General features: G+C 39.1%; 1 protein-coding gene across 1 annotated transcript; it reads left to right on the top strand.

Moving 5' to 3' along the window:
• The first annotated feature begins 12,748 nt into the window (after positions 1-12,748).
• On the top strand, positions 12,749-36,189 carry CDX4 (caudal type homeobox 4). The gene is given in 6 exon segments (XM_044235627.1): positions 12,749-13,244; positions 20,733-20,783; positions 20,786-20,809; positions 20,812-20,882; positions 22,033-22,102; positions 36,029-36,189. Coding segments are annotated over 6 exon segments (873 nt in total).
• Positions 36,190-72,089: the final 35,900 nt, after the last annotated feature.

Raw genomic sequence — 72,089 nt, 5'->3', positions numbered from 1 at the left:
GAAAGCAACTCAGGACAGGAGGTCCTTTACCTACAAGGGTTGAAAGATTGGCAGCAGGCCAGTCCACAAAGACCTGGTAGGCCAAAAAGGAATTGCGTGATAAATGGGGGAAAAAAATGCAGCCAAGAATACTTTATGCAGTATGGTTGTCATACAGAATAGAGAGAGAGATAAAGAGTTTCTAGGACAAATAAAAACAAAAGGAATTGATGAACACTAAACCAGGCCTGCAAGAAATATTAAAGGGGATCCTTTGAGCCAAGAGAGAGCCCCAAACTAACAAAGATCTGAAAGAAACAGAGGCAATCTACAGAAACAGTGACTTTACAAGTAATACAATGGCACAAAATCCATGTCTTTCAATAATTACTCTGAATGTAATGAACTAATCAAAAGACACAGGGTATCAGACTGGACTAAAAAACAACAACAACAACAAAAAACAAGACCCATCAATATACTGATTACAAGAGACACCTTTGAGACCCAGACATATCCAAATTGAAAGTGAATGAAGGGGAACCATTTATCACACTAATGGACATATAAGAAAGCTGAAGTAGCCATCCTTATATCAAACTAGATTTTAAACTAAAGACAGTAAAAAGAGATGAAGAAGTCCACTATATCATATTAAAGGGGTTTATCCAACAAGAAGATCCAACAATTGTAAAGATTTATGAGCCTAACATGAAAGCAGTCAATTTTATAAGCCAATTAATATGAAAACTAGAGAAACACATTGATAATAATACAATGATAGTAGGGGACTTTAACACCCACTCATAGCAATGGGCAGATAATCTAAGAAGAGATCAACAAGGAAACAAGAGCTTTGAATGACACACTGGACCAGATAGACTTCAAAGATATATTCAGAACATTTCATCTTAAAGTAAGAGACTAGACATTCTTCTCAAGTGCACGTAGAACATTCTCCAGAAAAGATCACACAATGAGTCAAAAAAAAAAAAAAGGTCTCGACCAGTACAAGAAGACTGAGATTATACCATGTATATTTCCTGACTTTAAAACCTGAATGCAATCACTAGAGAAAATTTGGAAGGAACACAAATACATGGAGGTCAAAGAGCATCTTACTAAAGAATTAATGGGTTAACCAGGATATTAGATAAGAATTTTTAAAATACATGGAAACAAATGAAAATGAAACATGATAGTTCAGAACCTTTGGAATGCAGCAAAGGAATTCCTAAACAGGAAGTGTATAGCAATACAGGCCTTTCTCAAAAAACAAGAAAAGTCTCAAACATACAATCTAACTTTACACCTAAAGGAACTGGAAAAAGAACAACAAATAAAACCTAAATCCAGCAGGAGAAGAGAGATAATAAGGATTAGAGAAGAAATCAATGAAATAGAAACCCAAAGAACAGTAGAATGGATCAACAAAACTAGAAGGTGGTTCTTTAAAAGAATTAATAAGATTGATAAAGCCCTAGCCAGACTTATCAAAAAGAAAGGATAAAGAACCCAAATAAATAAAAACACAAATGAAAGAGGAGAGATCATAATCAACATGAGATTAAAAAAACAATTTTAAGAAAATTATAAACAATTATATGCAAACAAATTAGGCAATCTGGAAGAAAACAATGCACTCCTAGAAACATCTCAACTACCAAAACTGAAAAAGAAAGAAATAGAAAACCTGAACAGATACATAAGTAGAAAAAAAGAATGAAGTAATCATAAAAATCTCTCAAAAAAAAGAGTCCAGGGCCAGATGGCTTCCCAGGGGAATTCCACCAAACATTTAACTAACAGGTAATACCTATTCTCCTGAAGCTGTTTCAAAAACAGAAATGGAAGGAAAACTTCCAAATTTATTATATGAGGCCAGCATTATTACCTTGAGACCAGCATTATTACCTTTATCTCCTAGCCAGACAAAGACCCTACCAAAAAGAATTACAGACCAATATCCCTGATGAACATGGATGCAAAAAAATCTCACCAAGATACTAGCCAATAGGCTCCAACAATACATTGAAAAGATTATTCACTTCAACCAAGTGGGATTTATTCCTGGGCTGCAAGGGTGATTCACATCCACAAATCAATCAATGAGATATACCACACTAATAAAGGAAAAGACAAGAACAATATAATCCTCTCAATAAGATGCAGGAAAATCATTTGACAAAATACAGCATCCTTTCTTGATTAAGCTTCTCTATAATGTAGGGATAGAGGGAACGTTCCTCAACATAATAAAAGCCATAAACAAAAAACCCACAGCATATATCATCCTCAATGGGGAAAAACTGAGAGCTTTTCCCTTAAGGTCAGGAACATGACAGGGATATCCACTCTCACTACTGTTGTTCCATATAACACTGGAAGTTCTAGCCTCGGCAATTAAACAAAAAGAAATAAAAGTCATCTGAATTGGCAAAGAAAAAGTCAAACTTTCACTCTTTGCAGATCACATAATACTCTGTGTGGAAAACCCAAAAGACATCACCCAAAAATTGCTAGATGCATACAGAAATTCAGCAAAGTGGCAAGATATAAAATCAATGTAGAGAAGTCAGTTGAATTTCTATATACTAACAATCAGGCAGAAGAAAGAGAAATCAAGGAATCAATCCCATTTATAATTGCAACAAAAACTGTAAGATACCTAGGAATAAACCTAACGAAAGAGTTAAAGGATCTGTACTCTGAAAACTGTAAAACAGTTATGAAAGAAATTGAGGAAGACAAAAAGAAATGGAGAAATGTTCCATGGTCATGGATTTAAAGAACAAATATTGTTCAAATGTCCATGCAACACAGAGCAATCTACACATTCAGTGCAATCCTTATCAAAATACCATCAACATTTTTCACAGAGCTGGAACAAATAATCCTAAAATTTGTATGGAACTAGAAAAGATCCTGAGTAACCAAAGGAATACTGAAAAATAAAACCAAAGCTGGTGGCATCACAATCCCAGACTTCAAGCTACATTACAAAGCTGTAATCATCAAGGCAGAATGGTATTGGCACAAAAACAGACACATAGATCAATGAAACAGAATAGAGAACCCAGAAATGGACCCTCCACTTTATGGTCAACTAATCTTTGACAAAGAAAAAAAGAATATTCAGCGGGGGGGAAAATAGTCTTTTTGACTATTGGCATTGGGAAAATTGGACAGCCACATGTAGAAGAAAGAAACTGGACCATTTTCTTACACCATACAAATAGACTCAAAATAGATGAAAGAGCTAAATGTGAGACAGGAATCCATTAAAGTCCTAGAGGAGAATGCAGGCAGTCACCTCTTTGACCTCAGCTGTGGCACCTTCTTGCTAGACATTTTTACAAAGGCAAGGTAAACAAAAGAAAAAACAATCTACTGAGACTTCATCAAAATAAAAAGCTTTTGCACAGTAAAGGAAATAGTCAACTAAACTAAAAGGCAAACTACAGAATGGGAGAAGATATTTGCAAATGTCTTATCAGATAAAGGGCTCCCATCAAAATCTATAAAGAACTTACCAAACTCAACCACCAAAACCCAAATAATCCAGTCAAGAAATGGGCAGGAGACATGAACAAACATATCTACAAAGAAAACATCCAAATGGCCAACAGACACATGAAAAAATGCTCCACATCACTCGGCATCAAAGAGAGAATGCATGTGAAAGTTGGGGAAGGGCAAAAGGAGAGAATCCCCAAGCAGACTCCCCACTCTGCTCAGAGCCCAATGCAGGTCTCAACCCCATGACCCATAAGATAATGACAAGAGCTGAAATGAAGAATTGACACTCAACTGACTGAGTCATCCAGGCTCTCCAGAATAAAAATGTAATATTTTTTAAAAACTGACACACAGCAATGAATAAGTGGGGAATTTATATATATTTTTTATTTTTCTTTAAATTCTTTTTTCTTTAATTCTTTTTTCTTTAAATTCCAGTCACTTAACATACAGTGTCACATTAGTTTCAGGCTTACTATACAGTGATTCAACACTTTCATGCAACACTCAGTGCTCCTCACTAGTGCACTCCTTAATCACCATCACCTATTTAACCCAGTACCTCCCCTTCTGGAAACCATCAGTTTGTATGGTATAGTTAAGAGTCTGTTTCCTGGTTTGCCTCTCTCTCTCTCTCTCTCTCTCTCTCTCTCTCTCTGTTCCCCAGGCTCCTTTGTTTGTCTTCTTAAATTCCACATATGAGTGAAATCATATGATGTTTGTCTCTTACTGAATTATTTCACTTCCCATTATACTCACTGTATTTCACTTACCATTATACTCACTGTAACTGAGCAACTGCTAGGTCATAAGGTAGTTCTATTTTTAACTTTCTGAGGAAACTCCATACTGTTTTACAGAGTGGCTATACCAATTTGCATTCCCATTAACAGAACAAGAGGATTCCCTTTTCTCCACATCCTTGCAAAAACGTGTTGTTTCTTACATAATTTAAACCATTCTGACAGGTGTGGAGTGATAGCTCATTGCAGTTTTTATTTGTATTTCCCTGACAATCGGTGATGCTGAGCATCAGTTCATGTATCTGTTGGTCATCTGTATGTCTTTTTTGGAATAACATCTATGCATATCTTCTGCCCATTTTTAACTGGATTATTCATTTTTTGAGTATTGAGTTTTAGAAGGTATTTATATATTGTGGATACTAATGTTTTATCAGAAATGTCATTTGCAAATATATTCTCCAATTCCATAGGTTTCCTTTTAGTTTTGCTGATTACTTTCTTCACTGTGCAGAAGTTTTTATTTTGATGAAGTCCCAAAACTTTATTTTTGTTTTTGTTTCCCTTGCTTCATGAGACATATCTAAAAAGAAGTTGCTACTGCCCGTGTCAAAGAAGTTATTCCCTGTGTTCTCCCCTAGGGTTTTTATATGTTCAGTTCTCACATCTAGTTCTTTAATCCATTTTGAATTTATTTTTGTGTACAGTATAAGAAAGTGGACCAGTTTCATTCATTTACTTGTTTCTGTCCAGTTTCCCCAAAACAATTTGTTAAATAGACTGTCTTCTTCCCAATGGATATTCTTTCCTGCTTTTTCAAAGATTAATTGACCACATAATTGTGTGTTCATTTCTGGGTTTTCTATTCTATTGATCTATGTGTCTATTTTTGCACCCTGCAGCAGATGGGTGCTGGTCCTCTCCAGGGAGGAGGGAAGCTTGTCATGCTTTGCCTTTTGCTGGACCCCTCCCAGGAAAGCGGTTGCTCGACCCTGTAGTGGCTCACAATTTATGGCAACATAGAGCAGAAAGCCGGCACCTAGACTGGCTGTTTTCATCCACTTCCCCACTCCTTTTCCTGGGAACTCTGCTGCATTCATCACCCATTCTCCTTGTAACCCTGGGGATCCTGAGGTCATGCTGCCACACCTGGGATTCCACCCCCACTTCACCCCCTGAGCCACTGTAGCAGACTTCTAAAAGTTCCAATTTTGCACTCTGCTGCTTATTATAACACTTTGTGGTAGCCTCCTTAAGCGGGCTCCCTCCCCTCCTCTGTATCCTCAGTTATATCACCCTGGATTCAAGTCTCTGAGCCTTGTACCTTCCAAATGATTGTCGCTTTTCTACTTGTAAACTTGCATCTTTTCTTTTCTCAGATTTCTGATTGATTTCTCAAGTGTTCAGAATGATTTGAAAATTATCTAGGTGTATTTGAGGGACTAGACAACTTAAGAGTCACCCTATTCCTCTCCCATCTTAACTCCTCCCACAACAGGAATTCTCATTTGCTGCTGGTGGGAATGCAAAATTGTACAGCTACTGTGGAAGACAGTTTGATAGTTTCTTTCAAAATTAAGTATACTGTAATCATATGATCCAACAATTACACTCCTAGGTAGTTATCCAACTATCTAGTTATCCAACTATCCAACTGAACTGAAAACTTCAATCCACATAAAACCTTCACGAAGGTGTTTATAGCAGCTTTATTCATTATTGTCAAAAACTGGAATCACCAATATGTCCTCCAGTAGGTGAATGGATAAATAAGCCATGGTACATCTAGACAATGAAATATTATTCTGTGATAAAACAAAATGAACTACCAAGCCATGAAAAGACATTGAGGAACATTAAATGCACGTTAAACTGAAAGCAAAGGAAATCTATAAAGGCTACATACTATATGATTCCAACTATATGACATTCTAGAAAATGCAAAATTATGGAAACAATAAACATACCAGTAGTTGTCAAGGATTAGGAGCAGAGAGGGATAAATGGGCAGAACATAGAATATATTTAGGGCAGTGAAAGTATTCCGTGATACTACAATGGTATATACATGTCATTATACATTTGCCAAAACCCATAAAATGTACACCACTAAGAATGAACCTTAATATAAACTATGGATGCATAGTTTATGCATCAAAATAGGTTACTGATTATAACAAATGTACCACTGACGTACTAGTTATCAACAGTGGTGAGGGTTGTGGTATGTGGGGATACAGTGATATACAGGAACTGTCTGCACTTTCAACTTTGCTATGAACCCAAACCCCCTCTAAAACATAAATTTTGTCAATGATGTATATACATAATTGGTTATAAATGGTTATAATTGGTTATTTGAAGGGTAATGAAGTTTGGGCGTTTAGGAGAGAATAAAAATGCAGTGAAGAAACTTTCCAATGAGGAAACAAGCAAAAATAGTAAGATGGAATGATGTAAGAAGAATTCCAAGTTTGAGAGAACAAAGAAACTGAGCTAAAGCAAGATCAAAGTAAAAGCAAACTTTTTAGAGTGAAAATGCTCATTATAAAATCAAATGCCAGTCACCAATGTGACTCTTTTTTTACTTCAAAGCCAAACAATCCTTCATAGAGTTCTACTTAGACTTTTTAAAAAGGCCATTCCATATTTCATCAAGTTGTTCACCCACCTCAGTGCTTCCTGGCCCTCATAGTGGGCAAGTTATTTTTTCAGAGCTAACATAAATTATTCCCATTATGTTTATACAAATTTTCCCTTTTATCTTGTGTTCAGTAAATACGGGCCATTATTCTCTAAGTCCAGATCTCCAAGTCCCGCATGAACATTGCGGTCAAACTAGATAATGATTTGCTGACTGCTTCTTACTGGATATTTAACCTTGGGCCAGTTTCTAAACCTCACTGAGCCTCCATTCTTACCTCCATTCTCCCACCACCATAAAACAGGACTGATACCACCTACCCCTTCTGATTGTAGTGAGCCTAATGAGAATTCACATCAGAAAGGAACAAGCACTAGTTCTGGCTTGGAGTATATGATCTGTGAACTAGGTTTCTGGTTCTCTTTCCCAAAGCAGAGAGCTAGGACTTTCATTTCTCTTTTTTCTTTCAGAGAGTTAGCCTCCCCTATCCCCTCAGACTCCGTCTGAATCCCTTTAATTCTTGAATGTTGGATTTGTAGTCTCCTCATTCTTGGTTGGTCTCTCTGCCTTCCTTCTCCCTCTTTCTTCTATAAAAGCCCTCCCTGACCCATATTCCCTAAGTTTGGAATCTTGGTATTAGGCACTGGCCCCTACTTGCCTCCTTACATATACCTTCTCTTCCCCAGAGTCATAGATGCCTTTGGATACTCAAAAAGCCTGTTTCTCTCTGTTTGTTCATTCTTTGTTCTGCTTCATTCTCAGAGTCCTGGACCTTCCTATTCCTCTTGTTCTCCTAACCCAGAACCAGGCAGCTGGCCCTGAGGGCAAGGTAGGTACAGAACCCTGGCCTAACCCTAACCCTAAACTCATGTTCCCATGAAAGAACCTTAATCTTTCACCAAAATGCACCTTGGTCCTGCCCCCACTGTGATGCTTTGGGACAGGCCTAGAGCCTAGTGGTGCTCATTCTTCATAGTGTCTGGCCCTGGAAACACAAAAGCCTATCAAAATGATAAACATGGATGGAAAGAACACAAGGCCCTCCTGACCAAGACTTGAGCACTGGCATCACTAAGGCTCCAAAGAACTAAGGGAGGGAGATGGGCTGGGTGAGAGGAGGAGAGCTATTTTTAAAACCCAGAAAGAAAAGTTTGACTGGAAAGGCAATAGGCATAGATGTTTAAACTGCTCTGGGTCTTCTTCCCAGTCTCAACACATTGCATGTACAGATGTGGGCTAGAGTAGGCACAGTAGGTCCATGCCCCATGGAAGTCCTAGGATGGTAATAATAATAATGACTATTCATTGAGCACATGACTAGAACACTGAATTCTCCCAACATCTATATAAAGTGATTTCTATTGTCAGTCCCATTTTTCCTGTAGTACATCCCAAGCATTAAGCCTACTAAAGGAAAGGCTTACTCAGATCCCCATCATCCATCATAGGTGTACTGCACTGCTCACAAAGCAATTTTACATTCATCATCTCCCACAAGTTTTATAATTAACCTGGTCTGTGGGGGTTAGCCCAAAACTAGACAGTGGAAGGAGAATATTTTACAGAGGCCCTATTTGACCAATCCGTCTTTAAGTCTCAGGAAAACTAAGAGATCACTCCCTAGAAATACTAAATAATCCTGCATGACCTAAGCCCTGATCTTCAGACCATGGGGTTTGGCTCCCACTGCTGGCCACTCTGGTTTCCTCAGTGAGGCAGCGTCTCTGGTTAATCTTCAGGTGAAGAAAGAAATCAGTAGCTCCTGGGTGGCTCAGTTGTTAAGCGTCTGCCTTAGGCTCAGGTCATGATTTGGGGGTTCTGGGATCTAGCCCTGCCTAGGGCTCCTTGCTCAGCAGGAATTCTGCTTCTCCTTCTCCCCAGAACCCACTCATGCTCTCTCTTGCTCTCTCTCTCTCTCTCTCTCAAATAAATAAACAAAAATCTTTTTAAAAAAAAAATCAAAACCTCCAGTCAAATAAACTAGACTGAGCCTCCCTGTCTGTCTGGCTCCCCTTTGACTCCCTATTCCCCAACCCACTCCCACCCTCCTGGAAACAAACAAATCATAAAATGAAGTATTCTTAAGCCAAGTTCCGCCAAGCACTTGGATAATGCTTACTGGCTTTTCTAGACATCCCTGGAGCTGGGTCAAAATGATGATTTCCAGTCTATAGTTCCAAGGTCATTTATTGATTCAGCACACAAATATTTCCCTGAGATCCTACCATCTGCATGACACTGCACTCTGTTGGGTTCAAACATGCTTCCTCACACTCCTTCAAGGTGCTCAAATTCTAAAAGATTCAGATAGAACCCCAAATAATTCTAATGTGGGCAAGAATAATATTAGTTAATGAAGGAGGGAAGTTGAAAATGGAATTCAGGAAGAGTGCTTTCTTTACTATATGTTGGCTGACTGAACATAATAATTTTTAAAAATTTAATTAAGTTTTTATTATTTAAATTCCTGTTAGTTAACATATAGTATAATATTAGTTTCAGGTATACAATATGGTGACTCAGCACTTCCGTATGTCGCCTGGTGCTCATCATGACAAGTGCACTCCTTAATCCCTATCACCTATTTAACGCATCCCCCCACCCATCTACCCTTTGGTATGGTTAAGAGTCTGCTTCTTGGTTTGCCTTTCTCTTCTTCCTTCTTTGCTCATTTGTTTCATTTCTCAATCCACATATGAGTGACTTCACTTAGTGTAATACTCTCTAGCTCCATCCATGTCATTGCAAATGGCAAGATCTCATTTTCTTTGGAAGAGTGCCTTTTGAGAGGAACATCATCACATAATGCTTTAGGGATGAGGGGCGTTTGAGCTGAGCCTTTAAGACTAGGGAGAATTTCAACATTATTTTATTTAAAATAAAAGTCTAGACAGAGGAAATTGCATAAGCAAAGACACTTTAGTAGAAAGAGTGTTGATCTGGGAGGCAACAGACCTGAGTTTGAACCTCAGTTCTGTCATTCACTTCTTTAAAGAATACCTTCCCCTCTCAGGCCCTCAGTTTTCTCATAGGTAAATTAGTCAATTTTTTTAAAAGATTTTATTTATTTATTTGACAGAGAGAGATCACAGGTAGGCAGAGAGGTGGAGGAAGCAGGTTCCCTGCTGAGCAGAGGGCCCTATGTAGGGCTCAATCCCAGGACCCTGGGATCATGACCCCAGCCAAAGGCAGAGACTTTAACCCACTGAGCCACCCAAGCACCCCAAATTAGGTAAATTTTAAAGGTCCTCCATAATATAGTTTTTCAAATGTCAGGTAAGCCAGTTTGCCTCCATATAGAATAGGTGAAAGAGAACAATTCAAGGGTAATTGGGTTCATGATATGAAGAGTATTAAATGCCAGGCCTGGGAGCCTAAGCAGAGAAAGAAGATAGAAGCCAAGTCCCAGGCCCAAGCCCTGAGGTTGTACATTTAAACTGGTTCCAATTTAAATACATAAACTTTACAGTTAGGGTGGCTTAGGATGGAAACCTAACTATACTCCACACTCATAGTTCACTTAAATAGTCATGGCACCTCTCTGAGCCTCAGTTTCTTCATCTCTAAAGTGGGAATAATACTAATAAATAGCTCATGGAGCTGTTGTGAAAATTAAATGAGATCATGCATAGAAAGTGCCTTACAGGGTATGGTACTTTCCCTGTCCCTAAGTCCCTTTTCCCCAGTGCCAGCTTTTAGTTAGTCTTTACTGCTCAATTACTTCTTTTCCTTCTCCTGCTTCTTCTTCAGAGCAGGCTTCAAAATATATCCAGAATCTAACCACCTTCCTCCATTCATCTGGATTATTGCAATAGCCTTTTAATTAATCAACCCACTTACAATCTATTCTTAATCCAACTGCTAGAGTTATCCCTTGAAAACTTAAATCATATCACTCCTCTGCTCAAAACCCTACAATGTCTCCCTACCTCACTTAGAGCAAAAATTAGAATCTTTACAATGACATACTCCCCCTTAGCATTTGGACCCCATCTATTTTTTAGCCACACAGTTTTGTTGTTTACTGTTTTCTCCAACAGAAGACAGAAATTTTCTCATTCTATTTTCACGGGTTTCCTCTATCTGGATCTTCTCCTCATAGCTCATACCAGTACCTCTTCTATATTTTATTTAAATGTCATTTCGAGGTGAGGTGTTTCCAAACCACCACATTTAAAATTGCAACACCCCGCCCCAGAATTCTAAATCCTCCTTCCTGCTTTCTTTTTCTTCACAGCATTGATCTTTGCCATCTGACAAATCATAAAATGTAATTACTTATTAGTGTCCCTCCCCACTAAGATATAAGCTTAATAAGGTCAGGGGTTTTGTTTGTTCACTATTAATAACTTAATGCATAGAAAAGCCCCTAGCATTCAATAAATATTTGTTGAGTGAATTAATGAATACAATGGTTCTATACTGTGTACCATGCACTAAGTTAAGCAATTTGCATATATTATTTCAGTAAATCCTACCTTGTAATGTGGACACTGTTAGGATCTCTATTTTACACAGGAAAAATCCCTGAAACTCCTATAGACAAAGTGATATTTTCAAAGCCAAAGAGAGATCAGTTAATGGGGGTGCCAGTTTATATTGGACTTTATAGAGGAACACATTCCCACAGCCTAGATTAAAGGTAGTGATAGGCTTGGGGATGGAGACCGGGGAGGGAAGGGGATGGGAAAGAACACTGGGATACAGACTGATTTTGTGGTCAGAAGGTTATCTGATTTCTTGAAACAAAATCTTGTGTTCATTTGACATCTGCTGGCAAGCCAATGTCTTTTTCAATAATTGGAACTTTACAAAGGAAATTTCCCCAAGTGTGCAAGAAAGTTGGAAGTTGTGGCTGCCCTGGATTTGAGACTGCAAGAATTTGACCCCTTGGGGTACTGGCTTTGGGGCAGAAGCCAAACCTGGTAGAAAGACACCTGAGACTAGTGAACTGACAGGAAAAGAAGCAAGCCTGTTACCCACATGGTTCTTCTCCCTTTTCTTCTTTTTTCATAACCTATTCTCTTTATCTTTCTTTAATTTGTGCATATTGGTAAAACATCCAATTAATCCAGCCTGCTGTCCCTTGGAATGTAACCTTAGGAAGGCAGAGCAAAATATTTGTGTCTTGTTCACTGCTGTATTGCCAGTGCCTACAACAGTGCCTAGCACTCAGTACACACACAATATATACTTGTAAAATGAATTTGTTCTTAGAAACCAAGCCCTCCTCCTGGGGGAGGGAGAGAGGCAGAGAAGGGAAAGCTCTTTTTCCTGGTACCCTGGGCCAGTTCCAGTGGAGTATCCCTGCAGGGCAATGTGGGAAGAGGGGATACCACAAATGCAGGCTGGACTGAGCAAGGGAAATTCAGCAGAAAGAGGCCCCAAGGTAAGCCTGAATCCCAAAAAGCAGGACTTGGCCCTGCTTCTGCCTGTATTCATCTCACTTTGGAGGGAACTGGCCAGAAACCCCTGGAGGAACTCCTGCCTCCAAAAGCACAAACTAGTGCTATGGGGACCAGATGGACAAAAGTAAGAAAGGTGAGACGGAAAGGCCTGGGAGCTCTGGGAGAGGGAGTGCAGAGTGAACAAGCCCCTGTGAAAGTGAAATGGCCCTTCATTTGAATGCAAATGCTATGTAAAAGCCTGAAGCCCCTTGACCTCAGCCTAGCCATTGGTGGCCCATCTATACTGCGCTACCAGTCACCTGGAAACCTGAGGGGTAGAAAATGCGGATGGAATGGTCTGAGCGGCACAGGAGGGCATGCAGCACAGCTACTGACTGACGTATTGATTGTCGGGCTGGGGTCTTACAAGAACTTCAGAATGGCCTAGGGAGCTCCTTCCTCGTACTCAAGCCACTATGTACAGAAGCTGCCTTTTGGAAAAAGAAGCCGGCATGTACCTGGGCACTCTTAGGAGCCCCGCGGGAGGAGAAACCGCCAGGACTGGGGGCACTGGGAGTGGTGGGAGTTCCCTGCCAGCTTCCAACTTCACAGCGGCCCCTGCCTATGCGCACTACATGGGGTATCCCCATATGCACAACATGGATCCTCACGGGCTGTCGCTGGGGGTCTGGGGTTCACCCTATAGTCCCCCTCGAGAAGACTGGAATGTGTACCCAGGGCCATCCAGTACAATAGGCACAGTGCCCATGAACGACCTTACCTCGAGCCCTTCCTCTTTTGGCTCTCAGGAATACAGCAGTTTGGGTCCTGCCGGTGGGGGGAGCAGCAGTGGCAGCCTGGTAGCCCCAGTCAGCGAGTCACTGTCCCCCATAAACGCCGACTCTGTGGACGCCAGTTCTCCCAACAGAAGTCGCCACAGCCCTTATGCATGGATGCGCAAGACAGTGCAGGTGACGGGGGAGTAATCGATATCAATGCCTTCACACTTTTCCTTCCTTTGCTTGGCATCTACTTCCGTTGGCCTGTCTGCCCTTCTGCTTCTCAGGCCTCTCCAGGGACAGTTTAGCTGAGGACTACTGCGTGGCTGAGTGCCCAAGATCCCCTCTTATTAGTGACCTCCCTTGCGTGTGCCTCTGCTTAAAGCCGAAGAGTGCAGTGCTTGGAACCAAACTGACCCTAGGAGAGTTTTGCATCCTTTTCTTTTTTTTTTTAAGATTTTATTTAATTATTTAACAGACAGAAATCACAAGTAGGCAGAGAGGCAGGCAGAGAGAAAGGGGGAAACAGGGTCCCCGCTGAGCAGGGAGCCTGATGCGAGGCCCAATCCCAGGACCCCAAGATCATGACCTGAGCTGAAGGCAGAGGCTTAACCCTCTGAGCCACCAAGGTGCCCCTTCCATCATTTTCTAATGTGTAAAGGGAAAAAGCTGGTGGACAATGGACACACTGAGCCACAAGGATCAGGAACCAACCCTGTAGTTGCCCAGGTGGGAAAACATGCACAGGAAAGGTCAATGGGTGAGTGAGGCAAGAGGATAGCCACCATCCCAGTGCAGTCACTGGTACTTGCCATTTCCATTTAAAACCCTTCCCCTGGGCGCCTGGGTGGCTCAGTGGGTTAAGCCGCTGCCTTCAGCTCAGGTCATGATCTCAGGGTCCTGGGATCGAGTCCCGCATCGGGCTCTCTGCTCAGCAGGGAGCCTGCTTCCCTCTCTCTCTCTCTGCCTGCCTCTCCATCTACTTGTGATTTCTCTCTGTCAAATAAATAAATAAAATCTTTAAAAAAAATAAAAAAATAAAACCCTTCCCCTTCTAGGAAGGTCTGCTCCCCTCAAATGCTAATGATACTCAACTTTGGTTTCATGGTACTTGGCTGGACCCTTCAGTTAAGCCACAAAAGCCCCAATGGCAAAATGGCCTTGTCATCCTGTCCTTTCAAGGTAGCTGCATCTTCCTTCACTCAAGCTGGCAGAGGCAAGCTAGACTCAAATCCATTGCCTTCTTTCAAAGTCCTTTCTGCCAATGGAAGTGTTGAGTCAGGTGAGAAGGCAGCAGCACACTGCTGGGACATAATAAACTACTCAACTCGAACATCTCTGGGCATGCAGAGTATCAGTCCCCACACTAATAGATGGTTAAGGACTTCATAACTGTGCAGGAAGGCTTCTGGAGACACAGGGTCCGGATGTAGGTCTGTAATAGAGTACAGGAAGGCCCAGGAATTCTGGCCTAATGCTAACCCACGCTGGTACCAGCAAGCAGTGGGTTGTTGCTGGGAGCCCAGGCAGGGGAAATGGGCACTCTGCTTTAATCTTGGATGGGGGGAGGCGGAGAGATGTTTGTTTTCAGCTGTAGTTTTTCTTTTATCATATTTTATTATTCCAACCTATCACTCTCTGTCGTTAGGGAAAATCAGTAAAATTTCACTCTATCATTTTTATCCCTCTGAAGAGGAAATGAATTTCAATAGCATTTGTCAATAATGATTATACTTTTGTTCACAGTTTCTGCACTTTTTCTCTCCTTCAAAAAGCAAAGGCAGGAGAATGGGAAGGGACCAACTTTAACCATTAGGAAGATGCTTAGCCAGAAGGAGGCAGTTCCGTTGATTGGGACATTACTAGGGTAGCAATCCCAAATTAAGAGTAGAGCTTAAACACTTGGCTTTAAAGTGTTTGGAAATAAATATTCATTTTTAAAAATATGGGTGAGTCAGCTGGTGGGTTAAGGTGGGGCACTCTGGGGGGGGCGCTGTAATCTAATCTTAGGGTTGTAATTAACATCCATTTACTAAACCCTAAGATCAGCAAAAGACACAAAAGTCAAAAATTATCTGCTCTCAGTCCAAGATTAGGTTTTGAAACGCTTTAGAAAAGTTATTAGTATGTTTGGAAGAGAGAACAATGGAGGAGGGAATGGCAAAAGAAATTTTCTTGAGTCTTGAATTTTTATTTATGAGAGAAAACATGAGAGGTTTCTCTCTTAAAAGCCTTCCATTTGCATTTGTTTTATGAGCGTGGTCTCCCTCTTGGGTAATGCTGGTGCCAGGGGAAGTTTAGAAAGGGACTCCTTGGTTTGTGATATCTTCATCACAAACCTTTAAACCTGGCTGTACAACGCCACTTTCACAAAGTTTTCTCTCCAAATTCCATTGAAAAACTTAAAATTGAAATATTTTGGAACCCCTCTGACTCTTGGCAGTTTATCTTGTAGATGAGGCTTTATTAGAGTCTATCTTTATTTCATTTTAATGTCTTATAGGTTAAAATTATCTTTTTGCTATATGCTTATAGACTGATTTGTAGATTTAGTAGCAGTTCAAGAATATAATGAGAAGTATGGACATTCTCCCCAGAAAAATTCACAAAAGTGTACAAACTTGCACCCACATGCATGTGCATGTACACACACATGCACACACACACACACACACACACACGATTTTAAAAATAATTTTGGGAGATGCATAGATCCACTGAAGCCCTTCTATGGATCTCAGGTTATGAATTATACACAAAAATATTAAGCTGATCACCTCAGTGGACCACTCTGAGCCAAAATGTACACCCTGGTATGCTTAATACATAGTGTGAAACAAATATTTGTTAAATGAATGAATGAATCAGATCCTCCTAAATATTTTACTTCACTCTGTAGTATTGTGGGACAACATTTGGCTTATGGCTGAGGAGATAATTAGATGAACTGCAAAATAGAAGTAACCCCTCTCTGATTAAGGTAATCAAATAAAAGTCTTTCCATTACTGAAGATTATTTTAAATAATCTTAAGCCAAAGAAAGACAAATACACATATTAGGGAACAATCAGAAACATTTCATAGTGAGTATCTTCACATTTGATTTTCTAAGGAAAGGGGACTGACAGAGTAAATGTCTGTCCCCTAGGTGATTTGATTAAAAAGAAAGATATTTTTATTTACACATTGTTCTCTAAGTGGTCTGTTCCAATACACATCTTATTTTATTTTTTAATTTTTTAAAAGATTTTATTCATTTATTTGACAGAGAGAGACAGCAAAAGAAGGAACATAAGCAGGGGGAGTGGCAGAGGGAGAAGCAGGTTGATTCCAGGACTCTGGGATCATGACCTGAGCCAAAGGCAGACGCTTAACGACTAAGCCACCCAGGCAGCACTACACATCTCATTTTAAAGATTACGTGAAGAAGAACCTGCAGAAAGGTTCTGTGAAAAGTTTAGTATCTTCATATTTTAAACACTGTCAGTGTGTTATAGCTAGGAATTATTTTTTTCATTTTTTTCTATTACCCAGAGTAGTAGTCTTGGATAAGTTTCAGCAAGGTAATTATCTAAGCAGAGCTGGAAAAAGGCTTTTTTGTTAGGAGTGGGGAAGAGGGGGAGAGAAGAAAGTAACTGAGTGATTCTGATTAAGCCACTGGACAAAACACTGAGAAAGTTATACTTGGAAGGCTTTACTCAATTACTCTTAATTTCAAAACAAACTGAGGGTTGGGGGGTAGGGAGAGGGTGGTGGGGTTATGGACATTGGGGAAGGTATGTGCTATGGTGAGTGCTGTGAAGTGTGTAAACCTGGTGATTCACAGACCTGTACCCCTAGGGCTAATAATATTTTATATGTTAATAAAAAAAGGCTTTACTCAATTAATATACTTCAGAAAATAAGTTGCTTAATAATTCTTGAAGATTATCATTGTGTTCCTTGGTTTTGACCATTTTGCTGGACAATGTTTTAAATGAATTTGGATGCAATTTTTAACTAAAACAACAAAAGATTATCTTAATGTTGGGTCGGTGGGCTCCGGGAGTGCAAGAGGAACAATAGAAATGACCGGTGGCTCCGGAGGCTCCCGGAGTGCAGGAAGAGCAATGGAAATGACCGCCACCTGACCGCCACCGGGTCTCCCTGCCAGACTCCCGCGGGGTCTCTCCACTGGCTTCCAGCCTACCCCCCTCTTTAACCCTTGACTCTCCCGCCAAAAGGATGTATGCCCAGGTCACATCTCCATAGGTAACCCGATACCTATGCAGGATAAAAGACCCCCGCCAACTCCCTCCCAGCGTGACTTCCCCCACGCTGCTTTCCAGAGTATCGGAACCTCACCCGAGGGTGCCCACCTCCTCCCAGTGCAACTTTCTTGGCTCCCCTTCTCCTGAGCCCTGAAACTTCGCTGGAGAGTGCCTTTAATAAACCTTGCCTTGCACCCACTTTGCCTGGTGTCGTGTTTATCTCGCCTATAAAACCTTACACATAAGATAGAAAGTCATTAAGATGGGGTCAATTGCATTGTATTTCCTATAGAAAGAAACTGGTTTTCATCCTCTTCGCTTTGGTTTGATATAAATATATGGACATTATTCTCTACTAGAACATGTCCAAATCCCAGTCAGTCCAATTTCATCATTCAAGGGGCAGAGGCAATGAGACATAAGAAAGAAGAGAGTTCAGGAGGAGGGATATAGGAGGAATTCATTTCTCTTTACAAAATGTGCAGTCAATATTTCCCCTGAGCTACATCTTCTTGAGGTTTGAGGTCTTATCTGTCAGACTGAGGCAACAGACTTTCTAACACTTCACATGGCTTTGATATGCAGCTGGCTCTTCCTCATGCCTCCTTTCTTCATGGGTTAGGATTTTCATGGCAAATAAAGAAGCCTGGTCTTCACCTTATTGTCCTTAGAAGAAACTCCAAGAGGGGAATTTATGACCAATGGTCATAATGGGCGTGGGGAAGGACAGCAACCTTCCAGAGTTCTTTCTTGAGGTCTGGTTATATTTACTGATTATCAAAGAGCAGAAAATACAGACATGTACAAGTTGAATTTTAACTTCTGCTTCAAGTTAGAATTTAAATACTCCGTTACCTTGAGATTAGAAAGGGTTTAAGGAGACATCTCTTAAAATATATTTTTTGATCCCAAGATATGAGGTTCTTGAAATAAATTAAACCTCCAAGATTTCATTGTGACTTCAAATATACATTCTGCCTCTGTAAATAACCAAATGCCAGACCCCTGGTTTCCTGGGTTTCTGTTTGGATTCAAAAAACCAGCTCAAATTTTGGGCCTTCCAGGTAGTTTAACTGACTAGTGCTCATAATTTTCAGTTTTCAGGGAGAAAAGTATAGTTTAGTTCATTAGTCCATGAGTTATTCAGCCATTAAGTTTAATACTAAAACATATCTCTCATCCAGAATTTGTTTCTACATTCATGTCCTTTTTTTTTTTCTTTCCTGGAGATGAAAGAGTGTCTGACATTTGTTTAGGGCTTGTAAATTTCAAACCAACTGGCTGGTGTTCCTGAATGTAAAGAGGGTTCAGGATGGTCTCTGATGCTATGTAGCTCCTTTGTTAGGCCTCTGCTGCTTCTTAACACCTCAATGGGGTTTAGAGAACCACTTTAAAGAAACCTTTGTCTTATAGATCGCTCCCCAAAACCTCACATCAAAAACAGCCAGGGAAGATCAGAAGCAGTTTGCCAAATGCCATAGAGAAAAGGAGAAAGGTCCTAGAGGGAGTTAGAAAAATTGAAAAGAAAGGGAACCTTCCTAATAATGTTTGGAAAATTTTAAAGGAGAAATAAAACTCTGAGGAAGGGCATGAGAAATTAGTTAAATGCTGTAACACAAAGCAAATTTTTGTATATCCTTTCAAAGAATATGAGAATACTCATTTCATTCTGCTTAAGTCAACACCTCCTCCTTCCCCCATTGATTAGCCACTTGGGAATAAAAGTTGATTTAAGATGCTCACACAAAAAAATTTTTTTCTAGTAGATAATAGGAGCTATCCTAGAACAGAATCTAAGTGACAATAAATGCCTTCTTTAAAATTATTATCCAAACAAAATTCTCTATAGAGTATACACATAACTAGAATGTATGCAGCTAATAATGTCAGGATCACAGAAGATTTCGCCGTACTTGGACCATTCTTATGCTTCCCAGCATCTTTAAACAGGGAATAATATTTAGCATAATGGACTAAGAGTCAGAGGTATATGTTTAGGTCCCAGCATTTCAGTTCATTAGCACAAAACCATTTCCTTACCTACACTGAGCCTCAGGTTTCTTATTTCAAAATGGGGATGAGACATACTCTGCATAATTCAAAAGTGTAGGTGAGGGGTTCAATAAGAAATGGTAAAAATGAACTGCATAAAATATAAAGGAAATTGTATGTATGCTATATGTTGCTTCTACAAGCAGGAAGGGAAGGGAATGAAAATCATGGATAAGTGTTTGCTTTAAAAAAAAATGCAGGGCACCTGGGTGGCTCTGTGGGTTAAAGCCTCTGCCTAAGGTTCAGGTCATGATCCCGGGTCCTGGAATCAAGCCCCACATCGGGCTCTCTGCTCGGCAGGGAGCCTGCTTCCATCTTTCTCTCTGCCTGCCTCTCTGCCTGCTTGTGATCTCTGCCTTTCAAATAAATAAATAAATCTTTAAAGAAAAAAAATAAAATGCTGTGGTGTAAATAGGTCAATGGTGGTGTGATAGGATATATTATATCATAGGATATATATATATAATATATATTTTATAAATATATATAAAATATATATTTTTTATATTTTATAAATATAAAATATATATTTATATAATATATAAATATATATTTTTATATTTTATAAATATATAATATATAAAATATATATTTTTTATATTTATATATAAAATATATATTTTATATTTTATATATTTATAAAATATATATTATATATTATATAATATATAAATATATTTTATATATATTTATAAAATATATATTATATATATATATCCTATGATATAATATATCCTATCACACCACCATTGACCTATTTACACCACAGCATTTTTTTCTTTAAAGATTATATTTATATATATATAAGATTATATATATAATATATAAATATAAATATAAATAATAAATATAAATATAATATATAAATATAAATATAAATATAAATATATTTATATATTATATATATATTTATAGATATTTATTATATTTATATATATATTTATTTATATTTATTTATATATTTATATATGTATATTTATTTATATTTATTTATATATTTATATATATATTTATATTATATATATAATATAAATATATTATTAATAATATATTAAATAATATTAATTATAATATTAATAATATAATATTAATTATATAATTATATTATATATATTATATATATATAATTAAATTCTTTATTATCTGTGGGATATACATATATATATATATATGCCATATATGGCATATATATATATATGTATATCCCACAGATAATAAAGAATTTAATTATAAAGTGGATATATGACATATTTGGTTTAAAAATGTACTTGTTTCATATTCAAAAGTAATAGATAAGGATGGGAAGTGTAGTTGTGATTCCTTCAACCAAAACAATCTCCAAAGAAGTAAAATGTGATTAAACATATTACTTTCTCCCCTAACAGGGAAAACCAGGACAAAAGAAAAGTAACATATGGTTTACACAGAACATCAAGACTGGAGCTAGAGAAGGAATTCCATGCAGTAGATATATCACCATTCAGAGAAAATCAGAATTGGCAGTCAACCTGGGCATTTCTGAAAGACAGGTACACTGGAAGTACAACCAACATGTCTTAAACAGTTATTTCAATAGGCTAAGGTTTTAGGGAAGTCTGTAAGCAAGAGTGGAAGCAAAACAAAAGACCAAGACACTATCAAAGCTCCTTAAAGCCCACATTCATTCTCCTGGACCTCCTAATTTAGTCTCATTGGTCAGTGGTTTTGTTAAAAACTGAATGTGGTAGTCAATATGCAGATGGAGAAGCAAAGGGTTGGAACAAAAAAGGTGAAGATTTAAAACTCCCATAAAGTTAATCAGTCAAGTCAAAACCTTGATTGACTCCCCATAGTCACAACAAATGTATGAAGTGGTGATTTGGCAATCATGGCAATTATCTGGTTCACATCAGTCAAACTATAATAGTAACTGAACACCAATGCTGCTACCTGAACCAAGTTTTTCTATTATTCAGGGTAGGAAATTTAATTTTCAATGGTCTGTATAACTCTACAACCTGCCTCAAATTTAGCATACAGTAGGTACTCAAAGAAGCATGACAAGGATTAATGGTTTCCATTTACATAAACTTTGACATTACAAAACTATCTGATATTTTTTCACTTAAGTCTAGAAGTAATCCTGGAATCTTAGAATGCTGGAATTGGAAAGTCCGTTAGTGTGCTACCTATCCCAAGCAGCTTGCATTTCATCCAGGTATGAAGGCACATTGGCATCACAGCAAGAGATAGAATATTTTATCACCCTGTACACCCAGTTCTATGTTTTATTAAACTTATTATTAGAAAGTTACTTTTAATGACAAATAGTAATCACCTTTGTTATTTAAATCCCTCCCCTTTTATCACCACACCTCAGCATCTGCCATTCTATCATTAATTTCTACCTAACAGAGGCAATGGATGAGATGTAATGTAAAAAGCACTGCATTTAGAATCAGTAGCCCTGGATTTGATCTCGAAGTTTCATCTCATGCAAGATACTTTCCTTCTCTCTGTCTCAGCATTTTTTTAACCTGCTAAAGAGGTATACTTCACAAGGTCACTGGGAGCCTCAGATGAAGTGATACATGTGATAGGGCTTTGTAAATGCTAAAATCTCCATACAATATCAGCAATAACTATGAAAACTGCATTTGGTATGATGCTCCATTTAATCTAAAGCATTTTTTGTTTCAGGTGAAAATCTGGTTTCAGAATCACAGAGCCAAGGAGAGAAAGATGATCAAAAAGAAAATCTCCCGGAGGAGTCAAGATGGCGGAGAAGTAGCAGGCTGAGACTACATCAGGTAGCAAGAGATCAGCTAGTTAGCTTATCTAAAGATTGCAGGTCCCACAGGGTCACAGAAGGATAGGGGGTGTCTGAGTGTCCCAGAGCTTGCAGGTATTAGAATGGGGAAGCCGGCTACAGAGACAGAGCCGAGGAGTGAGCTCTCAGCTCAGGGTTCTCTTCAACCGGTTGCAGCCTGGGTGAGCTCGGAGCGTAGCTGGAGGCCAGGGAGATGGGAGTAATTGGGCGCTATTCTCTGAAGGCGCACTGAGGAGTGGGGCCCCGAGCTCTCTGCTCCTCTGGGCCGGAGACTGGGAGGCTTCCATTTTCATTCCTGTCCTCCAGAACTCTACAGAAAGCACTCAGGGAACAAAAATTCCCAAAAGCAAACCCAAGCGGATTACTCAGCCTAGCCCTTGGTAAGGGCGGTGCAATTCCGCCTAGGGCAAAGACACTTGAGAATCACTACAACGGGCCCCTCCCCCGGAAGATCAACAAAAAATCCAGCCAGGACCAAGTTCACCTACCAAGGAGTGCAGGTTCAATACCAAGGAGAGCAGCAGAATTCCAGAGGAGAAGAAAGCAAAGCACAGAACTCATGGCTTTCTCCCCATGATTCATTAGTCTTGCAGTTAATTTAATTTGTTTTTTTTTTTCAATTTTTTTTCTTCTTCTACTAAATTTTCTTTTAACATTTACCCTTTTCTTTTTTAACGCTTTTTAACTAGTTTATATAATATATATTTTTTTCTTTTTTATATTTTTTCTTTATTCGTTTTCTTCTTTTAATTGTTTCTTTTTTTTTCTGAACCTCTTTTTATCCCCTTTCTACCCCCCACTATTTAGGGAATTTTCCTGGGGTCTTTGGCACCCTTTTAGTATTTTACTTGCTCCATCATACACTCTTATCTGGACAAAATGACAAGGCAGAAAAATTCACCACAACAAAAAGCACAAGAGGCAGTACTGAAGGCTAGGGACCTAATCAATACAGACATTGGTAATATGTCAGATCTAGAGTTCAGAATGATGATTCTCAAAGTTCTAGCCGGGCTTGAAAAAGGCATGGAAGATGTTAGAGAAACCCTCTTGGGAGATATAAAAGCCTTTTCTGGAGAAATAAAAGAACTAAAATCTAACCAAGTCGAAATCAAAAAAGCTATTAATGCAATCAAAATGCAATAAAAAATGGAGGCTCTCTCTGCTAGTATAAATGAGGCAGAAGAAAGAATTAGCAATTTAGAAGACCAAATGACAGAGAATAAAGAAGCTGAGCAAAAGATGGACAAACAGATACTGGACCACAAGGGGAGAATTCGAGAGATAAGTGACACCATAAGACGAAACAACATTAGAATAATTAGGATTCCAGAAGAAGAAGAAAGAGAGAGGGGAGCAGAAGGTATATTGGAGAGAATTATTGGAGAGAATTTCCCTAATATGGCAAAGGGAACAAGCATCAAAATCCAGGAGGTGCAGAAAATGCCCCTCAAAATCTACAAGAATAGGTCCACACCCTGTCACCTAATAGTAAAATTTACAAGTCTTAGTGACAAAGAGAAAATCCTGAAAGCAGCCCGGGAAAAGAAGTCTGTAACAAACAATGGTAAAAACATTAGATTGGCAGCAGACTTATCCACAGACACCTGGCAGGCCAGAAAGATCTGGCATGATATATTCAGAGCACTAAACGAGAAAAACATGCAGCCAAGAATACTATACCCAGCTAGGCTATCATTGAAAATAGAAGAAGAGATTAAAAGCTTCCAAACAAAAACTGAAAGACAAACAAAAACTGAAAGAATTTGCAAACACCAAACCAGCTCTACAGGAAATATTGAAAGGGGTCCTCTAAGCAAAGAGAGAGCCTACAAGTAGTAGATCAGAAAGGAACAGAGACAATATACAGTAACAGTCACCTTACAGACAATATAATGGCACTAAATTCATGTCTCTCAATAGTTACCCTGAATGTTAATGGGCTAAATGCCCCAATCCAAAGACATAGGGTATCAGAATGGATAAAAAAACAAAACCATCTATATGTTGCTTACAAGAAACTCATTTTAGACTCAAAGACACCTCCAGATTTAAAGTGAGGGGGTGGAAAAGAATTTACCATGCTAATGGACATCAGAAGAGAGTAGGAGTGGCAATCCTTACATCAGATCAATTAGGTTTTAAGCTAAAGACTATAATAAGAAATGAGGAAGGACACTATATCATACTCAAAAGATCTGTCCAACAAGAAGATCTAACAATTTTAAATATCTAGGCCCCCAACGTGGGATCAGCCAACTATATAAACCAATTAATAACAAAATCAAAGAAACACATCAACAATAATACAATAATAGTAGGGGACTATAACACCCCCCTCACTGAAATGGACAGATTGTCCAAGCAAAAGATCAACAAGGAAATAAAGGCTTTAAATGACACACCGGACCAGATGGACATCAAAGATATATTCAGAACATTCCATCCCAAAGCAGCAGAATACACATTCTTCTCTACTGCACATGGAACATTCTCCAGAATAAATCACATCCTCGGTCCTAAATCAGGTCTCAGCCAGTATCAAAAGATTGGGATCGGGGGGGAAAAGATGGTGGGGAAGTAGGAGGAGGCAGCTTTTCAGCCTGTACCCCAAAGTGAGCTGATTACCTACCAAAGAACTCCAATCACCCATGAAATCAGCCTGAAATCAGAATTATACACATCTGGATCTCTACAGGGGCAGAAGACGCCAGTGGTCAGGTAAAGCGGAGTGGGAACAGCGACTAATATCGGAAGATAAACAAAAGGGGGAGGGAGCCACCAGAGGCGACCTGTTGGAAAGTAATACCCCAATACGAGCTAGAGTGCCCTGCGTCTGGAGACCAGCATTAACTTGGAGACTGGTTGAAAGCACTCAAAAAGAGCAAAGGATGGCCGGGGAAAATTGTGGAAATCGGGGCGGCTAGGGACAGGGGCTTAAGTCTCTGGTCCCAGAACAGCCTCCCCTGGTGCTGAGGCAGAGAGAGTGCAGTGGAGAAACCAGGTCGTGGTCCCTAAGCCACCAGCGCGCCCGAGAATGCGTGGGTTCTGGATCCTGTGAGGGGATGGGAGCCACGCCGTTGGGCAGAACGCGAGAGCCCTGCTACAAAGCCTGAGATAAGCGCGCACGTCCCTCCCCTGAGAGTTACAAAGGCCCGGCTGGCACTCTTTGACCTGCGCCATTGTTTCAGAGCCTAAGCCGCGCGCCCCAAACTCTCCCCTGACAGAGGTGCGCAAAAGCCCATCCTGGTGCTTTGGGACCTGTGCCCCGTTCTCAGTGCCTGAGATGCGCACGCGACCCATAGCCGCCCCTGAAAGAGGTGCACACAAGCAGGGCACTCTTAGACCCAGCAAGACCAGGCACTCCCAGCCCGGGCCAGCAGGAAAATCTCAGTGTGCGATTGGTGCTTGGAACCTCTCTGGCAGTCAGGAGCTCCCAGACAGCCGCCACTGCCTTGGCTTTGGGTACAAGCCAAAGATCCTGTGTCCCCAGGGTCTGCAACTTGGAACCTGCTCTGCCAGTGGCCAAGGGGGAACTTATTTAGGCTCTGCACCCAGACTGAGGCTTCTCTCTGAGGGGGAGATCAGGGTGCGGTTTGTGTTCCTTTAAAACTACAAAAACCATGAAAAGCGGTCAAGGTGAGAGAAAAAAAAGTGAACAAACATAAAAACCACCAGAGAACAAAAGCCTGAAAAAAACCAGTTTCCTCAGAGCCCACCCCCTTGAGGGGGGCGGGAGGACTTAACTCAGGGAACATCATTGACTGATGTGGCAGGCCCTTCCCCCAGAAAACAAACCAAGAAAGAAACCTTCTGCAACAGAGCTAACGGCTATCAACACAGACAATATGTTAAAAAAAGAGGGAAAAAAAAAGGATGACAAGAGAACAACCACTAATTCATAGGAAAATTTTTATTTTTCACTCGTTCCCACTATTCTGGTTCATTTTTTTTTTACACATAGGTAATTTTTTTAACCTATTTACCATCACAGTGAGCTGTACAGTACATCAAATTCCATAATACCCTTCTAACCTGAACTTTTTGATACATACACCTATGTTTTTCTTTTGCATTTTTATTTTTTGAATTCCTATTTTTAATTTTAGTTTAGTCTAGTTTATTCCTTTTTATTTTTATCCTCTAATATTCATATAGAGTTAAACTTCAAAGTAATCCCCTTTCCCCAATCAGTACTACCCCTATAGGTAAACCAATTTTTAATCCCCTTTATCTTAGGAAAGTTGAATCCTTTAACAAAGATATCAAGATACATCGAGGAAGAATCAAAACAACCTTCCTCGCCCACACTGAGAATTTATTTTTTTTAAGATTTTATTTGTTTATTTGAAAGACAGAGATCACAGTAGACAGAGAGGCAGGCAGAGAGAGAGAGGGAAGCAGGCTCCTCACTGAGCAGAAAGCACGATGCGGGACTCGATCCCAGGACCCTGAGATCATCACCTCAGCCGAGGCAGCGGCTTAACCCACTGAGCAACCCAGGCGCCCCCACACTGAGAATTTATGACCACTCTCCCATCTTCTTCTTCCACCAGTGTTTCTGAGTATTTGTGTTTGTCCTGATAGCATATAAATTTTACACTTGGGGTTCTTTTTCATGAGGTTCTTCCTTTATTTACATATATTTTTTTTCTCTTCTCATATACTTATATCAGTCTCTTTGTAAGTCTGTTTTTGTCTGTCTACTTCATAACTCTTACCTTGGGGCCCATCTGGGCTAAACCTTCTCTTTCATCTTCTCTTTCTTTCCTGTCTTTCTCTCTCTCTCTTTTTTTTCTTTTTCTTTTTCCTTTCTTTTGTCTCTCGTTCGGGTGGGGAATCCTGATTGCTCAGAAGTGTTCTAGAGTGCACCTTGACTACAACACACTTGATACATCCAGCTACATCTGTTCAGTCATCTCTCACCAAAATGACTAGGAGGAGGAATGCCCAACAGAAGAAAAATACAGAGGATGGACCTTCTGCAACAGAGCTAACGGCTATCAACACAGACAATATGTCGGAAAGAGAATTCAGGCTAACAATTATCCAGGCAATAGCTAGGTTGGAGAAAGTCATGGATGACCAAACGGAATTGATTAGGGCTGAAATGAAAGCGACCAGACAGGATGTTCACAATGTTAAGGCAGAGCTTAAAGCTAGCAAGGAGGAGGTTCACGATGCTCTCAATGAGTTCCAATCTAATCTAAATTCTCTCAAAGCTAGGGTAACTGAGACAGAAGATAGAATTAGTGATCTGGAGGACAAACAGATACAGAGAAAGGATCAGGAGGAAGCCTGGAACAAACAGCTTAGAACCACGAAAACAGAATCAGGGAAATAAGTGATGCCATGAAACATTCCAACATCAGAATTATTGGAATCCCTGAAGGCGAGGAGAAAGAAAGAAGTCTAGAAGATATAGTGGAACAAGTCCTTCATGAAAATTTTCTCAATCTCGCGAATGGAAACAGCGTTCATGTACTAGAGGCTAAACGGTCTCCACCCAAGATTACACATTCCAAAAAAAATCACGACACCTGATAGTCAAATTGAGGAATTGTAATTGTAGGTATAATCTCTTGAAAGCCTCCAGGGCAAAGAGGTTCCTTACTTACAGAGGGAAGCCCATCAGAATAACGTCAGACCTGTCCACAGAGACCTGGCAAACCAGAAGAGGCTGGCAAGATATATTCAGGGCACTAAATGAGAGGAACATGCAGCCAAGAATACTTTATTCATCAAGACTGACATTCAAAATGGATGGAGAGATAAAGAGTTTCCAAGACCGGCAAGGCTTGAAAGACTATGCAACCACCAAGCCGACACTGCAGGAAATATTAAGGGGGGTTCTATAAAAGAGGAAAAATCCCAAGAATAGCATTGAACAGAAATTTAGAGACAGTCTACAGAAAGAAAGACTTCAAAGGTAACTCGATGTCAATAAAAATGTATCTATCAATAATCACTCTCAATGTGAACTGCCTAAATGTGCCCATAAAACGGCACAGGGTTGCAGATTGTATAAAACGACAGGACCCATCCATATGTTGTCTACAAGACACCCATTTTGAACCTAAAGATACACCCACTGAAAGTGAAGGGATGGAGAAGCATCTTTCATGCCAATGGGCCGCAAAAGAAGGCTGGGGTAGCGATTCTCATATCAGATAAATTAGACGTTAAACTAAAGACTGTAGTCAGAGATACAGAAGGACACTACATAATCCTTAAAGGGACTACCCATCAAGATGATCTAACAATTGTAAATATCTATGCTCCCAATATGGGAGCAGCCAATTACTTAAGAAAACTGTTAATCGGGGCGCTTGGGTGGCTCAGTGGGTTAAGCCGCTGCCTTCGGCTCAGGTCATGATCCTGGGATCGAGTCCCACGTCGGGCTCTCTGCTCAGCAGGGGGCCTGCTTCCCTTCCCCTCTCTCTGCCTGCCTCTCTGCCTACTTGTGATCTCTCTCTGTCAAATAAATAAATAAAATCTTTAAAAAAAAAAGAAAACTGTTAATCAAGATAAAGAGTCATATTGATATGAATACTCTAATCGTAGGAGATCTTAACATGCCTCTCTCAGAAATAGACAGATCATCGAAGCAGAAAATCAATAAAGAAACAAGAGCATTGAATGACACATTGGACCAGATGGACCTCATAGATATATACAGAACATTCCACCCTAAAACAGCAGAATACTCATTCTTCTCAAGTGCACATGGAACCTTCTCCAGAATAGACCACATACTGGGTCACAAATCAGGACTCAACTGATACCAAAAGACTGAGATGATTCCCTGCATATTCTCAGATCACAATGCTTTGAAACTGGAGCTCAATCACAAGGAAAAGTTCAGAAGGAACTCAAACACCTTGAAGCTAAAGACCACCTTGCTTAAAAATGCTTGGATCAACCAGGAGATCAAAGAAGAACTGAAACAATTCATGGAAACCAATGAGAATGAAGACACTTTGGTCCAAAACCTATGGGATACAGCAAAAGTGGTCCTAAGGGGGAAATACATAGCCATCCAAGCCGCCCTCAAAAAAATAGAAAAATCAGGAATACACCAGCTGTCTCTACACCTTAAAGAACTGGAGAATCAAAAACAAATCAAACCAACTCCACACATAAGAAGAGAAATCATCAAGATGAGAGCTGAGAACCATGAGGTAGAAACCAGAGATACAGTAGAACGTATCAATGAAACTAGAAGCTGGTTTTTTGAAAGAATCAATAAGATCGACAACCATTGGCCACACTAACCCAAAAGAAAAGAGAGAAAGCCCAAATTCATAAAATTATGAATGAAAAGGGAGAGATCACAACTAACACCAAGGAAGTAGAAACAATCATCAGAAGTTATTATCAACAATTATATGCCAATAAGCTTAGCAACCTAGATGAAATGGATGCATTCCTGGAAAACTATAAACTACCAAAATTGAACCAGGAAGAAATCGACAACCTGAATAGACCAATATCTAGAAACTAGATTGAAGCAGTGTCAAAAACCTCCCAAAAAACAAGAGCCCAGGACCTGATGGATTCCCTGGGGAATTCTACCGAACTTTCAAAGAAGAAATAACACCTATTCTCCTGAAGCTGTTTCAAAAAATTGAAGCAGAAGGAAAACTTCCAGACTCTTTCTATGAAGCCAGCATTACCCTGATCCCCAAACCAGGCAAAGACCCTACCAAAAAGGAGAATTTTAGACCAATATCACTGATGAATATGTATGCTAAGATTCTCAACAAGATCCTAGCCAACAGGATCCAACAGCACATTAAAAAGATTATCCACCATGATCAGGTGGGATTCATCCCTGGGCTACAAGGATGGATCAACATTCACAAATCAATCAATGTGATACAACAAATTAATAATAGGAGAGAGAAGAATCACATGGAGCTCTTAATTGATGCAGAAAAAGCATTTGACAAAATCCAGCATCCGTTCCTGATTAAAACGCTTCAATGTATAGGGATGGAGGGAACATTCCTGAACCTCATCAAATCTATCTATGAAACACCCACAGCAAATATCAACCTCAATGGGAAAAAGCTTGCAGCCTTCCCATTCAGATCAGGAACATGACAAGGATGCCCACTTTCACCACTCTTGTTCAACATAGTATTAGAAGTCCTAGCAACAGCAATCAGACAACAGAGAGAAATAAAAGGTATCCAAGTTGGTAATGAAGAAGTCAAACTCTCTCTCTTCGCAGATGACATGATTCTTTATAAAATGGAAAACCCAAAAGACTCCACCCCCAAACTAATAGAACTTATAAAGCAATTCAGCAACGTGGCAGGATACAAAGTCAATGTGCAGAAATCAGTGGCTTTCTTATAAACTAACAATGAAAATACAGAAAGGGATATTAGAGAATCAATTCCATTTACTATAGCACCAAGAACCATAAGATACCTGGGAATAAACCTAACCAAAGAGGTAAAGGATCTGCACTCAAGGAACTACAGAACACTCATGAAAGAAATTGAAGAAGACACAAAAAGATGGAAGACCATTCCATGCTCTTCGATCGGAAGAATAAACATTGTTCAAATGTCTATACTGCCTAGAGCAATCTATACTTTTAATGCCATTCCGATCAAAATTCCACCGGTATTTTTCAAAGAGCTGGAGCAAATAATCCAAAAATTTGTATGGAATCAGAAGAGACCCCAAATCGCTACGGAAATGTTGAAAAACAAAAATAAAGCTGCCGGCATCACCTTACCTGATTTCAAGCTTTATTACAAAGCTGTGATCACCAAGACAACATGGTACTGGCATAAAAACAGACACATAGACCAGTGGAACAGAGTAGAGAGCCCAGATATGGACCCTCAACTCTATGGTCAAATAATCTTTGACAAAACAGGAAAAAATATACAGTGGAAAAAAGACAGTCTCTTCAATAAATGGTGCTAGGAAAACTGGGCCGCTATAAGTAGAAGAATGAAACTCGACCATTCTCTTACACCGTACACAAAGATCAACTCAAAATGGATAAAAGACCTCAATGTGAGACAGGAATCCATCAGAATCCTAGAGGAGAACATAGGCAGTAATCTCTTTGATATCAGCCACAGCAACTTCTTTCAAGATTCGTCTCCAAAGGCAAAGGAAACCAAAGCGAAAATAAACTTCTGGGACTTCATCAAAATCAAAAGCTTCTGCACAGTAAAGGAAACAGTCAAAAAAACAAAGAGGCAACCCACAGAATGGGAGAAGATATTTGCAAATGACAGTACAGACAAAAGGTTGATATCCAGGATCTATAACGAACTCCTCAAACTCAACACACACGAAACAGACAAACACATCAAAAAATGGGCAGAAGGTATGAACAGACACTTCTCCAATGAAGACATAAAAATAGCTATTAGACACATGAAAAAATGTTCATCATCACTAGCCATCAGGGACATTCAAATTAAAACCACATTGAGATATCACCTTACACCAGTTAGAATGGCCAAAATTAGCAAGACAGGAAACAACATGTGTTGGAGAGGATGTGGAGAAAGGGGAACCCTCTTCCACTGTTGGTGGGAATGCAAGTTGGTGCAGCCTCTTTGGAGAACAGTGTGGAGATTCCTCAAGAAATTAAAAATAGAACTTCCCTATGACCCTGCCATTGCACTCCTGGGTATTTACCCCAAAGATACAGATGTCGTGAAAAGAAGGACCATCTGTACCCCAATGTTTATAGCAGCAATGGCCACAGTCGCCAAACTATGGAAAGAACCAAGATGCCCTTCAACGGATGAATGGATAAGGAAGATGTGGTCCATATACACTATGGAGTATTATGCCTCCATCAGAAAGGATGAATACCCAATTTTGTAGCAACATGGACGGGACTGGAAGAGATTATGCTGAGTGAAAGAAGTCAAGCAGAGAGAGTCAATTATCATATGGTTTCACTTATTTGTGGAGCATAACAAATATCATGGAGGACAAGGGGTCTTAGAGAGGAGAAGGGAGTTGGGGTAAATTGGAAGGGGAGGTGAATCATGAGAGACTATGGATTCTGAAAAACAATCTGAGGGGTTTGAAGTGGCAAGGGGGTGGGAGATTGGGGTACCAGGTGGTGGGTATTATAGAGGGCACGGATTGCGTGGAGCACTGGGTGTGGTGAAAAAATAATGAATACCGTTTTTCTGAAAATAAATAAATCAATTTAATAAAAAAAAAAGATTGGGGTCATCCAGGCATATTTTCAGACCACAATTCTCTGAAGATAGAACTCAATCACAAGAGGAAATTTGGAAAGAACCCAAATACATGGAGACTAAACAGCATCCTTCTAAAGAATGAATGGGTCAACCAGGAAATTAAAGAAGAATTGAAAAAATTCATGAAAGCAAATGATAATGAAAACACAACGGTTCAAAAATCTGTGAGACACAACAAAGGCAGTCCTGAGAATAAAATATATAGTGGTACAAGCCTTTCTCAAGAAACAAGAAAGGTCTCAGGTACACAACTTAACCGTACACCTAAAGGAGCTGCAGAACGAACAAGAAAGAAAGCCTAAACCCAGCAGGAGAAGAGAAATCATAAAGATCAGAGCAGAAATCAATGAATTAGAAACCAAAAAAACGATAGAACAAATAAATGAAACTAGGAGCTGGTTCTTTGAAAGAATTAATAAGATTGATAAACCCCTGGCCAGGCTTATCAAAAATAAAAAAGAAAGGACCCAAATAAATAAAGTCATGAATGAAAGAGAAGAAATCACAACTAACACCAAAGAAATACAAAAAATTATAAGAACATACTATGAGCAACTCTACGCAAACAGATTTGACAATCTGGAAGAAATGGAAGCATTTCTAGAGACATATAAACTACCACAACTGAACCAGGAAGAAACAAAAAGCCTGAACCGACCCATAACCCATAAGGAGGTTGAAACAGTCATCAAAAATCTCCAAACAAACAAAAGCCCAGGGCCAGACGGCTTCCCAGGGGAATTCTACCAGATGCTTAAAGAAGAAATAATTTCTATTCTCCTGAAACTGTTCCAAAAAATAGAAATGGAAGGAAACTTCCAAACTCATTTTATGAGGCCAGCATCACCTTGATCCAAAACACCTGACAAGGATCCCATCAAAAAAGAGAACTACAGACCAATGTCCTTGATGAACATAGATGCCAAAATTCTCACCAAAATACTAGCCAATAGGATTCAACAGTACATTAAAAGGATTATTCAGCATGAACAAGTGGGATTTATTCCAGTGCTGCAAAGTTGGTTCAACATCTACAAATCAATAAATGTGATACACTATATTAATAAAAGAAAGAACAAGAACCATGTGATACACTCAGTAGATGCTGAAAAAGCATTTGACAAAGTATAGCATCCCTTCCTGATCAAAACTCTTCAGAGTGTAGGGATAGAGGGCACATACCTCAATATTATCAAAGCCATCTATAAAAAAACCCACCGCAAATATCATTCTCAATGGAGAAAAACTGAAAGCTTTTCCGTTTAGGTCAGGAACATGGCAGGGATGTTCATTATCACCACTGATATTCAACATAGTACTAGAAGTCCTAGCCTCAGCAATCAGACAACAAAAGGAAATTAAAGGCATGCAAATTGGCAAAGAAGTCAAACTATCACTCTTCACAGATGATATGATACTATATGTGGAAAACCCAAAAGACTCCACTCCAAAACTGCTAGAACTTGTACAGGAATTCAGTGTAGTGTCAGGATATAAAATCAATGCCCAGATATCAGTTGCATTTCTCTACACCAACAACAAGGCAGAAGAAAGAGAAATTAAGGAGTCAATCCCATTTACAATTGCACCCAAAACAATAAGATACCTAGGAATAAACCAAACCAAAGAGGCTAAGAATCTATACTCAGAAAACTATAAAGTACTCATGAAAGAAATTGTGGAAGACACAAAGAAATGGAAAAATGGCCCATGCTCCTGGATTGGAAGAACAAATATTGTGAAAATGTCTATGCTACCTAAAGCAATCTACATATTTAATGCAGTCCCTATCAAAATACCATCCAGTTTTTTCAACAAAATGGAACAAATCATCCTAAAATTTATATAGAAGCAGAAAAGACCTCGACTAGCCAAAGGAATATTGAAAAAGAAAGCCAAAGTTGGTGGCATCACAATTCCAGACTTCAAGCTCTATTACAAAGCTGTTATCATCAAGACAGCATGGTACTGGCACAAAAACAGACACACAGATCAATGGAACAGAATAGAGAGCCCAGAAATAGACCCTCAACTCTATGGTCAACTAATCTTTGACAAAGCAGGAAAGAATATCCAATGGAAAAAAGACAGCCTCTTCAATAAATGGTGTTGGGAAAATTTGACAGCCACATGCAGAAAAATGAAATTGGACCATTTCCTTACACCACACACAAAAATAGACTCAAAATGGATAAAGGACCTCAATGTGAGAAAGGAATCCATCAAAATCCTTGAGGAGAACACAGGCAGCAACTTCTTCAACCTCAGCCACAGCAACATCTTCCTAGGAACATCACCAAAGGCAAGGGAAGCAAGGACAAAAATGAACTATTGGGATTTCATCAAGATCAAAAGCTTTTGCACAGCAAAGGAAACAGTTAACAAAACCAAAAGACAACTGACAGAGTGGGAGACGATATTTGCAAACGACATATCAGATAAAGGGCTAGTGTCCAAAATCTAGAAAGAGCTTAGCACACTCAACACCTGAAGAACAAATAATCCGATCAAGAAATGGGCAGAAGACATGAACAGATATTTCTGCAAAGAAGACATCGAGATGGCCCACAGACACATGAAAAAGTGCTCCACATCACTAGGCATCAGGGAGATACAAATCAAAACCACAATGAGATATCACCTCACACCAGTCAGAATGGCTAAAATTAACAAGTCAGGAAATGACAGATGCTGATGAGGATGCGGAGTAAGGGGAACCCTCCTATACTGTTGGTGGGAATGCAAGCTGGTGTAATCACGCTGGAAAACCACATGGAGGTTCCTCAAAATGTTGAAAATAGAACTTCCCTAGGACCCAGCATTTGCACTACAGGGTATTTACCATAAAGATACAAACGTAGTGATCCGAAGGGGCACGTGCACCCGAATGTTTATAGCAGCAATGTCTGCAATAGTGAAACTATGGAAAGAACCTAGATGTCCATCAATAGATGAATGGATAAAGAAGAAGTGGTATATATACACAATGGAATACTATGCAGCCATCAAAAGAAATGAAATCTTGCCAATTGCAACGACGTGGATGGAACTAGAGGGTATCATGCTTAGCGAAATAAGTCAAGCGGAGAAAGACAACTATCATATGATCTCCCTGATATGAGGAAGTGGATATGCAACATGGGGGTTAAGTGGGTAGGAGAAGAATGAATGAAACAAGGTGGGATTGGGATGGAGACAAACCATAAGTGACTCTTAATCTCACAAAACAAACTGAGGGTTGCTGGGGGGAGGGGGTTTGGGAGAGGGGGTGGGTTATGGACATTGGGAAGGGTATGTGCTATAGTGAGTGCTGTGAAGTGTGTAAACCTGGCGATTCACAGACCTGTACCCCTGGGGATAATAATACATTATATGTTTATAAAAAATTAAATAAATATAATAATAAATAAAAAATTAATTGCACTGTAGCTTGCCTTTATAATTAAAGGTTCTTGAAACTATTATTTAATATCTTTGGAATTTATTTTGGTTTTGGAAATATGTTCCTTTTAATCAAATCTGTATCTGTTTACTGAGTTGGGACTTTATCAGCATTAATAATTCTTGAAATAAAATAAACTTTGGCTAAAAAAAAAAAAAAGAAAGAAAGAAAAAAAGAAAATCTCCCAGTTTGAGAACAGTGGAGGGTCAGTACAAAGTGATTCTGGCTCCATCAGCCCTGGGTAACTACCTAACACTTTATTCAACACCTCATCTGCTGTTCGTAGATTTCAGCCTATTGAGATACAGCAGGTTGTAGTCTCTGAATGAAAGAAAAGGCAAAGAGAAATGGAAAGTCCTCCACCCTTTAGCATTGTCTTCTTGGTCTCCAAGATATCAGCAGAGGAGTTAGGACAGGATGTAATATCTCATGAGGCAGTATTCAGAACAAGTGGATGTGCAGTGGTTGAAGATAATTGAGAGGTCACTTACTATTAGAAATCATCCTCAGAAAACTCCTGTTGTGTGCTATGGTATATGGCAGTCACTTAGGAACTTGCTGGTAATCTATATAATTAAATGCTACAATCACAGGCCTTTGCAACTCTACTCACAATTTCAGAAACTTACTTGTGAACAAATTGTAAAAAAACAGTTCAGAAAGAAAGTACATTTGTGTATGTGTACTTGTATTTGTTATTTGCTGCTGGGTGTGTTGTTTTATTCTGTCTTGGTGTGGAGGAGATAAACAGAAATTTATCCATCTGTAGCTACTTTTGCAAGTGATTAATTCAAAAGCTAACAGCATTTTCAAAACAAGACAAATATTTAAGAATCAGCAAGAGATGATTCTGAATCCATTATCACTTATTAAAAATAATTAATAGGAAGAGTATTTTTTGTTCATCAATTAGTCTTTTTCTGGCATCAATTACCTCATCTTAGAACTTCCAACCTATAGTGTCATTTCAAATCTTGCCAAAATAATGAAGTAAGACTAGAACAAAACAGCTTGGTTGAGTCAATAAAAAGGTTGCTCTGCAACACACAGAACAGACTCTAATCCCCTTTCTGTATTTTCACTCTATTTAGTATTATAGTTCAGTGGCAGTCAGAGTTAACATAAGCACAAGGACAGTGTGCTGGTCTATAGCCTCTCCTTGCTATCACCATAAAACTGTTCAGTGTTACTTGCATTAAGTCATGTTAATGCAGTATGGCCCAAGGAGATGCAGTTTACAGGTTCCGATCACACAACTTGGGTTGCAATGAGGAGAGTTGTTGCCTGGAGTTTTTGGTGTTGGTCCAATATACTGTTTGCATGTCAAAGGCCAAAGCCTTTGTCCAGGCTGAAGCCTGGTCTTTTGATCATTTTAAATTGAGATGGTTTGAAAGAAAGTTTTACTAAAGTAGGAAAGTAATCAAAACACCACTTTACTTTCCTCTTCAAGATACATCTTCAAAATTCTTAATAAATAAGAGTCTTGAGCATAACTACCTGTGTTTGTGTTAAGAATAAGAAATTTAGAGGGTTGATGGGGGGAGGGTGGTTGGGAGAGGGAGGGTAGGTTTATGGACAGTGGGGAGGGTGTATGCTACAGTGAGTGCTGTGAAGTGTGTAAACCTGGTGATTCACAGACCTGGGGGATAAAAATATATGTTTATTAAAAAATTTTTTTAAAAGAATAAGAAATTTATCTCAGAAAGAGGGCTTATTTTCTATGGCTGCTCCTGGGGCTATGTCATGTAGTCTTGAAAAGATTAAAGAAAAAAAAACCCCTTTCTATCCTGATCTAGGCTCTTGGAGTTATATTCTGCCTTTCCTTAAAACATTTTCACAAAACTTTTATGACGAAGTTATTAATTGCCTCATTATGCTGATAGGGAAATGAAGATATAAGCAATCATTCATTTTCCAAACATATGCAGCAAGACAATCATGGATGCTGATGAGAACTCTGAGTTACATAAAAATGATCTTTTGCAGTCTCTAGTGATGGATTCAAACTCAAAGCCCCTTCCTATTCACTTGGTAACAGATTATGTCACTGAAGTTGCATACAGCTCTCTTAAGTGCCCACCAGCAGATAATTATGATCTAGAAATGCAGGCCTAACCCTTTGTTTTTCAGCTCACCTACCCTCCCCGTCAGTGAATTTGGGGCTTCTACCAATAATCTCAATAATAACTTTCATGTGTGTAATATTTTATATTTTTCAATGTACTTTCACAATTCTATATTATCTGATCTAATACCCTTATCCTTTATGAGATAGGCAAGAGTTGTTACTTCCCACTTTGTAGTTTAAGAAACTAGAAACTAGAGGGGCTTAATTATCTTTGGTTAGCCAATTTTTTTTCCTTAGCCCAAGTATAGATATTGGGGGAAGGTAATAAAGATAGATCAATTCAAGCTCTCTTTTTCTTCAAAAAGTTACCAACTTTTCAGTAAATTAATGGCAAAATCTAGGATTAGAACACAAGTCTACTAAATTGAATGATTATTTATTTAGTGTCTACTCTGTGCCAGGCACTGTGCTAGGATTTCTTGACTCCCAGGCCAGCACACATTCTATTCCACCTCATTGCTCCCAATAACTATGGGGTGAAATATATAGCATGCTAATTGGCAGTAGGCCATCTGGAGTGCTGAACAAAGAAAATTAGCATTAAAATGAGTCCTTCACCCTGGGGTAAATAATACATTATATGTTTTTAAAAAATGGGTCCTTCCAATCTACTGAGGAGAGAGGTAGAGATTTTAAGGATGAGGAAGCTAAGTTCTGAGTATACATAGATACTTGACTTCCTCATCCCTAACATTGCTTCACCAAAAGAATATCTTTGGCTATAGCTGTTGGATTTCTCTGGGGGTTGTTCTTTCCTGCTATAAACTTATGTTCAACAAAGAAGAAATATTTTTCTATTTTTATAGAATCAAATTTTCTAGAACCTGCTGATAGAACCACAATACAGAGTTTTTGTTCTTAATAGCATTTTGAAGCCACTTCCTCTAAGAAGATATATCAGTTCTTTCTCTGAGACCTGAGAAAAATATACACTTTATGCTTTTATGGCTATATTATAGTGGTGTGTGCTTGGAATAATGTATGAAAAAGAAGGTTAAACACAAAAGCTCAAAAAGTTGTGTTTAAAGCAGGTATCAATAGCCTGGGTGTCTCAGTCAGTTAAGCATCGGCTTTCAGCTCAGGTCATGATCTCAGGGTCCTGGGATGGAGTCCCACATGGAGCCGTGCAAGGGACTCCCTGCTTAGCAGGGAGTCTGCTTCTCCCTTTCCCTCTGACCCTTCCTCCCACTTGTTCTCTCTTTCACACACACTCCCTCCCCTTCTCTCTCAAATAAATAAATAAATAAAATCTTTAAAGTAGGTTTCAATAAAGAAATTATTTTTCCTGATGTTGGAAGAAGCAGGAATAAAAACTTGCCAAATGACTGTGTTCAACTAGGGTGGTGGGATTATGCAGATTTTCATTACTTTTCAAATTCATGCTTTTTTATAAAAGAAAAATAAAGTTTCCTTAAGAAACATGTTTTCACACCAAATCTTCAAGTAATTTTTTAAAATTTTATTTATTCGGGCACCTGGGTGGCTCAGTGGGTTAAGCCTCTGCCTTCAGCTCAGGTCATGATCTCAGGGTCCTGGGATCGAGGCCCATATTGAGCTCCCTGCCCAGCGGGGAGCCTGCTTTCCCCCTCTCTCTGTCTGCCTCTCTTCCTAATTGTAATCCCTCCTGCTGTCAAATAAATATATTTTTAAAAAAAGAAAATTATAAAATTTTATTTATTCATTTGAGAGAGAATGAGAGAAAGAGAGCATGAGAGGGGAGAGGATCAGAGGGAGAAGCAGACCCCCCCCCCACACTGAGCAGGGATCCCAATGTGGGACTTGATCTTGGGACTCCAGGATCATGACCTGAGCTGAAGGCAGTCGCCCAACCTACTGAGCCGCCCACGAGCCCCTTCAAGTAGTTTTTTATCCTCAAGTAATTTGAGACTTAGAATTCTCCTTCCACTTAATAGAAATGTTTCAATCTCCCAGTTCCTTCCTTAAGGCCCTTGATTAGTCTGGGGGCTATTTGCGTACAACTGCAAAAAAAAGATCATTGGGAGGGTCTGGCTTCTTTTCAAAGGAGGATTTGGCTCAGATCCATAGAGTATGGCTGTTTTTCTGGGTTGAAACCAAGTCAAGAAGGGCAGGAGCTTCCAGCAAGGGAGGAGGGTGGTGAAAAGGAGAGATATATTACAACAGGGTATAAGGAACATTTGGGGGGCATTGGATATGTTTCTTAATTATGGTGACGGCTTCATGAGTGACATTTGTCAAAAATCAACTTTCATACTTTAAACACATGCAGTTTCCTGTATGTTGATTATGCCTTAAAGTTGCAAACAAATACGCAAAGTGGTCGTAACTCTGATAATACAGAAGAGAGGAATTCGCTAGAGGATTTAGTCTTTGAAGATAGTCACTTTAGATAACTTAGGTTTACCCTTCCAGATGGGGATCACTTTCTTTTTTTTTTTTAGGATTTTTTTATATATTTGACAGAGAGAGATCACAAGTAGGCAGAGAGGCAGGCAGAGAGAGAGGAGGAAGCAGGCTCCCTGCTGAGCTAAAAGCCTGATGCGGGCTGGATCCCAGGACCCTGGAATTATGACCCAAGCCAAAGGCAGAGGCTTTAACCCACTGAGCCACCCAGGTGCCCTGGATCACTTTCTTTTATATTAATGTTGGAATATGTACTGAGGGACACCAACAATTGATAATCAATGGGTCTTTCATACCATGCAGATAGGTTTGGAGGGTAGAGGGAGAGCAGAGTATGGGAGCATTGAATCTTCAAGTACGAGCATCAGTGCAAAGCAAAGAAGTGCCCTACTGTGTGTTTTCAGGATCCATATTGTAAGTTAATAGTAAAAGTAGCTGTTCTCATGGTATGGAAAAAGAAACACTAAATTGGAAAGTGCGACCTGAAATTCTAGTTTTACCTACTTCTGCAACTAAATGGCTGTGTAATTTTTGGTTAAATCACTTCATAAACAAGGACTCTACCATTTCATTTGTACAGTTTAGGTACTTGACTTGTCTTTAAGTGGCTGTTCTAGCTTTAACTTCTACATGTCATCCTGCAAAAAAACCCAGATGCCTTTTCTCTTCCACACTACTCAGGCAAAATAGCGCTTGCACACGCACGCACACAAACACACACACACGCACACACACACTCTCTCTCTCGGTTTCTCAGAGATTAAAGTACCACTAATGTGATATTCAGTCCTTTGGTCTCATTTTTTTAAAGATCTTATTTATTTAACAGAGAAAAACACAAGCAGAGGGAATGGGAGGAGAAGCAGTCTTCCCTCCAAGCAGGGATCCTAATGAGGGGTTTGATTCCAGGACCCCAAGATCATGACCAAAGCCAAAGGCAGACACTTAACAATTGAGCCACTGAGGCGCCCCAGTCCTTTTGTCTCAAAAAACTCCTGTCTTCCAGAGTTTACCATGTAGACTTACCTTTTCAGAGTCCCCATTTCTCCACCTATACAGTGTGGATCTTGAGCTTACTTTAATAGCCAGTCTCTGAGATTCTATATCTGTGAATCTTTAATCAAAATTCAAAGGTCACTGAAAGGGAAAGCACTTAGCCTGTTATAACTTATCTAAACCTTTTCTAACCAGAAAAGCCTTGGAAAGGCCAGCTCAAAATGGACCACTTGATAATGCTCCCTAAAAACAGGAATAAATCCCCTAAGACAGGCAAAAAAAATGCCACAAAATAATAAACACAATTACTTGGACTTTATAAGTTTCTCTTTAGTTGTACTTGTGCACACACTTCTGATTTGCCCTTATGGATGAAGGAAACAACAAGACAAATGCTTTCTAGGGAACAGGGACAAAATTCTCCCTTCTTCTTCTTCTAGCATAACCTTTGTTGGTTCTCTAGTCTGACGAAACAAAAGTGGAAGTTTCATCCCTGAAACAGGTTGAATGGTGGGCCCCCAAAAGATATGTCCATTGCTTAATCCTTAGGACTTCTAAATAATAAAACCTTATATGGCAGAAGAGTGAATATTCTCTTACATGACAAAAGATGTAATTAGATTAAGGAACTTCAGAGAAGGATCTTACCCCAGATTATCTATGTAGCTCTTAAATGTAATTATTTCTGTATCTGTAAGATACAGACAGAGGGAGATTTCAAACATGTTTTAGTCTATTGGGGCTGTTATGAAAAACACCGCAGATTGGGAGCTTTTTAAAAAAAATTTTATTTATTTGACAGAGAGAGAGATCACAAGTACACAGAGAGGCAGGCAGAGAGAGGGAGAGGCAGACTCCCTGCTGAGCAGAGAGCCCGATGAAGAGCTTGATCCCAGAACCCTGAGATCATGACTATTGGGAATACAGCAAACTAAAAAGATTTTACATGTGAAGGAAACTATTAATGAACCAAAATAAAACAACCTACTAAATGGGATAATATGCTTGCAAATGATACATCTGATAAGGGGTTAATATCTAAAATATATTTTCAAAAAACTTATAAAACTCAACACTAAAAAAACAATCCATTTAAAAAATTGGCAGAATACTTGAATAGACATTTTTCCAAAGAAGACATACAGATGACCAGAAGATACATGAAAAGATGCTCACATCACTAATCATCAGAGAAATGGAAATCAAAACCACCATTGGATCTCATTTCACAGCAGTCAGAATTACTAGTATCAAAAAGACAAGAAATAATAAGTGTTAGTGAGGAAATAACAAGGGAACTCTCATACACTGTTGGTGGGATGGTAAATTGGTGCAGCCATGGTAGAAAACAGTATGTAGGTTCCTCAAGAAAAGTAAAAAAGAAGTACTACACAATCCACTAATTCCAGCTTTAGGTATTTACCCAGAGAAAACAAAAACACTAATTCAAAAAGATATATTCACCTTAATGTTTATTGCAGCATTGTTTCCAATAGCCAAGATATGGAAGCAACCCAAATGTCCATCAATAGATGAATGGATAAAGAAGATCTGGTATAAAAAATAAAATAAAAAAGAAGATCTGGTATATATCACAATGGAATATTACTCAGACATAAAAAAGAATAAAATCTTGCCATTCATGATAACATGGATGGACCTAGAAGGTATTATGCTAAGTGAAATAAGTCAGAGAAAGACAAATACCATAGGATTTTACTTATATGTGGAATCTAAAAGACAAATGAAAAAATAACAACAACTAAAACAACGAAAAGAAATGGACTTACAAATCGAAAGAACAAACTAATGATTTCCAGAAGGGAAGGGGTCAGGGGATAGGTGAAATATATGCAGGGGATTAAGAGATATACACTTCCAGTTATACAATAAATAATTCATGAGGATGAAAAGTAGAGCATAGAGTATATAGTCAATAATAGTATAATAACAATATGGTGACAGGTGTTAACTACACTTAGAGTGGGGAACATTTTACAACTGTAAAATTACTAGGTAGAATTCCTGAAATTAATATGTGTCAAATATATTTCAGTTAAAAAAATTTAAAAACAATAACAGAAATTTATTTCTCATAGTTATAGAGACTGAAAATCCAAGATCAGGGTGCCATCATGGTCGGGTTCTGGTGAAGGTGCTCTTCTGTGTTGCAGACTGTCTGCTTCTTGCTGTGTCTTCACATGATGGAAGGGGCAAGAGAACTTTATAAAAATATTACAAGGGAACTAATTCAATTTATGAAGGCTCTGCCCTTATTACTTAATCACCTTCCAAAGGCTCCAATTCCTAAAACCATCACATTTGGCATTAGATATTAAATTGGGACAGGACACAGTCATTAAGACCTACAGCAAAACATAACAGAAGGAAGTCATGTATCTATGGAGCAATGTGGCCAAAAGTCAAGGAACATGAGGACAATCCAGAAGCTGTTAGAAGCAAGTAACAGATTCTCCCCTAGAGTATCTGAAGGAGGAGGACTATTGTTGACACTTTGATTTTGTACTACTGGCTTCTAGAATTGTGAGTATATAAATCTCTGTTGTTTTAAGATACCAAGTTTGTGGGGGCACCTGGGAGGCAGGTGCATCTGCCTTCAGCTCAGGTCATGACCTCAGGTCATGACCTCAGGGTCTTGAGATCAAGCCCCATATCAGGTCAGGTCATGACCTCAGGGTCTTGAGATCAAGCTCCATATCGAGCTCCCTGCTTGGCGGGAGTCTGCTTTTCCCTCTCCTTCTGACAAACCCAGCTTCCCCCTCCCCCACTCATACTCTCACACACACTCTTTCTCTCAAATAAATAAATAAAATCTTCAAAAAAGAAAAGAAGATACCAAGTTTGTGGTAATTTCTTAGAGCAACCACAGGAAATTACTTCAGAACTTTTCCAAGAGTCCTCCTAACCAAGCCTAAATCAGTCATCACCACCCTCCATCATTTTCACATAATGTGTGTATGTTTCCAATGTATTGAGATATAAGTGATATACAAAAAGCTGCACATATATAATATATGTGATTTGACAAATTTGAACATCACCATAAAGTAATAGACATACCCACCACCTCCAAACCTTTCTTTGTGTCCCTTTGTTTTGCTTATTTTTTCATTTAATTTCAATTAACCAACATACAGTACACCACTAGTTCCAGATGTAGTGTTCAACAATCCATCAGTTGTATATAACACCCAGTGCTCATCACATCACATGCCCTCCTTAATGCCCATCACCCAATTACCCCATTGCCCCCCCCCCGTCTCCCCTACAACAACCCTCAGTTTGCTTTCTATAGTTAATAGTGTCTCATGGTGGGGCACCTGGGTGCCTCAGTCAGTTAAGCATCTGCCTTTGGCTCAGGTCATGATCCCAGAGTCCTGGAATTGAACCCCACAGCAGACTCTCTGCTCAGCAGGGAGCCTGCTTCTCCCTCTCTCTCTGCCTGTCACTCCCCTTGCTTGTGCTCCCTCTGTGTCAAGTAAATAATAAAATATTTTTAAAATAAAAATTAAAAAAAAATTTTTTACATACATAAAAAAGTATGGTATTTTAAAAAGAATGTCTCATGGTGTTTCTTCCTCTCTGATGACTTTCCACTCGGTTTTCCCTCCATTCCCCTTCAAATTCTCTGCATTGTTTCTTATATTTCATAGATGAATGAAAACATAATAATTGTCTCTCTCTGGTTGATTTATTTTGCTCACCATAATACCCACCAGTTTCCATCCACATCAATGTTATGGTAAGTATTCATCCTTTCTGATGGCAGGACCGTATTTCAGTGTGTGTGTGTGTGTGTGTGTGTGTGTGTGTGTGTGTGTAGATAGACCATAGATAGATAGATAGATAGATGATAGATAGATAGATGATAGATAGATCACATCTTACCACATCTTCTTTATCCATTCATCTGTCGATAGATGCCTGGGCTCTTTCCATATTTTGGCTATTGTGGACATTGCTACTATAAACATTGGGGTGCACGTGCCCCTTCAAATCACTATGTATCCTTTCGATAGATATCTAATAGTGCACATGCTGGGTTATAGGGTAGCTCTATTTTTAACTTTTTGAGGAACGTCCATACTGTTTTCCAGAGTGGCTATTCCCACCAACAGTGTAAGAGAGTTCCCCTTTGTCTGCATCCTTGCCAACATCTGTTGTTTCCTGACTTGTTAATTTTATCCATTCTGACTGGTGTGAAGTCATATCTCATTGTTGTTTTGATTTGTATTTCCGTGATCCTGAGTGATGTTGAACATCTTTTCATGTGCCTGTTGACCATTTGTATGTCTTCCTTGGAGAAATGTCTGCTCATGTCTTCTGACCATTTCTTAACTGGATTATTTGATTTTTTTGGTGGTGGAGTTTGATATGTTCTTTATAGATCTTAGATACTAGCCTTTATCTGCTAAGACATTTACAAATATCTTCTCCCTTTCTGTCAGTTGACTTTTAGTTTTGTTGACTATTTCCTTTGCTGTGCAAAGCTTTTTATTTTGACGAGGTCCTAAAAGTTCATTTTTGCTTTTGTTTCCCTTGCCTTTGGAGATGTGTCTAGCAAGAAATTGCTGCAGCCAAGGTCAAAGAGATTTCTGCCTCTGTTCTTCTCTAGGATTTTGATGGATTCCACTCTCACATTTAGGTCTTTCATTCACTTTGAGTTTATTTTTAAGTAAGGTGTAAGAAAGTGGTCCAGTTTCATTCTTCAACGTGTGGCTGTCCAATTTTCCCAGCACCATTTGTTGAAGACAGTGTCTTTTTTCCACTGGATATTCTTTCTTGCTTTGTCAAAGATTAGTTGACCATAGGGTTGAGGGACCATTTTTGAGTTCTCTATCCTGTTCCATTGATCTATGTGTCTGTTTTTGTGCCAGTACCATCCTGTCTTGATGATTACAGTTTTGTAATATAGCTTGAAGTCTGGTTGTTTATTTTTTAAGATGTAAATTTTTAGAGAAGTTTTCATTTCACAGTAAAAATGAGGGAAAGGCAGAGATTTCTATATATCTCTGGCACCACAGATGCATAGCTTTCCCCATTATTGTTATCACCCCTGCAAAAATGTTACATTTGTTACTGCTGATGACATACAACCACATATCTACTAAGTCCAGAGTTTATCTTAGGGTTCACTCTTGGTATTGTACACTCTATGAATCTGATAAATTTATAACCACATGTATCCACAATTATGGTATTATATGGGGTATAATATAGAGAGCATTTTCACTGCTCTAAAGTCATCTATGATTAAACTTTTCTTTTTTAAAAAGATTTTATTTATTTATCTGACAGAGAGAGACACAGCGAGAGAGGGAACACAAACAGGGGGAGTGGGAAAGAGAGAAGCAGGTTTCCCACTGAGCAGGGAGCCAGATGCAGGGTTTGATCCCAGGACTCTGGGTTCATGAGCTGAGCTGAAAGCAGAAGCTTAACAGCTGAGCAACCCACGTGCCCCATAGGATTCAGCTTTTCATCCCTCTTTCCTCCCTTACCCCGGCAACCACTAATGTTTTTATTGTTTCCATAATTTTGCCTTTTCAGGAATGTCATGTAGTTGGAATTATAGAGTATATGGCCTTTTTAGATTTCCTTCTTTCACTTACATATGCATTTAGAATTCCTTCATGTCTTTTCATGGCTTGATAGCTCATTTTGTTTAGTGCTGAATAATATTCCATTTGCTGGATGAAACACAGTTTATATACCATTTACCTACTGAAGGATATTTTGGTTGCTTTCAAACTTTGGTAATTACAAATAAAGGTCTTATAAACATCATGTGAAGGGTTTTTTTTTTTGTGGACATAAATTTTCAGCTCCTTTGAGCAAATACCAAAGAGCTTGATTGTTGGATCATATGGTGAGTATGTGTTATATTTTGTAAGAAACTGCCAAACTGTCTTCCAATGTGGCTACAGCATTTTGGTACAAGATTTTGCATTCCCACCAGCAGTGTTTTTCCACATTCTCACCAGGATTTAGTGTTATCAGTTTGTCATGTTTTGGCCATTCTATGGTGTACAGTGGTACACCTAAACAATGGTATGTCATTGTTTTAATTGTGTTTCCTTAATTATATATGATGTGGGACATCTTTTCTTATGCTTATTCACTATCCATATATCTTCTTTGGTATATCTTCTGTTCAGGTGTTCAGCTCATTTTTTCAGTCAGCTTGTTTTGTTTCTTACTGCTGAATTTCAAAAAGTTTCAAGTTTCTTTGAATATTTTGGATAACAATTCTTTACCAGATGTGTCTTCTGAAAATATTTTCTCTTGGTATATGGGTTGTTTTCTCATTTTTTTTTTGGACATTATCATTTGCAGAGCAGACATTTTTAATTATAATGAAGTACAATGTATTGATTTTTTTTTCTTTCATAGATTGTGTCTTTGATGTTCTATCTAAAATGTCATCACTTGGGGGGACAAGATGGAGGGGAAATAGGAGGAGGTGCCTTCTCAACCTGTACCCTAAAGTGAGTTGATTACCTACCAAAGAACTCCGATCACCCATGAAATCAGCCAGAGATCAGAATTATACACGTCTGGATCTCTACAGGGGCAGAAGACGCCAGTGGGCAGAAGTGTTCCAGGGTGCACCTTGACTGCACCATGGTTGATACATCCAGCTACATCTGTTCATTTATCTCTCACCAAAATGACTAGGAGGAGGAATGCCCAACAGAAGAAAAACACAGAGGATGGACCTTCTGGAACAGAGCTAACGGCTATAGACATATACAATACATAGACAATATGTTGGAAAGAGAATTCAGGCTAACAATTATCCAGGCAATAGCTAGGTTGTAGAAAGACATGGATGACCAAACGGAATTGATTAGGGCCAAGCTGAAAGCGACCAGAGATCATGTTCATATGTTAGGGCGGAGTTAAAAGCTACCAAGGCTGAGGTTCACAATGCTCTCAATGAGTTCCAATCTAATCTAAATTCTCTCAAAGCTAGGGTAACTGAGACAGAAGATAGAATTAGTGATCTGGAGGACAAACAGATAGAGAGAAAGCATCAGGAGGAAGCCTGGAACAAACAGCTTAGAACCACGAAAACAGAATCAGGGAAATAAATGATGCCATGAAACGTTCCAACATCAGAATTATTGGAATCCCTGAAGGGGAGGAGAAAGAAAGAAGTCTAGAAAATATAGTGGAACAAGTCCTTCATGAAAATTTTCACAATCTCACGATTGGAACCAGCGTTCAGGTACTAGAGGCTAAACGGTCTCCACCCAAGATTATACATTCCAAAAAAGCACCAAGGCACCTGATAGTCAAATTGAGGAATCATAATTGTAGGTATAATCTCTTGAAAGCCGCTGGGACAAAGAGGCTCCTTACTTACAGAGGAAAGCCCATCAGAATAACATCAGACCTGTCCACAGAGACCTGGCAAGCCATAAAGGTATGGCAAGATATATTCAGGGCACTAAATGGAAGAACATGCAGCCAGGAATACTTTATCCAGCAAGATAGACATTCAAAATGGATGGAGAGTTAAAGAGTTTCCAAGACCCGCAAGGCTTAAAGGACTATGCAACCACCAAGCTGACACTGCAGGAAATATTAAGGGGGCTTCTATAAAAGAGGAAAAATCCTAAGAAGACCATTGAACAGAAATATAGAGACAATCTACAGAAAGAAAGACTTCAAAGGTAACACGATGTCAATAAAAAGGTACCTATCAATAATCACTCTCAAAGTGAATGGCATAAATGCACCCATAAAATGGCACAAGGTTGCAGATTGGATAAAACGACAGGACCCATCCATATGTTGTCTACAAGAGACCCATTTTGAACCTAAAGATACACCCAGACTGAAAGTGAAGGGGTGGAGAAGCATCCTTCATGCCAATGGGCCTCAAAAGAAGGCTGGGGTAGCGATTCTCATATCAGATAAATTAGACTTCAAACTAAAGACTGTAGTCAGAGATACAGAAGGACACTACATAATCCTTAAAGGGACTATCCACCAAGATGATCTAACAATTGTAAGTATCTATGCTCCCAATATGGGAGCAGCCAATTACTTAAGAAAACTGTTAATCAAGATAAAGAGTCATATTGATATGAATACACTAATCGTAGGAGATCTTAACACGCCTCTATCAGAAATAGACAGATCATCGAAGCAGAAAATCAATAAAGAAAGAACATTGAATGACACATTGGGCCAGATGTACCTCATAGATATATACAGAACATTCCACCCTAAAACAACAGAATACTCACTCTTCTCAAGTGCACATGGAACCTTCTCCAGAATAGACCACATACTGGGTCACAAATCAGGACTCAACCGATATCAAAAGACTGAGATGATTCCCTGCATATTCTCAGATCACAATGCTTTGAAACTGGAGCTCAATCACAAGGAAAAGTTCCGAAGGAACTCAAACACCTGGAAGCTAAAGACCACCTTGCTTAAGAATGCTTGGATCAACCAGGAGATCAAGGAAGAACTGAAACAATTCATGAAAACCAATGAGAATGAAGACACTTTGGTCCAAAACCTATGGGATACAGCAAAGGCGGTCCTAAGGGGGAAATAAATAGCCATCCCTCAAAAAAATGGAAAGATCCAGAACACAGCAGCTATCTCTACACCTTAAAGAACTGGAGAATCAATAACAAATCAAACCAACTCCACACATAAGAAGGGAAATAATCAAGATTAGAGCTGATATCAATGAGGTAGAAACCAGAGATACAGGAGTACGTATCAATGAAACTAGAAGCTGGTTTTTTGAAAGAATCAATAAGAGCAATTTTAAAAAAAAAGAATATAGCCATCCAATAAAAGCATGGCAAGTTAGACAACTACTTAGTGCCACCTTTTGATTAAGACCATGGCTCATATCATATTAAAATATTTTACACAAAGTAAATACCTTAGAGCTCTTACTTACTTTGCTAGCAATCAGTCTGAGAAAGATTTGGGGGAAATAAGCCTTTGTTTAACCTCAAGATCAATTCTTTATTGAGATGTTTCCCTCCCAGAACCCTGATAATTTTTTGTACTCTCTCTCACCCAGCTGGCTTAGAACCCCTCTCAACGTCTCATATGTTTTCACAGTACATGTGTTTCTTATTCGTCATATTCCTTGACGAAATAGTAGATGCCTGGCAAATACTTATTGAATGAATGAATATCTGTAGCTTCAAAGCACAACTCAAGATTGATTTTAAACAATCTCCTGATTTTATTTTCTTCTTTCTGCTGTCTCTTCTCAGTCCAGTTAGGGATATTATTGGCAGTTTTATTTAAAATATATTAGACATATTTTAGATGCCTAAAAAATCCCCAAAATGACTAAATCTATTACTGAAACAAAAAAATGGCAGACCTTTATGGACAGTGGGGAGGGTATGTGCTATGGTGAGTGCTGTGAAGTGGGTACACCTGGCGATTCACAAACCTGTACCCCAGGAGATAAAAATATATTATATGTTTATAAAAAATAAAAAATTTTAAATAAAAAATTGGCAGACTTAAAAGAAAAATAAGATCAATAAACCACTGGCGACACTAATCCAAAAGAAAAGAGAGAAAGCCCAAATTCATAAAATTATAAATGAAAGGGAGAGATCACAACTAACACCAAGGAACGAGAAACAATCATCAGAAGTTATTATCAACAGTTATATGCCAATAAGCTTAGCAACCTAGATGAAATGGATGCATTCCTGGAAAACTATAAATTCCCAAAATTGAACCAGGAAGAAATTGACAACCTGAATAGACCGATATCTAGTAAAGAGATTGAAGCAGTGATCAAAAACCTCCCAAAAAACAAGAGCCCAAACCTGATGGATTCCCTGGGGAATTCTACCAAAATTTCAAAGAAGAAATAACACCAATTCTCCTGAATTTGTTTCAAAAAATTAAAGCAGAAGGAAAACTTCCATACTCTTTCTATGAAGCCAGCATTACTCTGATCCCCAAACCAGGAAAAGACCCTACCAAAAAGGAGAATTTCAGCCCAATATCACTGATGAATATGGATGCTAAGATTCTCAACAAGATCCTAGCCAACAGGATCCAACAGGACATTAAAAAGATTATCCACCATGACCAGGTGGGATTCATCCCTGGACTACAAGGATGGTTCAACATTTGCAAATCAATCAATGTGATACAACAAATTAATATGAGAAGAGAGAAGAACCACATGGGCCTCTCAATCGATGCAGAAAAAGCATTTGAAAAAATCCAGCATCCGTTCCTGATTAAAACGCTTCAAAGTATAGGGATAGAGGGAACATTCCTCAACTTCATCAAATCTATCTATGAAAGACCCACAGCAAATATCATCCTCAATGGGAAAAAGCTTGCAGCCTTCCCGTTGAGATCAGGAACATGACAAGGATGCCCACTCTCACCACTCCTGTTCAACATAGTATTAGAAGTCCTAGCAACAGTCATCAGACAACAAAGAGAAATAAAAGATATCCAAATTGGCAATGAAGAAGTCAAACTCTCTCTCTTCGCAGATGACATGATTCTTTATAAAATGGAAAACCCAAAAGACTCCACCCCCAAACTACTAGAACTCATACAGCAACTCAGCAACGTGGCAGGATACAAAGTCAATGTACAGAAATCAATGGCTTTCTTATACACTAACAATGAAAATACAGAAAGGGAAATTAGAGAATCGATTCCATTCACTATAGCACCAAGAACCATAAGATACCTGGGAATAAACCTAACCAAAGAGGTGAAGGATCTGTATTCGAGGAACTACAGAACACTCATGAAAGAAATTGAAGAAGACACAAAAAGATGGAAGACCATTCCATGCTCTTGGATTGAAAGAATAAACATTGTTAAAATGTCTATACTGCCTAGAGCAATCTATACTTTTAATGCCATTCCGATCAAAATTCCACCGGTATTTTTCAAAGAGCTGAAGCAAATAATCCTAAAATTTGTAGGAACCAGAAGAGACCCCGAATCGCTAAGGAAAGGTTGAAAAACAAAAATAAAACTGGGGGCATCACGCTACCTGATTTCAAGCTTTACTATAAAGCTGTGGTCACCAAGACAGCATGGCACTGGCATAAAAACAGACACATAGACCAGTGGAACAGAGTAGAGAGCCCAGATATGGACCCTCAACTCTATGGTCAAATAATCTTTGACAAAACAGGAAAAAATATACAGTGGAAAAAAGACAGTCTCTTCAATAAATGGTGCTGGGAAAACTGGACAGCTATATGTAGAAGAATGAAACTCGACCATTCTCTTACACCGTACACAAAGATCAACTCAAAATAGAAAAGACCTCAACGTGAGACAGGAATCCATCAGAATCCTAGAGGAGAACATGGGCTGGACCCTCTTTGATATCAGCCACAGCAACTTCTTTCAAGATATGTCTCCAAAGGCAAAGGAAACAAAAGCGAAAATAAACTTTTGGGACTTCATTAAAATCAAAAGCTTTTGCACAGCAAAGGAAACAGTCAACAAAACAAAAAGGCAACCCACGGAATGGGAGAAGATATTCAAAATTACAGTACGGACAAAAGGTTAATATCCAGGATCTATAATGAACTCCTCAAACTCAACACACCCAAAACAGACAAGCATATCAAAAAATGGGCAGAAGATATGAACAGAATCTTCTCCAATGAAGACATACAAATGGCTATCACACGCATGAAAAATTGTTCATCATCACTAGCCCTCAGGGAGATTCAAATTAAAACCACATCGAGATATCACGTTACACAAGTTAGAATGGCCAAAAGTAACAAGACAGGAAACAACATGTGTTGGAGGGGATGTGGAGAAAGGGGAACCCTCTTACACTGTTGGTGGGAATGCAAGTTGGTGCAGCCTCTTTGGAGAACAGTGTGGAGATTCCTCAAGAAATTAAAAATAGAACTTCCCTATGACGCTGCAATTGCACTCCTGGGTATTTACCCGAAAGACAGATGTAATGAAAAGAAGGGCCATCTGTACCCCAATATTTATAGCAGCAGTGGCCATGGTCGCCAGACTGTGGAAAGAACCAAGATGACCTTCAACGGATGAATGGATAAGGAAGATGTGGTCCATATACACGATGGAGTATTATGCCTCCATCAGAAAGGATGAATACCCAACTCTTGTAGCAACATGGACGGGACAGGAAGAGATTATGCTGAGTGAAATAAGTCAAGCTGAGAGAGTCAATTATCATATGGTTTCACTTATTTGTGGAGCATAACAAATAGCATGGAGGACAAGGGGAGTTAGAGAGGAGAAGGGAGTTGGGGGAAATTGGAAGGGGAGGTGAATCATGAGAGACTAAGGACTCTGAAAAACAATCTGAGGGGTTTGAAGTGGCGGGGGTTGGGAGGTCGGGGTACCACGTGGTGGGTATTATAGAGGGCACGGATTGCATGGAGCACTGGGTGTGGTGAAAAAATAATGAATACTGTTATGCCAAAAATAAATAAAAAATAAATTTAGGGCGCCTGGGTGGCTCAGTGGGTTGAGCCGCTGCCTTCGGCTCAGGTCATGATCTAAGGGTCCTGGGATCAAGTCCCGCATTGGGCTCTCTGCTCAGCGGGGAGCCTGCTTCCCTCTCTCTCTCTGCCTGCCTCTCTGTCTGCTTGTGATCTCTGTCTGTCAAATAACCAAATAAAATCTTTAAAAAAAATAATAATAAATAAATAAATAAATAAATTTTAAAAATAATAATAAAATGCCATCACTCTACCCAAGGTATAATGGAGTTATATATAGGAGTTTTATAGTTTTTATTGTTTTGCATTTTACATTTAGGCATATGGTCCATTTTGAGTTAATTTTTTTGAAGGATATATATGGCCTGTCTTCAGACTCATCATTCTGTATGTGGATGTCCAGTTGCTCCAGCACCATTTGTTGAAAAGACAACCTTTGTTCCATATTATTGCCTTTGCTCCTTTGTCAAAGATCAGTTGACCAAATTCATGTAGATCTGTTTCTGGACTCTATTCAGTTCCATTGACCTCTTTGTCTATCCTTTCACCAACATCACACTGTCTTGATTACTGTAGCTTAATAGTAAGTCTTGAAGTTGGGCAGTGTCAGTTCTTTAGCATAAAGAGATTTTGACTAGGATTGCATTGAATCTGTAGATCAAGTTGGGAAAGATTTCCATCCTGGAAATATTGAGTCTTTCTATCCATGAACATGGAATATTTCTCCATTCACTTAGTTTCTTAATTTCATTCATCACTGTTTTTGCCGTTTTCTGCATGCATTTCATATATATTTTGTTAGATTTATAACTAAGTATTTTATTTGGGGGGGTTCTATGTAAATAGCATTGTTTTTCATTTCAAATTCCACTTTTCATTGCTGGTATACAGAAAAATAATTAACTTTTGTGTATTAACCTGTATCCTGAAAGTTTGCTATAATCACTTATTATTTTCAAAAGATTTTTTGTTGATTATTTATAATTTTCTGCATAAACAATTATCTCATCTATGAACAAAAACAGCTCTTTGTCTTGCTTCTCAATCTCTATGCCTTTGATTTTCTTTTCTAGCCCTATTACATTAGTAGGGATTTCCAGTATGCTGTTAAAAAGGAGTTGTGGGGGGGGGTGACAAGATGGCGGGGGAATAGGAAGAGGCGCCTTTTCAGCTGGTACCCCAAAGTGAGCTGATTACCTACCAAAGAACTCCGATCACCCATGAAATCAGCCTGAGATCAGAATTATACACGTCTGGATCTCTACAGGGGCAGAAGATGCCAGTGGGCAGGTAAAGCGGAATGGGAACAGCGGACTGATATCGGAAGATAAACAAAAGGGGGAGGGAGCCACCAGTGGCGACCGGTGGGAAAGTAATACCCCAATACTAGCGAGAGTGCCCTGCGTCTGGGGACCAGCATTAACTTGGAGACTGGTTGAAAGCACTCCAAAAGAGCAAAGGATCGCAGGGGGAAATTGTGGGAATCGGGGCGGCTAGGGACAGGGGCTTAAGTCCCCGGTCCCAGACAGCCTCCCCAGCGCTGAGGCAGAGAGAGTGGAGCGGAGAAATTCCTCTTGTTTCCTAAGCCGCCAGCGCGCCCGAGAATGGGTGGGTTCTGGCTCCTGTGAGGGGATGGGAACCGCACCAGTCTGCAGAACGCGCGCTAGCCCTACCACAAAGCTCGAGATACGAGCACACGTCCCTCAAGCTCCCCTGAGTTACAGAGGCCCGGCTGGCGCTCTTTGACCCGCGCCATTGTTTCAAAGCCTAAGCCGCGCGTGCGCGAAACTCTTCCCCTGACAGAGGCGTGCAAAAGCCCAGCCTGGGTCTTACGGACCAGCGCCCTGTTCTCAGTGCCCCATACACGCGCCCGACCCAAAGCCGCCTCTGAAAAGAGGTGCGCGCAAGCCGGGCACTCACAGCCCGGGCCGGCGGCAAAATCTCAGTGTGCGATGGCTGCTTGGAATCTCTCTGGTGGTCGGGAGCTCCCAGACAGCCGCCACTGCCTTGGCTTTGGGGACTAGCAAAAGATCCTGCGTCCCCAGGGTCTGCAACTTGGAACCTGTGGTGCCAGCGTCCAAGGGGGAATTTATTCAGCTTCTGCACCCAGACTGAGGCTTCTCTCTGAGAGGGAGATCAGGGTGTGGTTTGATTTCTTCTAATAATACAATAACCATCAAAGGCGGTCAAGGTGAGAGGAAAAAAAGTGAACAAGCATAAAAACCACCAGAGAACAAAAGCCTGAAAAAAACCAGTTTCCCCAGAGCCCACCCCCTTGAGGGGGGCGGGAGGACTCAACTCAGGAAACATCATTGACTGACAACCCACGTGGCAGGCCCCTCCCCCAGAAAACAAACAAAGAAAGAAAAAAAAAATAAGGACTTTAAGAGAACCACCACTACTTCATAGGAAAACTTGTATTGTTCACTCGTTTCCACTATTCTGGTTCATATTTTTTTTTTTTACACATAGGTAATTTTTTTAACCTATTTACCATCACAGTGAGCTGTACAGTACATCAAATTCCATAATGCCTTTCTAACCTGAACTTTTTGATATATACACCTATGTTTTTCTTTTGCATTTTTATTTTTTGAATTCCTTCTTTTTAAATTTTAGTTTAGTTTAGTCTAGCATATTCCTTTTTATTTTTATCCTCTAATATTCATATAGAGTTAACTTCAAAGTAATCCCCTTTCCCCAATCAATACTACCCCTATAGGTAAACCAATTTTTAATCCACTTTATCTTAGGAAAGTTGAGTCCTTTAACAAAGATATCAAGATACATCAAGGAAGAATCAAAACAACCTTCCTCGCACACACTGAGAATTTATAAGAACTCTTCCATCTTCTTCCACCAGTGTTTCTGTGTTTTTTGAGTTTGTCCTGATAGCATATAAATTTTACACTTGTGGTTCTTTTTCACGAGGTCCTTTCTTTATTTGCATATATTGTTTTTTCTTTCACTTGCCATATAATTGTATCAGTCTTTTTATCTCTTTTTGTTTGTCTACTTCATAAATCTTACCTTGGGGCCCATCTGGGCTGAACCTTCTCTTTCATCTTCCCTTTCTTTCCTCTCTCTCTCTCTCTCTCTCTTTTTTCTTTTCTTTTCTTTTTCTTTTTCTTTTTCTTCTTTTCCTTTTTTTTTCTTTTTCTTTTTCTTTTCTTTTGTCTCTCGTTTGGGTGGGGAATCCTGATTGCTCAGAAGTGTTCCAGGGTGCACCTTGACTGCACCAGAGTTGATACATCCAGCTACATCTGTTCAGTCTTCTCCCACCAAAATGACTAGGAGGAGGAATGCCCAACAGAATAAAAATACAGAGGATGGACCTTCTGCAACAGAGCTAACGGCTATCAACATAGACAATACGTTGGAAAGAGAATTCAGGCTAACAATTATCCAGGCAAAAGCTAGGTTGGAGAAAGCCATGGATGACCAAATAGAATTGATTAGGGCCGAACTGAAAGCGACCAGACAGGATGTTCACAATGTTAGGGCAGAGCTTAAAACTACCAGGGAGGAGGTTCACGATGCTCTCAATGAGTTCCAATCTAATCTAAACTCTCTCAAAGCTAGGGTAACTGAGACAGAAGATAGAATTAGTGATCTGGAAGACAAACAGATAGAGAGAAAGCATCAGGAGGAAGCCTGGAACAAACAGCTTAGATCCCACAAAAGCAGAATCAGGGAAATAAATGATGCCATGAAGCGTTCCAACGTCAGAATTATTGGAATCCCTGAAGGGGAGGAGAAAGAAAGAAGTCTAGAAGATATCGTGGAACAAGTCCTTCATGAAAATTTTCCGAATCTCGCGAATGAAACCAGCGTTCATGTACTAGAGGCTAAACGGTCTCCACCCAGGATTATACATTCCAAAAAAATCACGACACCTGATAGTCAAATTGAGGAATTATAATTGTAGGCATAATCTCTTGAAAGCCACCAGGGCAAAGAGGTTCCTTACTTACAGAGGGAAGCCCATCAGAATAATGTCAGACCTGTCCACAGAGACCTGGCAAACCAGAAGAGGCTGGCAAGATATATTCAGGGCACTAAGTGAGAAGAACATGCAGCCAAGAATACTTTATCCAGCAAGACTGACATTCAAAATGGATGGAGAGATAGAGTTTCCAAGACCAGCGAGGCTTAAAAGACTATAAAACCACCAAGCTGACACTGCAGGAAATATTAAGGGGGGTTCTATAAAAGAGGAAAAATCCCAAGAATAGCATTGAACAGAAATATAGAGACAGTCTACAGAAAGAAAGACTTCAAAGGTAACTCGATGTCAATAAAAACGTATCTATCAATAATCACTCTCAATGTGAATGGCCTAAATGCACCCATAAAACGGCACAGGGTTGCAGATTGGATAAAACGACAGGACCCATCCATAGGCTGTCTACAAGAGACCCATTTTGAACCTAAAGATACACCCAGACTGAAAGTGAAGGGGTGGAGAAGCATCCTTCATGCCAATGGGCCTCAAAAGAAGGCTGGGGTAGCGATTCTCATATCAGATAAATTAGACTTCAAACTAAAGACTGTAGTCAGAGATACAGAAGGACACTACATAATCCTTAAAGGGACTATCCACCAAGATGATCTAACAATTGTAAGTATCTATGCTCCCAATATGGGAGCAGCCAATTACTTAAGAAAACTGTTAATCAAGATAAAGAGTCATATTGATATGAATACGCTAATCGTAGGAGATCTTAACATGCCTCTCTCAGAAATAGACAGATCATCGAAGCAGAAAATCAATAAAGAAACAAGAGCATTGAATGACATATTGGACCAGATGTACCTCATAGATATATACAGAACATTCCACCCTAAAACAGCAGAATACTCATTCTTCTCAAGTGCACATGGAACCTTCTCCAGAATAAACCACAAATCAGGGTCACAAATCAGGACTCAACCGATACCAAAAGACTGAGATGATTCTCTGCATACTCTCAGATCACAGTGCTTTGAAACTGGAGCTCAATCACAAGGAAAAGTTCCGAAGGAACTCAAACACCTGGAAGCTAAAGACCACCTTGCTTAAGAATGCTTGGATCTACCAGGAGATCAAAGAAGAACTGAAACAATTCATGGAAACCAATGAGAATGAAACACTTCGGTCCAAAACCTATGGGATACAGCAAAGGCAGTCCTAAGGGGAAAATACATAGCCATCCAAGCCTCCCTCAAAAAAATAGAAAAATCCAGAATACACCAGCTGTCTCTACACCTTAAAGAACTGGAGGATCAACAACAAATCAAACCAACTCCAAACATAAGAAGGGAAATAATCAAGATTAGAGCTGAGATCAATGAGGGAGAAACCAGAGATACAGTAGAACATATCAATGAAACTAGAAGCTGGTTTTTTGAAAGAATCAATAAGATCGATAAGCCACTGGCTACACTAACCCAAAAGAAAAGAGAGAAAGGCCAAATTCATAAAATTATGAATGAAAAGGGAGAGATCACAACTAACACCAAAGAAGTAGAAACAATCATCAGAAGTTATTACGAACAGTTATATGCCAATAAGCTTAGCAACCTAGATGAAATGGATGCATTCCTGGAAAAATATAAACTACCAAAATTGAACCAGGAAGAAATCGACAACCTGAATAGACCTATATCTAATAACGAGATTGAATCAGTGATCAAAAACCTCCCAATAAACAAGAGCCCAGGACCTGACGGATTCCCTGGGGAATTCTACCAAACCTTCCAAGAAGAAATAACACCTATTCTCCTGAAGCTGTTTCAAAAAATTGAAGCAGAAGGAAAACTTCCAGACTCTTTCTATGAAGCCAGCATTACCCTGATCCCCAAACCAGGCAAAAACCCTACCAAAAAGGAGAATTTCAGACCAATATCAGTGATGAGTATGGATGCTAAGATTCTCAACAAGATCCTAGCCAACAGGATCCAACAGCACATTAAAAAGATTATCCACCATGATCAGGTGCGATTCATCCCTGGGCTACAAGGATGGTTCAACATTCGCAAATCAATCAATGTGATACAATAAATTAATATGAGAAGAGGGAAGAACCACATGGTCCTCTCAATTGATGCAGAAAACGCATTTGACAAAATCCAGCATCCGTTCCTGATTAAAACACTTCAAAGTATAGGGATAGAGGGAACATTCCTTTTTTTTTTTAAGATTTTATTTATTTATTTGACAGAGAGAGATCACAAGTAGGCAGAGAGGCAGGCAGAGAGAGAGGAAAGGAAGCAGGCTCCCTGCTGAGCAGAGAGCCCGATGCGGGACTCGATCCCAGGACCCTGAGATCATGACCTGAGCCAAAGGCAGCGGCTTATCACACTGAGCCACCCAGGCGCCCCAAGAGGGAACATTCCTGAACCTCATCAAATCTATCTATGAAAGACCCACAGCAAATATCAACCTCAATGGGAAAAAGCTTGTAGCCTTCCCATTGAGATCAGGAACAAGACAAGGATACCCACTTTCACCACTCTTGTTCAACATAGTATTAGAAGTCCTAGCAACAGCAATCAGACAACAAAGAGAAATAAAAAGTATCCAAATTGGTAATGAAGAAGTCAAACTCTCTCTCTTTGCAGATGACATGATTCTTTATATGGAAAACCCAAAAGACTCCACCCCCAAACTACGAGAAATCATACAGCAATTCAGCAACGTGGCAGGATACAAAGTCAATGTGCAGAAATCAGTGGCTTTCTTATACACTAACAATGAAAATACAGAAAGGGAAATTAGAGAATCGATTCCATTTACTATAGCACCAAGAACCATAAGATACTTGGGAATAAACCTAACTAAAGAGGTAAAGGATCTGTACTTGAGGAACTACAGAACACTCATGAAAGAAATTGAAGAAGACACAAAAAGATGGAAGACCATTCCATGCTCTTCGATCGGAAGAATAAACATTGTTCAAATGTCTATACTGCCTAGAGCAATCTATACTTTTAATGCCATTCTGATCAAAATTCCACCGGCATTCTTCAAAGAGCTGGAGCAAATAATCCAAAAATTTGTATGGAATCAGAAGAGACCCCGAATCGCTAAGGAAATGTTGAAAAACAAAAATAAAGGTGGCGGCATCACGATACCTGATTTCAAGCTTTATTACAAAGCTGTGATCACCAAGACAGCATGGTACTGGCATAAAAACAGACACAAAGACCAGTGGAACAGAGTAGAGAGCCCAGATATGGACCCTCAACTCTATGGTCAATTAATCTTCAACAAAACAGGAAAAAATATACAGTGGAAAAAAGACAGTCTCTTCAATAAATGGTGCTGGGAAAACTGGACAGCTATATGTAGAAGAATGAAACTCGAACATTCTCTTACACCGTACACAAAGATCAACTCAAAATGGATAAAAGACCTCAATGTGAGACAGGAATCCATCAGAATCCTAGAGGAGAACATAGGCAGTAATCTCTTTGATATCAGCCACAGCAACTTCCTTCAAGATACGTCTCCAAAGGCAAAGGAAACAAAAGCGAAAATAAACTTCTGGGACTTCATCAAAATCAAAAGCTTCTGCACAGTAAAGGAAACAGTCAAAAAAAAAAACAAAAAACAAAGAGGCAACCCACGGAATGGGAGAAGATATTTGCCAATGACAGTACAGACAAAAGGTTGATATCCAGGATCTATAATGAACTCCTCAAACTCAACCCACACGAAACAGACAAACACATCAAAAAATGGGCAGAAGATAGGAACAGACACTTCTCCAATCAAGACATACAAATGGCTATCAGACACATGAAAAAATGCTCATCATCATTAGCCCTCAGGGAGATTCAAATTAAAACCACATTGAGATATCACCTTACACCAGTTAGAATGGCCAAAATTAACAAAACAGGGAAACAACATGTGTTGGAGAGGATGTGGAGAAAGGGGAACCCTCTTACACTGTTGGTGGGAATGCAAGTTGGTGCAGCCTCTTTGGAGAACAGTGTGGAGATTCCTCAAGAAATTAAAAATAGAGCTTCCCTACGACCCTGCAATTGCACTCCTGGGTATTTACCCCAAAGATACAGATGTCGTGAAAAGAAGGGCCATCTGTACCCCAATGTTTATAGCAGCAATGGCCACAGTCGCCAAACTATGGAAAGAACCAAGATGCCCTTCAACGGATGAATGGATAAGGAAGATGTGGTCCATATACACTATGGAGTATTATGCCTCCATCAGAAAGGATGAATACCCAACTTTTGTAGCAACATGGACGGGACTGGAAGAGATTATGCTGAGTGAAATAAGTCAAGCAGAGAGAGCCAATTATCATATGGTTTCACTTATTTGTGGAGCATAACAAATAGCATGGAGGACAAGGGGCGTTAGAGAGGAGTAGGGATTTGGGTAAATTGGAAGGGGAGGTGAACCATGAGAGACTATGGACTCTGAAAAACAATTTGAGGGGTTTGAAGTGGCGGGGGGGTGGGAGGTTGGGGTACCAGGTGGTGGGTATTATAGAGGGCACGGATTGCATGGAGCACTGGGTGTGGTGAAAAAATAATGAATAATATTTCTGAAAATAAATAAATTGAAAAAAAAAGGAGTTGTGAGAGGGGATACTTTTCTTTGTACCTGGTTTTAATGAGAAAGCTTCTAATTTCTTGTGATTAAGTATGATTTTAGTTGTGCGGTTTCTTATAGATGTTCTTTATCAAGCTGAGGAAGTTGCCCTTTATTCCTAGTTTACTAAGAGTTGCTATCATCCATGGATGTTGGATTTTGTCACATGCTTTTTCTGCATCTATTACTACATTCACGTCATTTTTCTTCTTTAGTCTGTTTAATTGATTGTTGAATTTTTAAACAGCTTGCATACCTGAAATATATCCCACTTGGTCATGGTGTGTAATTTTTTAATACAATTTAGATTTGGTTTGCTAATATTTGGTTAGAATTTTTGCATCTGTATTCATGAGAAATTGCTTGCAATGTCACTTTCTGGTATTGGTTTTAGGGTAATGATGGATTCATAACATGTGTTAGAAAGTATTCCCTACTTCTATTTTCTGAAAGAAATTGTAGAGCATTTAGTACAATTTCTTTATTAAATGTTTGGTAGAATTCCCCAGTAAATCCATCTGGGCCAAGATGCCTGGGTGGCTTAGTTGTTTAAGCCTCTGCCTTTGGCTCAGGCCATGATCCCAGGGTCCTGAGATTGAGTCCCATGTCAGTCTCCTTGCTCAGTGGGGAGCCTGTTTCTCTCTCTGCCTGCTGCTCCCCCGTTTGTGCTGTCTCTCTCTCTCTCATTATCTTTATCTCTCTCTCTCTCTCTGACAAATAAATAAATAAATAAATAAAATCATATATATATATATATATATATATATATATATATATATGAAGATCCATCTGGGCCTGGGTGTTTTTGTTTTTCCTTGTTTTTGTTTTTGGTTTTTGCATTTTGTTTTTTGTTGTTGTTGTTGTTTTGCTTTTTTACTGTATTAAGAATTTTTTTATTATGTTATTTTAGTCACCATACAGTACATCATTAGTTTTTGATGTAGTGTTCCAAGATTCGTTGTTTATGTATAACACCCTGTGCTCCATGCTCTATGTGCTCTCCTTATTCTCGATTCAAATTCTTTACTAGATATATGCCTATTTACATTGCCTATATTTTTTTAAGATTTTTTTTTATTTTATTCATTTGTCATAGAGAGAGAAGCGAGAGCAAGCACAGGCAGACAGAGTGGCATACATTGCCTATATTTTTTAAAGTTGCAGTACACTGTGTTTTTGAAGGAACTGGTCCATTTATTATAGGTTATCAAATTTGCAGGCAATGAGTTGTTCATATTTCTTTTTTTGTCCTTTTAATATTCATGTGACCTGCAGTTATGTCCCTCTTTCATTTTTTTTCTTTTTTTTTTAAGATTTTATTTATTTATTTGACAGACAGAGATCACAAGCAGGCAGACAGGCAGGCAGAGAGAGGGAGAGGAGGAAGCAGGCTCCCTGCAGAGCAGAGAGCCCGATGCGGGACTCGATCCTAGGACCCTGAGATCATGACCTGAGCCGAAGGCAGCGGCTTAACCCACTGAGCCACCCAGGCGCCCCCCTCTTTAATTTTTTATATTAGTAATTTGTGTCCTAATCTATTTAGTTCTTAGTTAGCCTGGGTAGAGATTTATCCTTTTTTTTTTTTTTAATTTTCTTTTTGGTCATTTCAAAGAAACAGCTTTTGGATTCATTGATCTTTCTCTATTAATTTTATGTTTCAAATTTCATTTATCTTGCTCTAATTCTTCTTATTTCTGCTATTCTTTGAATATAACAGCCCTTCTTTTCCTACTTCCCTAGGGTAGAAACGGGACTGGAAGAGATTATGATTTTAGGTCTTTATTGTTTCCTAATATACACATCTCATACTATAAATTTCCCTCTAAACACTGCTTTTTGCATCACTCAAATTTTGGTAAGTTGCAGCTTTGTTTTCAATTAATTCAAAACATTTTCTAATTTCTCTTGAGATTTCTTCTTTGACCTATGTGTTATTTAGGAGTGTGTTTAATCTTCACATATTTGGGGATGTTCCAGTTATCTTTCTGTTATTGATATCAAATTTAATTCCACTATGGTCTGACAACAAGCATTGCATATTTTTTACTCTTTTAAATTTGTTCAGATGTGCTTTTTATAGATCAGAATGGGTCTATCTTGGTGAATGTACCATGTGAGCTGGAAAAGAATGTGTATACTGTTTTTGTGGAAGTAGCCTATAGATATCCATTATAACCAAATGATTGATGGTATTTTTGAGGTCACCTACATCCTTTCTGGTTTTCTACCTCCTGTATCTGTCAATTTCTGACAAAGAAGTGTTGAAGTCTCCAACTACGATAGTGGATTCATTTATTTCTCTTTGCAATTCTATCAGTTTTTTCCTCACATAATTTCATGTTCTCTAGTTAGCCTCATACACACTAAAAATTGGTATTCCTTCTTAGAGCACTAACCCTTTTATCATGGTATAGTATTCTTCTTTTTATATATATATATAATGCCCTTCTTTATCCTTGATAACTTTCCTTGCTTTGGAGTACTCTGCCTGAAATTAAGGTAGCTATTCCTGCTTTATTTTGATTAGTGTTAGCATGGTATGCTTCTCTCCATTTATTTACTTTAAATCTGTATGTCTTTATATTTAGAGTGGGTTTCTTGTGGACAACATATAGCTGGGTCTTGTCTTTGATCCACTCTGACAATCTCTGGTTTTTAGCTAGTGCATTTAGGCCATGGACATTCAAAGTGATCACTGATATAGTTGGATTAACATTTACCGTATTTGTTACTGTTTTCTATTTGTCATTCTTGTTGTTTGTTACTATTTTTCTCTTCCACTCTTTTTCTGCCTTTTGTGGTTTGAGTATTTTATATTCCATTTCTCTCCTTTCATAGATTATTGGTTATACTTCTTTTTTTTATTATCTTTTTTAGTGGTTGCCCTAGAGTTTGCAACATACATTTAGAACTAATCCAAGTCCAGTTTCAAATAACACTATATCACTTCACAAGTTATGTGAGTGCCTTATAATAACAAAATAACTCTAATTTCTCTCTCCTGTCCCTGTTTCATTCATTCATTTGTTTATCTATTTATTTATTATTTATTTATGTATCTCTCTCATATATTTCATTTATATATAGGTAGACATATATAATTAAGCATATGTAATTGAATATACGGTTATCATTTTAAGCAGAATGTAATGTTATATAAATTTAGAATAAGAAATAAAATTCTTTCTTGGGGCTCTTTCTTTTTGTAGATTTGATTTTCTAATCTATATTATTTTCCTTTTCTTGGGGGAACAAGATGGCAGGGAAGTAGGAGGAGGCGCCTTTTCAACCTGTACCTTAAAGTGAGCTGAATACCTACCAAAGAACTCCGATCACCCATGAAATCAGCCTGAGATCAGAATCATAAACGTCTGGATCTCTACAGGGGCAGAAGACGCCAGTGGGCAGGTAAAGCGGAGTGGGAACAGCAAACTGATATCGGAAGATAAACAAAAGGGGGAGGGAGCCACCAGAGGCGACCGGTTGGAAAGTAATACCCCTAATACGAGTGAGAGTACCCTGCGTCTGGGGACCAGCATTAACTTGGAGTCTGGTTGAAAGCACTCCAAAAGAGCAAAGGATCGTGGGGGGGAAATTGTGGGAATCAGGGCGGCTAGGGACAGGGGCTTAAGTCCCTGGTCCCAGGACAGCCTCCCCTGGCGCTGAGCCAGAGAGAGTGCGGCAGAGAAACCAGGCCTTGGTCCCTAAGCCACCAGCGTGCCTGAGAACGCGTGGGGTCCAGCTCCTGTGAGGGGCTGGGAGCCTCGCCAGAAGACAGAATGCACAAGCCCTGCTATACAGCCTGAGATGCATGCGCCCCTCATCCTCCCCTGAGAGAGGTACACAAAGGCCCAGCCGATGCTCTTTGACCTGCGCTATTGTTTCAGAGCCTAAGACAGGCGCCCCAAACTCTCCCCTGAGAGAGGTGCGCGAACCCAGCCTGGTGCTTTCGGACCTGCGCCCCGTTCTCAGAGCCTGAAACGCGTGCATGACCCACAGCCTCCCCTGAAAGAGGTGCGCACAAGCCGGGCGCTCTTAGACCCAGAGACCAGGCACTCCCAGCCCAGGCCAGCGGGAAAATAATGTGCGATCAATGCTTGGAACCTCTCTGGAGGTCTGGAGCTGCCCAGACAGCCGAGGCTGCCATGGTTTTGGGTACAAGCAAAAGATCCTGCGTCCCCAGCGACCGCGACATGGAACCTGCTCTGCCAGCGGCCAAGGGGGAACTTATTTGGGCTCTGCAGCCAGACTGAGGCTTCTCTCTGAGAGGGAGGTCAGGGTGCAGTTTGTTTTCCTCTAAAACTACAAAAACCATCAAAAGCGGTCAAGGTGAGAGAAAAAAAAAGTGAACAAACATAAAAACCACCAGAGAACAAAAGCCTGAAAAAAAACCAGTTTCCTCAGAGCCCACCTCCTTCAGGGGGGAAGGAGGACTTAACTCAGGGAACATCATTGACTGACAACCCACGTGGCAGGCCCCTCCCCCAGAAAACCAACCAAGAAAGGAAAAAAAAAAAAAAAAACCACTACAAGAGAACAGCCACCATTACTCCATAGGACAACTTTTATTTTTAACTCGTTCCCACTATTCTGGTTCTATTTTTTTAATATAGATAATTGTTTAACCTATTTACCATCACAGTGAGCTGTCCAGTACGTCAAATTCTGTAATAACCTTCTAACCTGAACTTTTTGATACATACACCTGTGTCTTTCTATGTATTTCTGTGTATTTCTATTTTTTGAATTTTTTTAAATTTTAGTTTAGTTTTGTCTAGTTTATTCCTTTTTATATTTATTTTCTAATATTCATATAGAGTTGAACTTCAAAGTAATCCCCTTTCCCCAATCAATACTACTCCTATAGGTAAACCAATTTTTAATCCCCCTTTATCTTAGGAAAGTTGAGTCATTTAACAAAGATTTCAAGATACATCCAGGAAGAATCAAAACAACCTTCCTCGCCCACACTGAGAATTTATAACCACTCTCCCATCTTTTTCTTCCACCACTGTTTCTGTGTTTTTGTGCTTGTCCTGATAGCATATAAATCTTACACTTGGGGTTCTTTTTGACGAGGCTCTTCCTTTATTTGCATATATATTTTTTTCTCTTGTCATATACTTTTATCAGTCTTTGTGTTTGTCTGTTTTTTTTTTTTGTATACTTCATAAATCTTACGTGGGGCCCATTTGGGCTGAACCTTCTCTTTCATCTTCCCTTTCTTTCCTGTCTCTCTCTATATATCTTTTTTTTTCTTTTTCTTTTCTCTCTCATATGGGTGGGGAATCCTGATGGCTCAGAAGTGTTCCAGGGTGCACCTTGACTGCACCATGGTCGATACATCCAGCTAAATCTGTTCAGTCATCTCTCACCAAAATGACTAGGAGGAGGAATGCCCAACAGAAGAAAAATACAGAGGATGGACCTTCTGCAATAGAGCTAACGGCTATCAACATAGACAATATGTCGGAAAGAGAATTCAGGCTAACAATTATCCAGGCAATAGCTAGGTTGTAGAAAGACATGGATGACCAAACGGAATTGATTAGGGCTGAGCTGAAAGCGACCAGAGATCATGTTCACAATGTTAGGGCAGAGCTTAAAGCTACCAGGGAGGAGGTTCACAATGCTCTCAATGAGTTCCAATCTAATCTAAATTCTCTCAAAGCTAGGGTAACTGAGACAGAAGATAGAATTAGTGATCTGGAGGACAAACAGATAGAGAGAAAGGATCAGGAGGAAGCCTGGAACAAACAGCTTAGAACCACGAAAACAGAATCAGGGAAATAAATGATGCCATGAAACGTTCCAACATCAGAATTATTGGAATCCCTGAAGGCGAGGAGAAAGAAAGAAGTCTAGAAGATATAGTGGAACAAGTCCTTCATGAAAATTTTCACAATCTCACAATTGGAACCAGCGTTCAGGTACTAGAGGCCAAAAGGTCTCCACCCAAGATTATACATTCCAAAAAAGCACCAAGGCACCTTGTAGTCAAATTGAGGAATCATAATTGTAGGTATAATCTCTTGAAAGCCGCTAGGACAAAGAGGCTCCTTACTTAAAGAGGAAAGCCCATCAGAATAACATCAGACCTGTCCACAGAGACCTGGCAAGCCAGAAAGGGCTGGCAAGACATATTCAGGGCATCAAATGAGAAGAACATGCAGCCAAGAATACTTTATCCGGCAAGACTGACATTCAAAATGGATGGAGAGTTAAAGAGTTTCCTAGACCCACAAGGCTTAAAAGACTATGCAACCATCAAGCCGACACTGCAGGAAATATTAAGGTGGCTTCTATAAAAGAGGAAAAATCCTAAGAAGACCATTGAACAGAAATATAGAGATGATCTACAGAAAGAAAGACTTCAAAAGTAACACGATGTCAATAAAAACGTATCTATCATTAACCACTCTCAATGTGAATGGTCTAAATGCGCCCATAAAATGGCACAGGGTGCAGATTGGATAAAACAACAGGACCCATCCATATGTTGTCTACAAGAGACCCATTCTGAACCTAACGATACACCCAGACTGAAAGTGAAGGGATGGAGAAGCATCTTTGATGCCAATGGGCCTCAAAAGAAGGCTGGGGTAGCGATTCTCCTATCAGATAAATTAGATTTTAAACTAAAGACTGTAGTCAGAGATACAGAAGGACACTACATAATCCTTAAAGGCAGTATCCACCAAGATGATCTACAATTGTAAATATCTATTTTCCTTTTCTCTAAAAAGTGTCTTTTAACATTGTGTGTAAGACAGGTCTACTGGCAACAAATTCCTTCAATTGTTGTTTGTGTGAGAAAGTCTATTTCTCTTTCCTTTAGACAGATAATTTTGCAGGATACAAATATCTAGGTCCCTGGTTTTTCTTATCAACACTTTAAATATTCCACCTCATTCTCTTCTTGTTTACAAGGTTTCTGAGGAGAAGTCAGGTATAATTCTTATCTTTCTTCTTCTTGGGTTTTGGTGCTTTTCCTTCTGGCTTCTTTCAGGATTATTTTTTTAATCTTTGACTTTCTATTATTTGAAAATGTGTCTAGGTATAGTTTTTTGTTTGTTTGTTTTTGTTTTGTTTTGTGTTTTAGCTTTTGTCTTAGCTGGTGTTCTCTGAATTTCCTAGATCTGTGCTTTGGTGTCTGACATTAATTTTGGGAAATTCTCACTCATTATTGTATCATATATCTTCTGTTCCTATCTCTCTTTCTTCTCCTTCTGGCATAAATTACACCTTTTTGTAGTCGTCTCACAGTACTTGGATATTCTGTTCTATTTTTCAACATTTGTCCTCTTGGCCTTTGGGGTTTTACGGATTCTTTTGATACATTATTTAGCTCAGAGATTCTTTGTTCAGTTGTGTCCAATCTACTAGTAAGCCCATCAAAGAGGCACTCTTCATTTGTTAGTATCTTTGATCTCTCACATTTCTTTTGATGCTTTTGGTATCCATTTTTCTCCTAACAATACCAGTGTCCTTGAATACTGTCTATCTTTGAAAGCCCCTAGTATACTAATCATTATTATTTTAAATTCCCACACTTAAAATTTCAACATTTCTGTCATTTCTGGTCCTGACATTTGCTCTGTCACTTCAAATTGTGGTTTTCCCTTTTGGTATGTATAATTTTTTTCCTGATACACATAATGTAATGGATGAAGAGAACTGCTATAAATAGGTCTTTAGTAATGTGCTGGCTAGGTGTAAGGGTAGGGAGAGCACTCTATAGGCCTATGATTAGGCCCATGACTAGACCATAAACTTCACAATTTTCTTCTCCGCCTTCAGATGGGACGAAATCAGTAGAGTGGGCTGGAGTTGGATATTTTTCTTCTCTGAGCTCAGTTAGGCTCTGATAATACTCCAGCAGGTTAAGCTCTGGTTTCCTTTCCCCTGAGGACAAGAGCTGTTAAGAACAGTGTTCTTGTGCATTCCAAAGTGGTTCCTTTCTTGATCTATAAGAAGCAGGAAGGGATTTCTCTCCAAAATTTGCTGTGGGAAACTGGGGGAGTCCCTAGAAGTAAATCTCACAGTATTGTGTCCCCCAGACATGACTGAATTCCTTTGGAGTTCTAAACTCTAAGACTTCTCCATAGTGAGCCTTCAGCAAATCATCAATTATGGCTCAGTTTTTCTCCTCCAGATTTGTTCCCATTGGTAGTTTCCGCTCATGAGTCTGCTCCTGTAAGTCATGAATTATGATCTGCCTGTCTACCCAAACAGACAGCAGTTTCCCCAGTGTCCTCCCCTTTCTTACAAATCCAAGAAGAGTTGTTGGTTTTTCAATCTGTTTAGCTTTTTATTTGTTATTAGGATACAAGGCCATTTCCAACATCCTTACCTGTGGAACTGGAAATCACTCCCTTTGTTTTTACTCTTGTAAGAACGCTTACCATAAAATCTATCCTTTTAACATTTTAAGGGCACAGCACAGTATTGTGAATGGTAGGTACCATATGCTATATGGCAGTGTTCAAGAACTTACTCATCTTACATAATTAAAATTTCCTAATAGTTGAAAAAAAGCTACCTATTTTCTCCACCCACAGCCTCTGCCAACCATCATTCTATATCCTGCCTCTATGAACTTGACTACTTAGATATATCATATAAATGGAATCATGCAGTATTTGTTCTCCTCTGACTGGTTTACTTAAGATAGCATAATGTCTTCGAGTTTTATTCACGTTGCCACAAATGACAGGATTTTTTTTTCTTTTTTAAAGCTAAATAAATTCCATTGTATTATGTGCCATATTTTCCTTATCCATTCATTCATCGCTAGACATTTAGATGGTTTCCACATTTTGACTATTGGGACTACTGCTGCAATGAATATGGGAGTGCAGATTTGCTTTCAAGATCCTGTTTCCAATACATTTGGAAGGAGAAGGGTTATGGATATTGGAAATATACCCAAAAGCATGATTGCTGGATCATATAGTGGTTCACATTTTCATTTTTTGAATAAACTTTATGATGTTTTCCATAGTAACTGCAAGATTTTACATTCCCACCAACAGTATACACGTGTTCTAATTTTTGCATATCCTCACCAATACTTGTTGTCTTTTTTTAATAATGGTCATCCTACCTGATATGAGATGATAATTCAGTGTGGGCTTGGCTTGCAATTTCCTGATAATTAATTTCCTGACAATTAATGATGTTGAGCACCTTTTCATAAATGTATTAGCTATTTGTATATTTCTTTTGAGAAATATCTGTTCAACTACCTTGTCTATTTTTAATCAGGTTATTAGCATTTTTGCTATTCAGTTGTAGGAGTTCCTTATATATTTTGGATGCTAACTTATTATCAGATATATGGTTTACAAATATTTTCTCCAAAGCCTGCCTTTTCATTCTGTTGCTTGTTTCCTTTACTATGTAGATTTTTAGTTTGATGTAGCCTAACTTTATTTTACTTTTTTATTTTTAGTGTCACATCCAAGAAATAACTGCCAACTCTAATGTCATGAAACTTTTGCCTGTGAATTTTTTTTTAATTTTTTGGAAGTTATTTGTTTTTTTTTTTTTTCAGTGATAATATGAACATTAGTTCTAGCAGAGGAAAATGTGGCAAAAATAACATTTTTACTGAATTAA

This window comes from Neovison vison, chromosome X, assembly GCF_020171115.1.
Source record: "Neovison vison isolate M4711 chromosome X, ASM_NN_V1, whole genome shotgun sequence".
Classification (NCBI taxonomy): Eukaryota; Metazoa; Chordata; class Mammalia; order Carnivora; family Mustelidae; genus Neogale; species Neogale vison.
This window is presented reverse-complemented; position numbering and strand designations above follow the sequence as displayed.